The sequence below is a fragment of the Selaginella moellendorffii genome, unplaced genomic scaffold (assembly GCF_000143415.4).
Source record: "Selaginella moellendorffii unplaced genomic scaffold, v1.0 SELMOscaffold_18, whole genome shotgun sequence".
NCBI lineage: Eukaryota > Viridiplantae > Streptophyta > Lycopodiopsida > Selaginellales > Selaginellaceae > Selaginella > Selaginella moellendorffii.
Window position 1 is genome coordinate 874,550 of NW_003314279.1, and position 65,050 is coordinate 939,599.

General features: G+C 46.5%; 12 protein-coding genes and 1 long non-coding RNA gene across 16 annotated transcripts; 6 read left to right on the plus strand and 7 right to left on the minus strand.

The window, feature by feature from the left end:
• Nucleotides 1–12,943: 12,943 nt before the first annotated feature.
• On the minus strand, nucleotides 12,944–14,480 carry LOC9640458 (pentatricopeptide repeat-containing protein At4g21065). Its single transcript, XM_002972032.2, has 2 exons — nucleotides 13,934–14,480; nucleotides 12,944–13,767 (listed from the first exon to the last, which is right to left on the minus strand). Exons 1-2 carry the CDS (start codon nucleotides 14,478–14,480, stop codon nucleotides 12,944–12,946), a joined length of 1,371 nt encoding a protein of 456 aa, XP_002972078.2.
• On the minus strand, nucleotides 14,444–14,868 carry LOC112346951. Its single transcript, XM_024676991.1, has 2 exons — nucleotides 14,735–14,868; nucleotides 14,444–14,677 (listed from the first exon to the last, which is right to left on the minus strand). Exons 1-2 carry the CDS (start codon nucleotides 14,823–14,825, stop codon nucleotides 14,517–14,519), a joined length of 252 nt encoding a protein of 83 aa, XP_024532759.1. The 5' UTR covers nucleotides 14,826–14,868; the 3' UTR covers nucleotides 14,444–14,516.
• A 619-nt stretch (nucleotides 14,869–15,487) lies between these two features.
• On the plus strand, nucleotides 15,488–19,049 carry LOC9640722. The gene is made up of 6 exons (XM_024676947.1): nucleotides 15,488–15,832; nucleotides 15,925–15,994; nucleotides 16,061–16,182; nucleotides 16,261–17,236; nucleotides 17,750–18,077; nucleotides 18,766–19,049. The coding sequence occupies exons 1-6, from the start codon at nucleotides 15,586–15,588 to the stop codon at nucleotides 18,934–18,936; spliced, it is 1,914 nt and encodes a 637-aa protein (XP_024532715.1). The 5' UTR covers nucleotides 15,488–15,585; the 3' UTR covers nucleotides 18,937–19,049.
• A 1,139-nt stretch (nucleotides 19,050–20,188) lies between these two features.
• Nucleotides 20,189–21,460, minus strand: LOC9640459 (photosystem II core complex proteins psbY, chloroplastic). The gene is made up of 2 exons (XM_024676724.1): nucleotides 21,243–21,460; nucleotides 20,189–21,123 (listed from the first exon to the last, which is right to left on the minus strand). Exon 2 carries the CDS (start codon nucleotides 21,116–21,118, stop codon nucleotides 20,297–20,299), a length of 822 nt encoding a protein of 273 aa, XP_024532492.1. The 5' UTR covers nucleotides 21,119–21,123; nucleotides 21,243–21,460; the 3' UTR covers nucleotides 20,189–20,296.
• LOC9640723 (40S ribosomal protein S17) lies at nucleotides 21,386–22,792 on the plus strand. 2 transcript variants are annotated; one of them, XM_002971825.2, is made up of 5 exons: nucleotides 21,397–21,465; nucleotides 21,522–21,683; nucleotides 21,745–21,870; nucleotides 21,923–21,988; nucleotides 22,062–22,201. In XM_002971825.2, exons 1-5 carry the CDS (start codon nucleotides 21,463–21,465, stop codon nucleotides 22,143–22,145), a joined length of 441 nt encoding a protein of 146 aa, XP_002971871.1. In that variant the 5' UTR covers nucleotides 21,397–21,462; the 3' UTR covers nucleotides 22,146–22,201. The 2 variants fall into 2 exon arrangements, with proteins under 2 accessions (XP_024532491.1, XP_002971871.1); XM_024676723.1 differs by having other exon boundaries at nucleotides 21,386–21,465; nucleotides 21,923–22,792.
• Nucleotides 22,793–23,792: 1,000 nt separating this feature from the next.
• LOC9640462 (ubiquitin carboxyl-terminal hydrolase 25) lies at nucleotides 23,793–26,376 on the minus strand. Its single transcript, XM_002972034.2, has 8 exons — nucleotides 25,863–26,376; nucleotides 25,355–25,790; nucleotides 25,222–25,297; nucleotides 25,077–25,169; nucleotides 24,942–25,028; nucleotides 24,254–24,885; nucleotides 24,104–24,202; nucleotides 23,793–24,050 (listed from the first exon to the last, which is right to left on the minus strand). Exons 1-8 carry the CDS (start codon nucleotides 26,035–26,037, stop codon nucleotides 23,936–23,938), a joined length of 1,713 nt encoding a protein of 570 aa, XP_002972080.2. The 5' UTR covers nucleotides 26,038–26,376; the 3' UTR covers nucleotides 23,793–23,935.
• A 29-nt stretch (nucleotides 26,377–26,405) lies between these two features.
• On the minus strand, nucleotides 26,406–27,402 carry LOC9640724 (riboflavin synthase). The gene has a single exon (XM_002972035.2). The coding sequence runs from the start codon at nucleotides 27,344–27,346 to the stop codon at nucleotides 26,480–26,482; it is 867 nt and encodes a 288-aa protein (XP_002972081.2). The 5' UTR covers nucleotides 27,347–27,402; the 3' UTR covers nucleotides 26,406–26,479.
• Nucleotides 27,403–32,327: 4,925 nt separating this feature from the next.
• Nucleotides 32,328–33,619, minus strand: LOC9640725 ((E)-2-epi-beta-caryophyllene synthase-like). The gene is made up of 2 exons (XM_002972036.2): nucleotides 32,668–33,619; nucleotides 32,328–32,619 (listed from the first exon to the last, which is right to left on the minus strand). Exons 1-2 carry the CDS (start codon nucleotides 33,617–33,619, stop codon nucleotides 32,471–32,473), a joined length of 1,101 nt encoding a protein of 366 aa, XP_002972082.1. The 3' UTR covers nucleotides 32,328–32,470.
• A 14,226-nt stretch (nucleotides 33,620–47,845) lies between these two features.
• LOC9640727 lies at nucleotides 47,846–50,048 on the plus strand. 3 transcript variants are annotated; one of them, XM_024677071.1, is made up of 13 exons: nucleotides 47,847–48,175; nucleotides 48,275–48,377; nucleotides 48,447–48,534; nucleotides 48,593–48,742; nucleotides 48,800–48,931; nucleotides 48,978–49,107; nucleotides 49,162–49,200; nucleotides 49,246–49,320; nucleotides 49,379–49,438; nucleotides 49,492–49,556; nucleotides 49,611–49,701; nucleotides 49,759–49,810; nucleotides 49,860–50,048. In XM_024677071.1, exons 1-13 carry the CDS (start codon nucleotides 48,110–48,112, stop codon nucleotides 49,865–49,867), a joined length of 1,059 nt encoding a protein of 352 aa, XP_024532839.1. In that variant the 5' UTR covers nucleotides 47,847–48,109; the 3' UTR covers nucleotides 49,868–50,048. The 3 variants fall into 3 exon arrangements, with proteins under 3 accessions (XP_024532837.1, XP_024532838.1, XP_024532839.1); XM_024677069.1 differs by having other exon boundaries at nucleotides 47,846–48,175; nucleotides 49,759–50,048; XM_024677070.1 differs by having other exon boundaries at nucleotides 47,846–48,175; nucleotides 48,281–48,377; nucleotides 49,759–50,048.
• A 3,622-nt stretch (nucleotides 50,049–53,670) lies between these two features.
• LOC112346935 lies at nucleotides 53,671–54,266 on the minus strand. The gene is made up of 2 exons (XR_002992613.1): nucleotides 54,005–54,266; nucleotides 53,671–53,950 (listed from the first exon to the last, which is right to left on the minus strand). It is a non-coding gene; the product is annotated as an uncharacterized LOC112346935 (long non-coding RNA).
• A 1,691-nt stretch (nucleotides 54,267–55,957) lies between these two features.
• Nucleotides 55,958–57,078, plus strand: LOC9640728 (probable protein phosphatase 2C 60). The gene has a single exon (XM_002971830.2). It carries the CDS (start codon nucleotides 55,966–55,968, stop codon nucleotides 57,025–57,027), a length of 1,062 nt encoding a protein of 353 aa, XP_002971876.2. The 5' UTR covers nucleotides 55,958–55,965; the 3' UTR covers nucleotides 57,028–57,078.
• Nucleotides 57,079–57,232: 154 nt separating this feature from the next.
• LOC9640465 (protein LHCP TRANSLOCATION DEFECT) lies at nucleotides 57,233–57,902 on the plus strand. Its single transcript, XM_002971831.2, has 2 exons — nucleotides 57,233–57,501; nucleotides 57,588–57,902. Exons 1-2 carry the CDS (start codon nucleotides 57,274–57,276, stop codon nucleotides 57,846–57,848), a joined length of 489 nt encoding a protein of 162 aa, XP_002971877.1. The 5' UTR covers nucleotides 57,233–57,273; the 3' UTR covers nucleotides 57,849–57,902.
• A 4,421-nt stretch (nucleotides 57,903–62,323) lies between these two features.
• On the plus strand, nucleotides 62,324–63,813 carry LOC9640467 (RAP domain-containing protein, chloroplastic). The gene is made up of 2 exons (XM_024676995.1): nucleotides 62,324–63,588; nucleotides 63,642–63,813. The coding sequence occupies exon 1, from the start codon at nucleotides 62,343–62,345 to the stop codon at nucleotides 62,844–62,846; it is 504 nt and encodes a 167-aa protein (XP_024532763.1). The 5' UTR covers nucleotides 62,324–62,342; the 3' UTR covers nucleotides 62,847–63,588; nucleotides 63,642–63,813.
• The last annotated feature ends 1,237 nt before the right edge of the window (nucleotides 63,814–65,050 follow it).

Consider the following 65,050-nt stretch of genomic DNA (forward strand, 5'->3'; position numbering starts at 1 on the left):
GTTTACCGTTCGATGAGGACATCGAACTTCGTCTATGGGTGGTGGAGTTGTGAGACACAAAATCCCTAGGCCCCAAAGTGGAGCCGAAAGGCTGCCATATGGTAGTGGCCGAAGCAAAAGCCAAACAAGCATAACACGTTTGGACTAAAAGCTCCGACTTGAAAGGTCGAGAGCGGGAGTGGAACTCCCAATGACGTGCTCAAGGAACAAGCATGGAGCAAGCAATAAGTGAGTCTCTAAAAAAGGGACACAAGAGGATCCGAGATGGAGTCTGAGATGGACCAAGCTGGAGTCCAAGATGGACCCGAGATGGAGTCCGAGATGGAGTCTAATATGGACCGAGATGGAGTCCGAGATGGACCCGAGTTGAAGTCCGAAATGGAGTCCGAGATAGACTGAGATGGGGTCTGAGATAGACCCGAGTTAGAGTCCGAGATGGAGTCCGAGATGGACCCGAGATGGAGTCTGAGATGGAGTCCGAGTGGAGTCTGAGATGGACTGAGATGGAGTCCGAGATTGTTAGGCACCAGGTCAGGATAATAGGATAAAGAAAGGGCCCTACAATCAAGTGATCACCCCTTTAGCCAGTTGGTTTATGGCTTAAGGGATAGGATCCTAACATTGGTATCGGAGCCTAGTTCAATTCTGGGGCAAGAATATTCTGAAGGAATATTCAACATGGTGGATCTAGAGGGAGAACCAAGGTTTGGTAGACCCTAAGAGAATGACCATGGTGACTTGATGGTGGCCTAAGTATGATCGCGGATGGTCATTCCTTGACGAGGGGCAAGAATATTCTAAAGGAATATTCAACATGGTGGATCTAGAGGGAGAACCAAAGTTTGGTAGACCCTAAGAGAAGGACCATGGTGACCAGATGGTGGCCTAAGTATGATCGCGGACGATCATTCCCTGACGAGGCCCCTGGGGGAGGATTGTTAGGCACCAGGTCAGGATAATAGGATAAGGAAAGGGCCCTGCAATCAAGTGATCACCCCTTTAGCCAGTTGGCTTAGGGTGTAAGGGATAGGATCCTAATATTGGTATCAGAGCTCAGTTCGATTCTCGTGGCTGACAAGTGGGGCAGGAATATTCTAAAGGAATATTCAACATGGTGGATCTAGAGGGAGAACCAAGGTTTGGTAGACCCTAAGAGAAGGACCATGGTGACCAGATGGTGGCCTAAGTATGATCGCGGACGATCATTCCCTGACGAGGGGGAGGACTGCAGTGGAGCCAGTTTGGCCAGTTTGGCCCAGGAAGGCTGTACCCAATGTTGGGTGATGAGCTGCCCATTGGGAAGTCCAAGACTAGAGTGAACGCGGACCAACAAACAAGGTAGCTTGGTGAAGTGTTCAAGAGCCGGCTCTAGTTCCTCCGGGAGATCGATTGGCCGATGCTCCCAGTCCAAGTGTGGTTGGCACTACCTACTTGGATACCTGGTGTGGCTCAACAGAACCTCGCTCTAAACCCATGGCTAGAGCACCCAAAGGCAGAAGGTGGGGAGAGTACCCATGAGGCTCGCGTAAGGCTGCGGTGTTCTGAAATGCTGCCCCAAAGTCCCAGACTGTGAAAAGGAGGAGGAGCTATCCTCTAGTGTAGAGACCAAGGATACGGTCATGTGAGGAGGTAGTCCTAGAGGACCAAGGGACTTAGTGGTTGGGCTTGTGGGCCTTGATCTAGTGGTAGTGTTAGTGAACATGGCCATAGACAAAAAAGGACTTGGTGGGGACTGGAAAAGGGATATTGGGGAAGGCTAATCCCCATGTCTGTGGGCATCCTAAGGATGTTAGGGAGTGGATCGAGGATGATCACTAATGGATGGATGGCCCAATCTTTAAGAGATGGGATTGTGATGCAAGTGGTGTTAAACCACCGGTGTGACCAAGGTGAAGGGGCATGGCCTTAGCATAACAGGCTGATATGTCGATGGTACCTTGGGGTGTCGGTCATGAGATCAAACACGTGGAGCACTTGGACCAAGTGCAAAGGTTGAGTGGCAGGGGTGCTATTCTCAAGGCTAGCAAGCCCAAGTCCAAAATAGGACTTATGGAGGTTGTGAGTGAGACTCCTCCAAGTGGTCGAAAGTCGATGGTTAAGTGACTAAAATAAAATGGAAAAATTAATCGGTTGCTCAATAAGAGGTAAAGTTTCTTGGGCATATGGTGGGCAAGGACGGGCTCAAGATGGACCCTGAGAACATCCAAACGATCCAGAAATGAGAGCAACCATCAAATGTACATGAGTTGAGGGTATTTCTGGAGCTATACAACTACTACCAAAAGTTTATCAAACACTATTCAAAAGTAACCCTACCCTTAATGGACCAAACAAATAAAATGTCAAAGCCATGACTAAGGCTAGTGGGGGCTTGTTACAAAGCATCCCAATTTCAGATCATCCATGGAAATGTCTTACAATGGACTTCATCACAGGACTCCCCCCAAGTGAGGGTTTTGATGTGATACCTGTAGTGGTGGATTGATTTTCAAAAATGGCACATTTCATACCCACCACAACGGAAGTGGATGCGGAAGGTGTGGCAAAGCTGTTCTTTGAACAAATAGTTTAAGTGTAGGGAAGGCCAGAAGAGATTTGTAAGCTCCTAAATTTGGACTTCCCAGGAGGTCACCCAACCCAGTATTATTCAAACCCAAGGACGTTTAACCCCAAATATCCCAAAACCCTTAACCAATTGAAAAAGGGGGTGCACTCTTGTTCATGGGCCCTTTCCCTCTATATTTGAACCCATAGATCGTCTCTCGAGTCATTCCCTTTGGTTACTTACAAGATTATCTCAAATCGAGATAAGATCTTCACCAGTAGTTTCTGGAGAACTCTCTTAGAAGAATATCACACCAAGTTAAAATTCAGCACAGCCTATCACCCACAGATAGCTATTGGGTATTAAGTCAAGTTTGATGGCAATAACACTTCTTGACAGGTGGACAAACGAAAAGGGTGAATTAGGCAGTTGTAGGATTATTTGCAATGCTATGTCTTAGGAGACTAAATCGATTGGGTAAGTCATTTGGGACTTACAGAAATATGCTATAACAACTCACCACATTTGAGTATTGAGGTGAGTCCATAGGAAGTCATCAATGGGCAAGCTATTGAAGGTTCTGTGGAACTTGGCATGGCCGAGTATCATGGAAAGTTACCCGTGGTAGAGGTGTTCACAGCAGAAAGACTCAATATTTGGAATCTAGTGAGGGATTCTTTGGAATGGGCTCAATAAAAACAAACCAAGTATGTGAACCAAAAACATCGGGATGTAAAGTTCCAACCTGGGGAGAAGGTGTGGCTAAACACCAAGAACCTAAGGGTACCAAGTTGGATCAGCCGAAAGTTGACCCAAAGGTAAAAATGCATGTATTCCCAGAATTGAACTAATCTTGAGTTCCTTAAACAGGTTCATGGGGCCTTACGAGATTGAGGCACAAATCGGTAAGTGGCTTACTGCCTCTAACTTCCTCGAGAGATGGGGAGGATGCACCCAATGTTCCATGTGAACTTACTCAAGTCGTACTTTGAGGATCCGCTTCACAAGGACCAAGTAAAACCTTTACCTGAGGTTATCCAAGGGGAAGAAAAATACGAAGTTGAGGCCATCTTTAATGCGTGCAAGAGCAAATGACAAGGATGCGACATGAGGGAGTTCTATATGAAGTGGAAAGGATTTCCACACTGCAAAGCAACATAGGAACCATAGGAGAACCTAGTGAACGCATGAGATCTAGTGAAGGAATTTCTGCAAGGCAGAACTCTATATACTTATGCAAAGTTCAATTAAAGTATCAATTTGTGAAGTTGAGCAATGGCATATGTTGGGACACGAAGGCACGTCAAAAGTAAGGTAATTAGCATAGATTAGCTAGGTCAACTAGGCATATGGAACCAAACCTGACTCCTCGTGAGGATGTCGAATCCATAAACGTATTCTATGGAGGTTGGGTTCGAATCCCAACCCCCTAGTAAAGCAAAGCTGGGTTCAAGTCCCAACCCCATACTAGAGCATGGTGAGATGAGGGGTATAGGGACACTTATACTCCGTTGTCATGGGCTCTTGGCCAAGGACGCTAACTTAGGCACACCGCTAAGTGGGGGATGCCTTTGGAGATATGGTCAACAAGTCATAAGATTAAAAAGAGATGTTTGATGTGGGCATTGAACTTCTTCAATGGGTGGTGAAGTTGTAAGGAACAAACTCCCCAAGGTGTCGAAGGCTAAAGGATCCCCGAAGGCATAACTAAAATGATAAAAAGTTCATCAGATGAGACTAAATCTGAGATCGAGTCCGAGACCAACTTGAAGACCAAGTTTGAGACCAAATCCGAGATCGAGTCCGAGACCAACTCTAAGACCAAGTTCGAAACCTAGTCTAAGACCAAATTCAAAACCAAGTTTGAGATCCAATATTGGGTCCAAGACCGAGTCTGAGATCAAGTTCGAGACCAAGTCCAAAGTCAAGTTCAAAATCAAGTCCGAGACCGAGTCCAAATACTAATATAGATCATGGGGTGAAAGCCCAAAGCGTCTGTCTCTCTCCCAAGAGGGGGGGTTGTAGGGGGTTCCAAAAGTATAGTAGGGATAGTGAGGTCTAGGAAACAATCTTGAAGGAACTTTCCAATGGTGTTTCCAAATTGACTTGAGGTTGAGACTGGGGCCAAGGGGCCTTGGGTGGGAGTGAGCATGGACTTGGGTGGGGCTGGAGCGGCCACCCAAGGAAGTGCTCAAGAGTAGCTCCCACTTCCAGAAGGGAAACTGACTGTAGTGCTCCCAGCTCTTGTGGAGTGGTGCCCCACTTGAGTACCTTGTTGTCGCAAATGTGACTTTGGGTATCGAAAGATACTTGTCAGCCAGTCCTTACAGACACTCTTTCCTTATTGCCATGATGGCAGAAGGTTAGTATTACTGGTTTCCTTTATTAGCCCCTCTTGTCCAAGTGTTAGTAAACTAGACTTAGTATCTGTACTTGGCTAAATGAGCATAAGGAAGGAATTCCTAAGTGTCTATTTAGCCAAGCATACTTGGTCTGGCTTGTTAGTTCTCTTTTGCTCTGTCTTGCATTGACGTGGCAAAAACCCTCCCATATTGAGACTAGTCCCTCAATATCGCTAGATGATAGTTACTATATTTACCAAACACCCTCGTTATCATGCCCTTTGTGTTAGTCTCATTTCAGTCTCAAATACTATTTATGGAAAGTGTCTAAATTCACTCATTTAGCATATTTACGGAATGTAGAGATCAGTTTGAACACAATAGTGTTCATCCCGTATCCAAATTCACAATCTAAAAACATTCCATATTTAGTAAGTTTCAACCTTGTCCTAGAGACTAACTCCTGAGGGAGGCTTGGGGTGAAAGGGGGCTATGGGGGTTTCCAAATGTATAATAGAGATAGTGGTTGGAATGCATATCCAACCACTAGAGACATTAGTTTGGCTCCCACTAGGCTGTGTCGCTCCTTGTTTTGTGTCCGGCTTGGGTCTAAGCCCAAGCTCCATCTGACACCATTTTGCGTGCAAGTGCTAGATATGGGGAACTAATGCTCATGGGATTGTACTAGACCTTCGTTTCGTAATGGAATGGGCTTGGAGTTTGGCTCCAAATTCAGATGCGCTACATTTAGTATCAAATAAATTGTCTCAGTGATTCTTATCCAACTTTTGTCGAATTTTCTAACTCAAGTTGTATACACAGAGACTTTTCTAGTAGATCTAAAGCGACCAGTGTAGGATTAGTTGGATTGCACCATTCGGTAAGAACGTTGTATGCATGTTCAATTACTAATAGAGGCATGCATACAACTAGTGGGATGGTGAAAAGGAACTGTGCTGATGAAACTAAAACCTCTAGACGGGCGAATCAAGAGGAGGAAACTCCTATTAGAGATGCTGCGGAAGAGGCTGAGGCTGAGTCAAAAGAGGAAGAGCTAGATGCTACAGCACTACAGCATATGGCTCAAGAAGTCCAAATCAAGAATTTGCGAAGAGAGATTCGCAAATTGAAAAAGGAAAACAAGAAGAGGAAGAAAGAAGTTGAGGCAGCTAAACTAATTAAACCTAAGCAACCGGACTCTTCTTCAAGTTCTAAAGATGATGAAGTTCTACAACCACCCCCAATTGCATAAGTTCAAAGTTTCAAGCTTCCGAAACCACCCAATTTCAGAGGCACCCAATCTTCCAAAACCTAATAGTCCTACGTCTATGATATAGAAAACTATTTCATAGCGGCAAATGTAGATGATCGTACGAAAGTTGTGTGCACGCAATCTTTTCTCACTGATCATGCCAAAACTTGGTGGCACCAAGTGTGTGCTAAAAAAGGGCAGAATAGAAGCTGGACCAAGATGTAGTCTTCTATCCATAAGGAATACTTGCCGAATGATCTTGGTCTGAGACTTCACGTGGAGCTGTGGTGGTTAAAGCAGCAAGGGGACCTCATGCATTACGTTAATGTGTTTACTAAGAAGTGCATTACAATTGCAAATATGAGTGACTAAGATGCTCGAAATTATTTCCTGGAGGGTTTAAGTTCACTTTCTCGCAATGAGATTTTGAAGTTTAAGCCAAAGATGTACCTGGAGTGTAAGGAGGCAACGTAGTAAGTTGCCTTTAGTCACTCACTCATGGAACAATATCAGCAGCTGTATGCTGGTACCTCAGACATGAATAAAAATTCTGGGAATAAACAAAGTGATTGGAAACAGAGGGTGAAAGGCAAGTTCCACTCTGGAGGCTCACAAGCAATGGTTAACAAAGGTGGTGGTGGTTGGAGACCACTAGCAGCTTCTTCTGGTCCTAAGCCCTCTGTTCCTCCTCCTGGTGGGTACAAGCAGTAGTAACCTGCAAAACTTGCTTCTAGCAGAACGGGTAGTGTGGGTCATTGCTTCCATTGTGAAGAGTCAGGACATAAGTCCTCAGAATGTCCCAACAAGCATAAGACAAAGCCTATGTTAATGTTATGAGGGAAGATGGTGGTGGTGAAGCTGAATGGGTTGACAAGTTGATCAATACAAACTATGAGAAAGAGGAGGTGAGTTACTTTCATTGTTTTCCTCAAGTTTTTCTCGCAGTCAATGCAAACACTGATCTGTTAATGTATCTAGTAAGCTTTATTCATGGACACCAAATCCGAGTGATGATTGACACGAGAGCTACACATAGCATGATATCTGAAGACTTAGTTAATTTGTTAAGATTTGATGCTGAGCAAATTATCACCTATGCACTTCTAGTTTGCGGAAGGTGGGCAAGTAGCCAAAAACTTTATGAGTGATGTTTCAATAAAAATATTCAAGTGGACTTGATAGTGTTGAAGATACCAAATTTTCAAATGGTGTTTGGTATAGATTTCTTCAATAAATATGTTAAAGGGATTTATGGTGCTAGACAAAGTCATATCACATTGAAGCCAAAAGGACGTCCTGATGTGTCCTTTCAGTTGCAAAAGCACTCCTCAAAGGATTGGGATGCTAAGCTCCTAACTACAAGAGCTGCTCAAAAAGCAACTAAGAAGGGATGTCTAACCTTTTGGGTTCAAGTGATGGAAGCTGAGGGTATTGGTGACTCAGTTCGAATTAGTGATGGAGTTGATCTTATACCAAAGAAAATATTGGAATTGTTAGCAAGGAATTAGGATATCTTCCCAAAAGATATGCCGCTAGAGCTACCTCCTAACCATGAGGTTGATTATCGGATTGAGGTTATTTTGGGTTCTAAACCACTTATGAAAGCTCTATATCAATTGAACATCAAGGAGATGGCTGAACTCAAGAAGCAACTCACAAAGCTTCTTGACAAAGGTTATATCTAACCAAGCAAGTTACCTTATGGAGCATCAATCCTTTTTGTTATGAAAAAGGATGGAACCATGAGGATGTGTATTGACTATCGAGCACTTAACTAGATCATAGTAAAAACTGGTTATCCTTTGCCTCACATTGATGACTTGTTTGACCAACTCTTAAAGGCCAAGTATTTTACGTGACTTGATTTGTAGTCCAAGTATCATCAGATACAGGTAGCATATCAGGATGTGGAGAAGACAACCTTTAAGGCTCGGTATGGATCTTATGAGTTCCTTGTCATGCCGTTTGGGTTATACAATGCTCTAGCAATGTTCAGCACTATGATGAATGGAATATTCAGAGATTATTTGGATGAATTTGTTGTCCTATATATCAACAATGTTCTAGTCTTTAGTGAAATGTTGGAGGATCATTTAAAACACTTGGAACTGGTGTTTCAGAAGTTGCGTGAACACAAACTGTATGCTAAGGAAAGTAAATGCGCTTTTGGACAATTGCGCATAAACTTTCTTGGACATATAGTCGGTGGTGGCGTAATTGAGGTAGATCCAAAGAATGTGGAAGCGGTGAAGTCCTGGGAAGTCCCAACCATTGTATCAAATGTTCTTTCCTTTCTCGGTTTGGTGGGATACTATCCTAAGTTTGTCCACAATTTTGCAAAAATTGCTCTTCTGTTGACTGAGTTGACGAAGAGTAGTATTCCGTTTCATTGGACACCAGCTTGTTAGTGTGCTTTTGTACGGTTGAAAGAGATCTTGACTACAGTTCTTGTTCTCAAGATCCCAGATCTTGATAAATGGAACTGAGTTGTTATACTCAGTTCTGGGCAATATTGGCAATTAGTTTGGATTGGTTAGAGGATGTTCGGGCTTCATATGGAAGTATAGAGTTGTCAAAGCAGAACCCTGGTAGCGAAGCAGCAAAAGTTGCTAGTCAAACCAATGTGAAGCTTCACTACTCAGTTCGGGATGGACTTATATTCTATAAGCAAGAAAAGTTGTATCTTCCCTCTAAGGATCTACAGTAGTTGTTTCTGTGGGAACATCATGATATTCCAACAACAAGACATGGTGGCAAGCGAAAGACTTTGGCTTCATTGAAAAAAGGATTTTTTTGGTTTGGTATGGAAGGTGATGTAGCGGACTATATCCGTTCCTACCTTATATGCTAGCATGTAAGTGTAGAACTTAGAAATAGGCTAGAAAGTTGTAGTGCATTTGAGCACCAGCATGGCCATTTCAAAGTGTGACATTTGATTTCGTCACTTGTTTGCCAAAGTCTGAAGGTTATGATACCTTGATGGTGGTTGTGGATTGATTGTCAAAGATTGCACACTTCATTCCAACTGTGGAAATAGTAAATGCGAAACAAGCAGCAAAGCTTTTTTTCCATGAAATCGTGTGGGTTTGTGGTCTTCTTGAAGAGATGATCTTGGATAAAGATTCGAGATTTACAAGGAAGTTTTGGGGCACACTATTCAAGTTGTTTGGTACCAAGTTGAAATTTAGTATGACTTATCATCCTCAAACTGATGGGCAAACTGAATGCGTGAATGCTCAAGTTGAGGATTATCTGCGGTACTATGTTGCTGCAGACCAACACAACTGGGTTGAGCATTTGGATATAGCAAAAATTTGTTATAACAACACATTTCATAATGCTATTGGCTGTTCTCCATAGGAGATGCTGCAAGGGAATGTTCGTGGGGTCCCTCAATAGATTGTTGTACCAAAACCAATGTCCAAAGTGGTTAGTTCTGGCCATTGAGACTTATGTGGAGCAACTACGCCAAGGTTAGTCTAGAGATATTGAGGTGATGGGCAAAGCTCAGGATAGGTATCGACGTGATAAGGATTAACATCGTCAGCATCTATCCTATCAAGTGGGGAATCATGTATGCCTATCTTCACGAAACATGAATATTAAAGGATCTTGATCTCGAAAGCTATTATTGAGATATGTTAGACCCTATCGGGTGTTGAGGTGCATTGGTAATGTATCTTATCAATTGGATCTTCTTGCAGAGATGTCCAATGTTCATAATGTATTTCATGCCAATCTCTTGGCTCCTTATACTATAGATGATGCACGTCAAGTGGAGATTCGTCCACCATTGGAAGTTGTGGAATTTGAACCTGAATATGAGGTGAAAGCTATTTTGGGTACTCACTAGCTTAAAAATGCCTAATGTCGAGAGTATTTAGTTAACTGGAAAGGTTACCCATCTTGTGAATCAACTTAGGAGCCTTTTAGGAATCTTACATATGCTCGTGAGCTTGTCATGGAGTATGAGAATCGTAATAAAAACTAGTTTTGTAACTCTTGTAATAAATCTTGCAAATCAATAAAGTAATCTATTTTTATAAATTAAACATTTCATTTCTCTCATTCGTTAGTACTTGGGTCAGTTTTGGCAAGTTGATTTCGGCACTTCAGTGCATGGGTCCAATCCATAACCATGGGGATAACTATTAACACTTGCTTTGCTCGATGAAGATTTATTAGTGATAGGCTTACTTTATTGAATGGTGTTGTGGAGGATTGTATCCTTAAACTTTTATCATTTTTCCATGTTAACATGTTAATTCTACCTATGTCAGTATCCTTTTGTTGCATTTAGTCTGCAGTGCTTGATTTTATTAAGTCTTAGACGTGGTGAATCACTCCTTGATGATATGTTATTTGTAATTGAGTATTATTGAAGAATTAATCTTAGATACTAACTAAAGTATCTCAGATTTTGGTTAGCTTAGTTGCTAAAGAGGGGGCGGTTCGAAAGGTATAATAAGGATAGTGGGTAGGTTGGGCATGGTTAACTAACTTGAGGTAGAGTTTAGCTCACATTTACATGTTTATCTTTGTTTTACATTTGGTTTGGGTTTAAGCCCAAATTCCACACCATGCTAGCTCCATATCTTCACATTAAGCTATTGGTATGCTAAAATAGCACCAAACTTCATTTAGCTTCGTTTTGTGTGCTAGTTTTGACATGAGGATGTTGGATGTTTTAGGACTATTCTAAGTTGTTCTATGCTCTTGTCCCTTCGCTCTTTGGGCTATACACTTGGAAGTTATTCCATGCTCTAGTACTTCACTCTGGGCTCTATGCTTAGAGTAGACTCCATTCTTCTTTAATGGCCTAAGGCCTACACTTCGGTTTTGCCTCTATTGTCCTTGGACATGTGGCATATGGCATATATAACATGTGACACATGGCACATAAAGGGTTTAGGTTGCATTTTGTGGTTATCTTATGGTACATCACCATAGGATAAAGGGTAAAAATCACATGTGCTATAGTTTTCCAAAGTTTCTACTAGTTTATGCAATTAAATCACTTATTCCCCATCCTTGTATAAACCCCTTGCCCCACAAGGGCAAAGAGGGGGGGCATTTGTGAAGACCATTAGAACATTTTCTCATGTTTGAGCAAATGTTGGGAGAGTGTCCTTCATTCCCCCAACACCTACTAGTGGCAGTACAATGGCTCTAAGTTTATAAGTGAGCATCCTATAGCTGGCTAGTGGCAATGCAATAGCTTTGCAATAATGATCTTGAATCTAAGAGTGGTTTTGAGGAGATATATCTTCAAAGTATTCTTTTTAAAGGATTGAGAGAGTTTGAGGGAAAATTCTAAAACATGAGAGAGTGGTTCACAACTTGCTTGTAATAACATAATGGTTCTAAGTTGATGTGATAAAAAAAAGAGTGTTCTTAGTCTCTTTTTTAAAAAGGTGTATTAGGTAACTATGCCTTGTCTGGCACTTTAGAGCCCCCACCCTATTAGTTTTAGAGTGGCTTGTGGCTAGCTAGTGAAAACACAGCAGCCACAAGTCATCCCATCCCCTCTAAACACACTTCATCATTCTCTCTTGTACTCCTGTGCAATGCAATAAGGCATTGGGCCTTCTAGCTCAACCAATTTGTCCTTTGGGCCAATAGGTGAGTTGAGTAGCTTTGGTTTTGCTTAACCCCCTTCTTCTGTGTTTCTTGAAGGATTTACCCAAGTGGGCTATGTGGTAGATTTGGGATATTCCATGGATGACAATTTGGCATACCTAGTTGATACAACCATATGCAAGAGATTCTAAGATCTCGAGAATAGAGCTGGAGAATAAAGTGGGAAGCAACAAAACAAAGGTTAAACTAGGCCTCACCTATCAAGATATTTGAGTTTAATAGCATTTCTTGGAGTGTGCTTTAGAGTAGAGAGTGTTTTATTACTTACAACCATCTTGGGTCTAGCTTAGATTGGAGTATGCTTACATATGTTCTGTGGATCTAGGTTCTTTTATTTGAACAAACAAAGATGTTTCTATCAATGTCCCAAAGTAAGTAAGTATGTTTGGAGATTTTGTGTTGGCATATGCAATGTGTTGCAAAGTCATGATTTTTTCATGTTACAAGGCTGCCACTAGCAAGTAAAGAGTAACTAGGCTAGATGCACATGCCTGTTTGGTTTTGAAGCTGCTATTAGCAAGTAGAAAGTAACTGGGCTGTGTTGGCAGAAGATCAAATAAGCATCACTAGGCTGAAGTGACATATCTTTGAGTGACAAGTTTGTTTATTATGACTTCTAGGGTGGTACAATCACTTGGTGTGCTAGGGACATACTAATGTTGGTGCTGGGCTGCTTCTTTCTGGTTGTCTTTGGAGTGCTTTGAGATGTTAGCTTCTCATGGAAATAGGGAAAAATAGTCTCCTTGGTCTTTGTCTAGTTGGAGATGGCTGCAGTCTCTTATAAGAACTTGTGAACCTAACTTGGGCTATATCACAACACTTTTTATCCTCAATGTCTTAGAGAAAAGCAATCCCATTGCAGAACTTCAACTCTGAAGTGTAGTCACCAAGAACTTCTTGTTGATGTTTTCAATTTTTAATGAGCTTGGTTTAGATTTCCCGTGTGCCATAGTCGAGAATCTCTCACTAGTGACCGGAGATCTTGATCAGAAAGCCCATGAACTGGGAGAACTCATAGAGACGTGCCAAGCATCCGTTTCAGGAGGGATTAGATGGAAATCTCTTGGTGCTCTCCAGCTTGGAGGACGACTTTGGCGTGAATCTTAGCGCTGATCACTGGGGAGGATTGGGCAGATCAAAATCGCCAAGCCTGCTTAAGAAAAATTACCGTGAAGAATCTAATAGAATGTAGCTCCCGACCGCGCCGGGATCCAGCTCAAACACGCGCTCGGCCGCACGATTGGCTCGATCGAAATCACCATGAACTCTACACGCCGCGAGCAGCGTGTTCCAGGTCAGGAAATCTGGCTCGAACGGCATCACATTGATCACCTCCTCGGCCTCGCGGACCCTCCCAGTCCGGCCCAGGAGGTCGATCGCGCACACGTAATGCACGATCGCAGGGGCTAATGAGTAGTCCTGCTCGATCCCGGCGAGGCACTGCCACCCGTCCTCGATCATCCCGGCGTGGTTGCAAGCGTAGAGCATCCCAACGATGCTCACTCCATCCGGCGCCACGCCCTCGAGCACCATCGCGCGAAAGATCTCCACCGCCTTCCTGCCAAATCCATTGTGCGCGTAGGCCGTCGCCATGGCCGTCCAGGAGACGATCGTCCTCGACCAGGAGCTCATCCCCTCGAAAATCTCGCGCGCGCTCTCGATCTCTCCACACCGCCCATAGAGATTCACCACCGCGTTCTTGACGATCACGTTGCTCCACACAGCGGGGCGGAGGAGGAGATCGCCGTGGAGCGCTCGGCCCTGGGCGATGGCGGTGGTGGCAGCGCACGCGTCCAGGAAGCTCACGAATGTCATCTCGTTGGCCTCCACGCCCTCGAGATCCATCGCCGTGAACGCAGCCATCGCCTTCTTGCTCTCTCCGTTCTGGCAATGCCCGGTAACCATTGTCGTCCATGCCACCACGTCGCGCTCGGGCATCCTGTCAAACAGCTCCTTTGCTTTAAGCATTTGCCCATTCTGGGCATTTGCTGCGATCATCACGTTCCAAGACACCAAGTTCCTTTCCGGCATTCTCTCAAACAGATCACTCGCCTGATCAAGCAAGCCATTCTGTGCGTAGCACGAGACAATTGACGTCCACACGACCGTATTTTTCGATTCTATCCTTTCGAAGAGATCTCTACTGCTGGAAACATCGCCAGTGCGGGTAAATGCTGCGATCATCACGACCCAAGACGTCGCGCTTGTGGATCCGAGCTCCTCCATCCGCGCAAATAACTCCCTGGCCTCGCCGAGCCTCGATGGATTCTCTGCCAAGGCTGCCAGCATCGTGTTCCACGAGACCACATCCTTCTCGGGCATCGCCGCGAAGAGTGCCCTGGCCGAGTCCAAGTGCCCGTTTTGCGAGAGCGCGGCGAGCGTGATGTTCCAGGAGAAGACATTCGGCCTGTCCAAGGCGCGGAACACCGCCAGAGCTTGATCGATCTCTCCACACCTGCCAAACATCTCGATCGCGAGATTGCTGAGGTAGAGGCTCCGGCGGAGGTGCTCGCTGGCGAGAATCCGGGCGTGGGCTCTCCGCCCACGCGCCAAATCCCTCGAATTCCCGCATTTTCTGAGGAGAGCCGCGAAGAACTCCCGATTCTCCTCGCCCCGCGGCCTTGTACCGACGCTGTTCTTCCAGGAAAACTCGCGATCCGCGGGTTTTTGGGCGAAACGAGCAGCAGGATCCGACTGCCATGTCAACATTTCTTACAAGAACTCGAGGCTCACAGCTCTAGAAAATCCTGGGAAGGGACTCGACTGGCCTGTTCTTGTTGATCCGGAGAAGCTCCGCCTTCTTCTTCTCCAGAGCGGCCTCCGTGCGATACTCCCACGCCACGAGCTCGTTGATGGCGTAGGCGCCGATCCCCATGAACAGGACGTGCTCCCATGGATCTGCGAGCACGAGAGAAAACTATCACCGCCTAGAATCGATCGCTCGCTAGGGCTTACGGCGCATCAGTGGAAGCTTTCGCATGCCGTTGCAGTAGAGCTGAATCGCCAGGCCCAGCACGGCGCCCGCTACCGTCGGCGTCGACACCATAGCTCCGCTCCAATTTCGCCCTAGCTCGATAAACCCTAACTCTGTAAATTTCTTTGGTAAAAAGGTTTAACGTAGTAGTATAGGATAAATACGCGAAGAAGAAAGGGGGCATGTGCTTTCGAACTAACGACTGACAACTATACAGAGTACGTACGTATAAAGTGACAAGCTACACGTTCGTGGCTCACGAGCCATGACCCCAAAGTACCACAAGCATTCTTTACTACTTAGCGATCACCGTGAATGATACTTTTATTCCTCCCCCCTTCCTTTGCCTTTGATCTTTCCATGTGATCAAACGTTTTGATTGACAGGCGGGAATGAACTGTAAACACCACGCATCGGGTAAATTATTTTTAATGGCGGCCTCCCCATGGAGCGGAGATAACGAGATTCGTTGAAAACTACCAAGGTGGTAAGAAAAATATTCCCGTTCAAACCATGGGGATTGCTAGATTGTGTGTGATTGAGCGGGCCATGTGACCCAAAACCATATAAATATACAAGTAAATGCGCATAGAATGTGGGCATACGTCCGTGGACGGTGGGATTGCCGTTGGATCGGTGCGTGCCGGAGTTGCGTCGCACGTGGCACGATCGCCGTCCCAGATATGGCTAGTTTAACGGTAGGCGCTTAAGCTTGGTTAAGCCCTACTGTCCTCTTCTTTGTCCCCTTTCTCTATTCTCTCAGAGCTTTGTTTGTCCAGATGATCGGCGCCTTCCTCGGATCGCCTCCTCCACCTCCACTCTCGTGTAGATTATGCGACGAGCGATGCCACAGATGGGGGAGATGACGATGGCGAGGTCGGATCGAGCGGGGCAGCACAGCGCCGAGCAGAAATCTTCATCGATCAAGAATCATGCGGCGGCAGCGGCGGCGGCAGGGGCGCTATCACCGCCGATGATGAGCAAGGCGCAGGTTGTGTATTACCTCTGTCGCGGCGGCAAGATCGAGCCGCCACACATGATCGAGGTGCCGCATTCGCACGACGGCCTTCGCCTTCGAGGTAATCGCTCTTGTTTCGTGGAAATCTTTGGCAGGAACCAGAGAAATCTCCCATGATTCCCTCGGTATCTGACTTGATTCGTGATGTTTCAGATGTGAAGCACCGGTTGACGATATTGCGCGGCGGCGGCATGCCAAACATGTTCTCCTGGTCGTGTAAGAGGTATCGAGAAATCAATGTATGTGAATACATCCGCTCATGATTCTTGTGTGCTGTTCTTCTGGCCAGGATGTACAAGAGCACTTACATATGGCAGGATGTTTGCGACGATGACTCCTTGACTCCAGCATCGGGAGGAGAATACGTTCTCAAGGGATCCGAATATTTCATGGAAAGCAACAACAACCAAGGTCCATCACCGAAATCTCTCCCTTGTCTCCACTTTCTTCGTGGATCTTACTGTTTTATTGTCGTTTTGGCGGTCACAGAAAAGCCACTGAAATTCGGAACCGGCCAGGAAGTTCTCCAGAGAAAATTCCGAGGGGCCGAGACATGGCTCAAGGCCTCGTCGGGTTCATTGAGCCCAAAGGAGTATGCTGCCGCTGGAAGCATCCCAGAGAAAATGCCGGAGAATTGCAGCAGCGTGAGCGTCCAAGCAGTGACCAGCCAGCTGGGGAGTCTCGGTTTGGATCATCATAATGGAAAACGCCACGCCCCCGAGGCATCCTCCGGCTCGGACGAGTGTAGCAGCACAAAAAGAGCAAATGGCGGTGGTGGTTTCTCACACGAAGACTCCGGAATGCACGACATCAAGGTGTGTGAGGTCTCAAGGCCGCATACCGGGGCACCGTCCATCGACCATGCTTGCACCGTCGCCACACAGACGGAGGAGAATAGCTACGTTTACTGCCCACCCGACTATAAGTCGTCGGGGAGCTCCACTCCGACGTGCTTTGGGAACGAGAGACGGCATCCCGAGCAACTCGTTCCCAGCGTTACTCCGGTTGGCAAAGGTCCCTCCAAGCACGAGGGTGGGAAATTGAAGAGACGGTTTGGAAGGCAGCAGGCCGAGGGGAAAGGGGCCAGTCCCAAAGTCAAGATGAAGCACAGCGCGGCGTCTTGCGTGTTCCTCCACATCCTCTCCTACTGCGGAGGGGTGGACACCAAGATGCAGAGCAGGGCTCCCACGGAGATCACGTCCTCTGAGTACTCATTTGACGGTGGTATATGCAGGGCCGAGAACAAGATGGTGATGACGAGCCAGAACAGGTCCCCGCAGCAGTACTCGATGGAGCTCCATGGGGGTCACCACCACCACCATCATCAGCTCCCATACCAAGGGATGGACAACAACAGGAGCGGTCCTTTGATCCCCTACAGCTCGGAGTACTTTGACGTCAAGGAAACAGTGAGCCCGCTCCAATCATCGCCGCTCCAGGCGAAGTCATCGAAAGCCGCCAGCAGGTGCTCTTCTTTTTCTAGCAAGTAGCACAGCATTCTTTTTTTCTTGTAATGGAGTTCACTAACATTTGACAAGTTTGTTGTTTGAGCTAAAGGTCCACCTAGAAGAGAGCTGCTGCTCGCGACGACTCGGTCCTTCGTATGGGGGATTGATCGGTGTGCACATGCTTGATTGTTTACGAGTTGCAAGGCGGGCATTCTTTGGCATTGTCTCGGTTTGTTTTTTAAGTGGGGCGTTGGGTGAGTGAGAGGGTGGAGGCTGGCTGATTTTTTTCTCTTCTTCTTGTGAGACGCAATTGCTGCCTCGCTGCTGCTGCTACTGCTGTGCTTGTGTTCAGTGTGTTAGCTGGCTGGGATTTTGGCTGGAGTGGGCTTGGTTTGGTTGGTGTCTGCTGGACCCGTGTTTGGCTTCTGCAGCGTGACAGACAGGGATTTGTGCATGGCTGCTTGCTCTGCTTCCTCTTTTGCTGATTGCCTGAAAAGCATAAAATACTGTCTGATATTTCCAGATTTCAGCAACTCGGATGAAGACGTGGTGGTGCTCCAAGAGGAAGCAACAGATGAAGAGAGTGGTGGCGAAGGCGATCCCAAGGCGGATGTGGAGAAGGAGCCTTGTGCTCGTCGTCGTCGTCCTCGTGCTGCTGCTGGAAGTGCTGCTGGTGGCGACCTTTTGCGAAGTGGTGGTGGTGCAGAGGTTGAGAAGGAATGGCTGTGGTCAAGATGTAGCAGTGCTGGGTACGACCGAGGTGCACCACAAGTGACAGCAGCAGCAGCAGAAAATCTACGTCCTTGGAACAGGAACCTAAGGCTTTCCAAGAGGAGATTCTTCCGACACTGGTGGCAAGTAAGTAGCTTCTCCTTTTACTCTGTGCCTTTCTTTACTCTTCATCTTTTATGGTGCTTTCCTGCCTTCTCGCTTTTGGAGTGACTGCGTCTGGCTGTGGTGCTGTGTGTGGGGAGAGGGAGAATTACTAGTTGCTCTCTGGAGCAGGGAGAAGAATTTTTGGGTTGTAGGAGTGGTCACTTTCTGGTGTGTCTTTTATTGCTTGTTTATATATCTTTGCACAGCACAGCGGCCATGCTCGTTCTAGATGGTGTTTCCATGCTCTGTGCATTGCTTTCTCTCTGCTGGGTCCAGGTCGCCAGTGAATGAGTGAATGAATGAGTGAGCCCCCTCCCTGGTGTGCTGGTGCTGTTAAGTTAATGCATTGTGTCCCAGGTCCTGGTAGCCTGCCTGCTTGCCTGCTAAAAGGACCTATTCTTTGAAAAACTTTGGTTGACAATCAAAGTTTCAGGTTGCTCTAAAAATGGTTTTAAGTACCATGAGTAGGGGAGTTTGACTATAGCTGTGCCTGTACTACATGCTGATGATGCTATGCTTCCTCCCAACAAGTCAAGTCTTCTCTCATTCCAGTCACTGCTTTTCTTAATCGTAGCTGGGACGCTAGATCATGAGCCATAGAAGTCCTTTCTTTTTGAGAAGGTCACCCCATTTAAGCATTTTCTTATCTTGTGTGCCTCGCCTGTGGCAGGCGATGTTTGAGAGTGTTCAGGCCAAGGCTGTGCTGACCAGAACACGGACATGGCCACGGGACAAGCAACGAAAGCAGCAGCAGCAGCAGCAGCGGCAGATAAGTGGTACTAGTAAACATTTCTGGGCTGGGAAATGGAGAAGATCACGGACTCGCGCTCTTGGCTGCTAGCTTTCGCCCGGCAGGCCCGCGGTTGATCTCTGACAGTACCACGTACTTCTTTGTTTATCATGTTATATAAGACTCATGGTTGTGTTGTGTGCACTATCACGAACTCCATCGTAGATTCTTTGGCTTGTGCCGTTGGAAGCCGTTTTTGACAAACGATTGCTTCGCCATTAACGATGATAAGAGCTTTATTAGTACTCATACATGACAGTTTACGCAGTGAGCAGTCGGACAATCTTTTTATTTGCCGTTTGCAGCAAATGCCCCTAAAGGGCAAGTTTAACCGGACAGTGCAGGCAGAAATAAGCCTAGCCACTTCCAAAGCTCCGAGGCCGTGTGTGTACCGAGATCCGGGTTTGCATAGAGCAGAGACGGAGGCAAGCACTATGCAATGGCTCCGCGTGCTCTATGCTCGCGCTCTCGCGCCTCGGCCGCGTTCCACATCGGGGCATTTTCTCCGTCCATCACATCCCACAGCCCAAGAAACATGAGCCACGCTCTGACGCGTCTCTCAAACAGGTTGTGGTCTCACATCGAAGGTGGGCTGCTGCACTCCGCAAAGATTATCTACAAAACAGTCCTGGAAGTAAAGAACAATTTATCTTGGTAAATCCAATGAATCAAGCACAGGGGATTTCGAGATTCACAGGGTCTGTATTTAAAGCGGACGCTCTCGAAGAAATCTCTTTCGTTTCATCTTCTCGTACGTCTTTGTCTATCATGTTCCATAAGGCTCAGTATCACGATCTTAATAGCTCAAAACTCCGTCGAGGATTCCTTGGCTTGTGCTGTTGGACGCTACGGTTTGCAATCAAGAGCAGAAAATCACGCCACAGAATCCTTGTCTTTTCCGGTTACAGCAAATGCCTCCAAATGGCAAGATTGCATCTGTCCGTCGTCTTTCAACTCAAATCCAAAGCCGGAAATCTCTCGAAGAAGTCTCGTTCGTTTCGCCACGGTTTTATATCAAGACTCGTGGTTGTGACCAATTCTTGTCTTTGTGATTTAAAAATCACAATTTTTCAACTCGAGCTCGAACAATTTTTGGACATAATCCTCCAGTTCTAGGTTTTGAATATTCCAAAGCTCCGAGGCAGTGCATTTTACCGAGATCTGAAAGAGCTGAGACGGAGACAAGCACAATGCAATGGCTTCTGCTCGCGGAAACTCCTTGGAGGCGTTTCTCAAAGTCATCGTAGTCTCCTCCATTGCAAATAGGCTGTTTCACTCCACAAAGTTGATCTAAACAGCCACATATCAATCAGGAGGGTTTTTCCTTTGTTACATATGCCCTATTTTATACATGTTTATATTTTTAAAGCGAACGCTCTCGAAGAAATCTCTTTCGTTTCGCCTCGATCGATCACTTGGATTTCATGTTGTTGAGCTGGTTCAGTGCCGGCTTCAAGATGTTGAAGAGCACCCATCCAATCGCGGGAAGAATCACCAGCAGCAGCAGCAGTCCCCGGTTGTCGCTCTCGGCGATGCTCGCGATCTCCTGCGCCGCCGCGGCCTCCGTCTCGGGCGCGCCACCCAGCCCCGCCGCCGCCGCCGCCGCTCCAATGCCAATCGCCCCGATCACCCCCTTGGACGCCTTCATCCGATCGAACTGATTCAATGCCGGCCGGAGGATGTTGTAGAGCACCCATCCGATCGCTGGGACGAGAACGCCCAGCACGGCCAGGCCCCGGGAATCGCTCTCCGCGAGCTCGGCGATCTCCCTGGCGGCGGCGGCGGCGGCGTGAGGCGGAGTGGAAGCTGCTAGTGCTGCCATGGCGCCCAGGCCGCCCAATCCAATCGCCACCCCCTTGGCGTTCTTCATCCTCTCGAATTGGTTGAGCCCCGGGCGGAGGATGTTGAAGAGCACCCATCCCACCGCCGGGACGAGAGGGACGAGCAGCGCCAATCCCCTGGAATCGCTGTCCGCCCCGGCCGCGAGCTCCGCCACCGCTTGCTGTGCCGCGCTCGCGGACTCTACGCTGGCCAGCGCCGCGAACACCGCCCCCGCGAGCGCATTGTAGCCAATTCCACTCTCCAGCTCCTCCTTGGCGAGCTTGGACGAGATTATGGCTGTGGTGTGGAGAGCCGCGCGCGCGTGCTGTGGACGAATCCGGAGGCCTGATCCGAGGAATTGTCTCTGGAGCACTGCGGTGGAGGTGCCAGTCACGGCGGTCGCCATTGCCATAGATTCTGGAGCACACGCACAGCGTCAGTGGATGAAATGTCGCCAAGAACACCTAGATTACGAGCTCTAGAGCCACAATCTAGCATACATTGCGATCCAGAGGCAAGGATTTCGAGCCACAGACCTTTGATCCAACCCTCGCCGCTGCCTCGAGCGCCTTGATCTTCCTCCTCTCGAATGGATGACGCAAAGGCTTCCAACCAATCGAAAATGTACACGTGGCTTGTGCGTATCCTTGTTCCTTGGGATATTCTCCTTGCTAGGGTTTTGGTGGCTAGGGTTAGGGTTCTTGGAGAAGCTACTACTGCGGCGCGCGCGCTCTCGCTGATCTTGCAAGAGCAAGCATGGTGAGTGTCTGGTTGCTGGGAGATTTGTGGCGTGACTGTGCGAAATCTCTGTCCAGGGGCGCGTTAGAACCAAGACTGTGAAGAAGGCATCGAGGGTCATCATCGAGAGGTACTACTCTCGGATGACCCTGGATTTCCAGACCAACAAGAAGATCGCCGAGGAAGTAGCGATCATCCCGTCCAAGCGCCTGCGCAACAAGATCGCTGGATTCGCCACTGTAAGAAATCCTCACAAAGATCTAAAGCTTCTTATCGTTTCTTCTCTTGCTTGCTTCGCAGCATTTGATGAGGAGGATCCAAAAGGGGCCAGTGCGCGGCATCTCGCTCAAGCTCCAGGAGGAGGAGCGCGAGCGCCGTATGGATTTCGTGCCCGAGGAGTCGGAAATCAAGACCGACGTGATCGAGGTATAAGGTTGCATTTCCATCGATTCTAGCTTCTAACTCTCCTCTCTCTCAGGTTGACAAGGAGACGCAAGATCTTCTCCACTCTCTGGGCATGGGAACGCTCCCTGGAGTTGTCCAAGTAAGCTTTTCCTTCGATCTCTTCGTTTTTTCTTCGATCTTTTGGTTTTCTCAAACGATCGATTCATTCGTAGGCTGCCACCACCGGCGGCGCGGGCGCTACCGCCGCTCCGGGAGGATTCTACTACCAACAGAACCAGGGAAACAAGCGAGCTTGAAAATCTCATGTAAAACCTCGCAAGAAAGAATTTTGGGGACTCCATTTTCGAGTGTTCGCAGCTTGGGGTTTATCTAGGGCTTTAGGAATCATCCACCATGGCGGCCATGGCGATCGCGCCCACGACCGCGATGGCCAAGGGCGGCCCCTCCACATTCGCGGCGCCCAAGAGGAAGCTGAGCGCCAAGGAGCTCTCCCGGACCATCTTCCGCCGCAAGCCCATGGAGCAGATCTACGCGATTCGGGTGGAGCGCGGCGCGAGCGAGCGGCGGCTCGAGGAGCTGGGCGTGGCGGATTGGTCGCGCTGGAAATCGGGCGAGTGCGGCTATCTCTGGGATTGGATCGTGGACGAGTGGGTCTACATTGTGAGCGGCAGCCTGCTCGTCCGCCCCGTCAATAGCGATCTCAGCGGCGAGTACTTCGCGGGCGATCTGGTGAGGTTTCCCAAGTGGTTTGACGCGCAGCTCTTCTTCCGGGGGGATTACGAGCAGCGCTACCGGTTCGTGGCTTATGGCGACAACGAGCTGGACTGACGGATATTCGCTGGAATCTTTCAAGAGCCCTAATCTTAACTCCCGCCGTCTAGTGTTTTAAGTTTAAAAAAGTGTTGCTCTAATTTCCAGTGAAGTCAAAGAAGCTTTTCTTGTCTACTATGTACGCAAGGAATGCTCCACTGTAGCTCAGACAGCGATACATCAACAACGCTGGCCCTCTCTCTCTCACTCTCTCTCTCTCTGTGTCTCTGTGGCTTTTCTTGGATCCAGAAACAGCGAAAGGTCTGCTATGCGCAGCGAGCAGCATCCAAACGACAGAGCTTCTTACTTGGTTCTCGTGCTGGGATTGATGCTCTGGACCCAAGTAAGTCCCGTGAAGTCGAAGTCTCACGCTCCGGAGCTCGAGGTTCTGAATGAGGCCGGGAGCAGTCGCGGGAACCGGAGCTTTGTCGAGAACATGGGCGATGCCGGGGCCAAGAGTGTGCTCAAGCAGGCACTGAGATTCACCACCAGACTGCTCCAAGTGAGCTCCTCGGGCAGGAGAAAGATTGTTCTGGTTATTAGCACGCTGCCCGTGGGGGAGACTGCGAGCACCACCACCATCGACAACATGTCAGTCATTGAGATCAGCCAGCAGCACCTGGGGGAGTTTCAGGGAGACGTTACCCGAGAGATCGAGGGGCTCATCTACGAGCAGATGACCAATGCTTGGATCAACGGTATTGGTGCCGCTCCTCCGGGACTCTTGACGGGCATCGCAAAGTTCGTGCGCCTGAAAGCCGGCCTCCCACCGGACAACCAGTTCGAGCCGGATGAGTTCGTGACCGGCACCAAAGGCCCCTGGGACGTTGGCTCGTATGCCACGGCACACTTCCTCGTGTACCTGGAAGACTCGTTTCAGTCCGACTTCGTAGCTTTGATCAACAGGAAAATGGCAGACGGGTGGAATGAGAGCTTTACCTGGCAAATACTTGGCTTGAGCGTTGAGAAGTTGTGGCATGAATGGTCCATGGCTCCACATCCTTCTCCTGTAGATTCCTTCGTCATCGGAGGTGTACTCTCCACTGCCGTGGTTGCGAATGTTTCTAGTATCTGTCTTCTTGTTTTGTTTAACTTGGAACTTTCAGATAGATAGACCCTGTCTGTAAATGTTGTTCAAGACCCCAGAGAGGATGTAAGTAAGAGAAAGAGCTTCGAAAGAAGATACCGTTCCATAACTCGGCTCACATTTCCAGTCCTGATCTCTATCTATATCCCCTACAAAACTTAATAGCTCGGTAGGATAGCACCAAGACTCTCAAAAACTCCCACCTATGAAATTCTTAGTCATGTAAAAACTTTGTAGAAGGCTCACGAGATGCTCCTTCACCGACTCAGGGAGTTGACGGCGCAGCTCTTCACGCATTTTGTCCCTGCACGTACCAAAAGTTAGCACTGTTTTGTTACTATCAATAGTTTTGCTCACCTTGCCTCGGGGTCATCTCTGCGGCATCGCTTTGTGGACCGTCTAACCTCATCACACCAGCCCGACTGTTTCAAAATTTCCCGGCCTTCATTCTCCAGCCTAAGAGCAAACAAACGTGGGAGTCAGAAAAGAAGCACGTTTCATAGTTACCTTAGTTTTAGCGCTTCGAAATCTGCGGAGGCCTTAAAATCGTGCAAACGAGCTTCAATGTCCCTTTGTCTTTTCTGTGGCACGGAAACTTTGGAACCTGCCGACTCGCTTGCACGTGCTGCATCATTTTCCCTTGGCGGTGATGGAGGGACTGCCGGTTGGATCTCCTCGCTAACACCGTTTTCGGATGACTTGGTGTCCTTAGCTTGTGCCGACTTTACAGAGTTTTCGAGAGGAGTTGACTTTGAAGCTGACATTGTGGCCGACGATATCGCCGCAGGCGGCTTGCTCTCCGGCTTGTCTACAGGAGTTTTGGGGTCAATCAGCTTCAATACTTCCTCTGCTACGGATATCGGCTTGAGGGCAGTAGACTTCTCTCGCTTCGCAAATGAAAATGTAACTTTCGGCTGGCCATTCTTCGCCGATGAGCAAGAAGCATTGGGGCTGAGCACGACGGGATCAGGCGTTGGAGGTGGTGAAGGCGTAGAGGAGGCGGAAGAAAGACCGTCTTTCATAATTTTGGAAGAATCCCGGACGTAGAAAAGTATATAGACTCTCTCCGACAATACAGTCGCGCTGGAGGCGGCTGAAACGAAAGAATCGTTACAGCAATACCATTGTCCTCGAGGGTCCTGGAAAGCGTATAAGTAAGAAAACACTACTTTATGACGTAGGAAAACACAAATACCTTGACATAAGCATAATAATGCCCACCATATTGCGAGAATCCAGAATGGACTACTACAGCATACAGAGAATAATCGGGATGCACATCCTGGAAAGAACTATATCACGATAAATTATTAGAATTCAAAGAGCTTACCGGACTATTTTTTGACATGTGGCTTCGAAGCTTCAGCTCTTCTTCAAACTCTACGTGGGTATCAATTTTGCCGCCCAGAAAATTCTCAAACCTCTGAAGAAGCAAGCGTTAGCATTTGGTAGAGAAATGGTTGCTGGGACAATACCTTCAACTGGATGACGAGAACATTAGGAGACTGATATATCGACAGCTGCTTCCTTGCGACTGAAAGCTTTTTACACCTGGAACGAAAAAGTAAGAGACGCTGAGGAAAATCATAATGTAAGAAAAATACTCACTTCTCACACTGATATTTATTGTTGCCGTCCAAAACCTCCGGCTGGAAGAAATTGCAGATGGCTTCCTTCAAGGTCTTAGTTCGTACGATGTCCAGGCTGAGGTCCATGACGCTGTCCAGCTTGCTAGACACTGCGTTGCACGACAAACACCAGATTTGGCTCTGCAAAAATCCTCCAAAAATCTCCTTCATCACGGTCTGGTCGGAGCTCTTCGAACCGCGTTTCTGGAGCCGCGCACAGGCGCTGTCGCATGCATCTATGGCGTATCTCAAAAGCTCGTGAGCGTCTTCCTGCCGTCCAGCCCGAAAATGTTTCGCAAACGTCTGGAGGTATTTGTATATCCGTTGCGGGGCATCGACCGGCACCTCAATATCGAACGACCGAGAAATCCTGTTCTCCAACATGCAAAACGGGCAGGCAGAGTTGGCTCCATCACCTACAAGAAGAGAAAAAAGAAAGAATCGATGAGAAAGAAAGGGCAAGTTACCACCCAGAGTCAAAAACTCACATTGCTTGGAATGTTGGCCCCGGAGGCAATAGTTCGCGAGCGGCGGAGTGTAAGTCAGGCACTGAAGTACGCTGTTCAAGTAGCAAGTGTTGCCGAGATTCTTAAACCCGAGCGGCTTGCACTTGCGCTTGTGATTTCCCTGCCAGCTGATGTCCAGTGACGGAATGACAGCCATCTAAACTCTCCAAGACCAAAAAATAAAACTTTTCCTATGCCGTTTCCATTTCTCCGAACAGGAAGAACCAAAAAAACCCAGAACAAAAATTCCCTCCACCTCCTCCCGTTGCAGTCTTGATTTCTAGACCGTAAGCTCCGGAAAAAATAAAGCCGCTACTGTCTGATTCGAGACTAGGGTCGTCTTCGTCTCTTCGCTTGCTCGCTCTCTCTCCCTCCCTCTTAACCTACATTACGCGATTCTACGCTGCGATTCTAGTCACTGGACATTCACCTGGAGGACCTAGCGGGCGTGGCGCCTCGCGTCGCCGAGCTGTGCTCTCTCCCGCTGCCGGACCACCACAAAACCTAATCTAAACACACCGGGGAAACGAATCGAACCACCGACCTCTTTATTATTCCATAAGCAAACTCCTAGTTCTTGGGCGAGTTCTTCCAGCGCTCTAGCTCCTGGCGGCCGGGACCGCGTATCCCTGGAGCATCCTCTCCACGTACTTGCCCAAGATGTCCACCTCCAAATTCACCCTGTTGCCCACGGCCTTGCCCGGGATCACCACCCTCTGCTGCGTGAATCCCACCAGCATGAAAGTGAAGGAGCTCTCCTCGTCGATCACATCCACCACCGTGAGGCTCGTCCCGTCCACCGCGATGTATCCCTTGGGGACGATGTACTTGAGGAGATCCGGGCTCGCCCTCACCTTGATCCACAGCGAATTCCCCTCAGGTTCCATGGAAACGATGGTGCCGGTGCCATCGACGTGCCCCTGGACGAAATGCCCGCCCATCCGCGAGCTGGGCTGCAGCGATCGCTCCAGATTCACCTGCGATCCCGTGGAGACCTCGCCCAGCGATGTTCTTCGCAGCGTCTCGGGCGACAGGCCGACCGTGAAGGCGCCCGCGTCGAAGGCCGTGACGGTGAGGCAGGTGCCATTCACGGCGATGCTGTCGCCCAGCTTCACGTCGTCCAGGACGATGCTCGCCTCCACGGTCATCTCACAGCCGCCATCGTCGCCCACGCTCACGCCGCGCACCCGGCCCATCTCCTCCACAATGCCCGTGAACATGGCCGTGATGGCGCGAGCCCTAGGCCTGTGCTGCTGCTTTCTTGCGCTCCTCCTCCCCAAGGCCGCCGATCGCCAGGGATTGCCGCCGCCGAGGCTACTGTGGATTGATGCCCTGGCGCAAGCTGCTGATAGATTCCACACTGCTGCTGTTGCTGCTGCTACTGCTACTCGACGCGGCGCTGGCGCCGATGCTAGCTGAGATCGCAAAGCGGATGAATTCGCTGCGGCGGGCGACGCGATCGACATCGCTGGGATCTCCTCCTATTCACCACCCATTGCCAGCCCTAGACGAAGAGCCCTAATTTCACGAAACTAAAATTCAGCGAAGAAGCCTAAAAATCCAGTTGTGAGATTTCTCAGCCCGCTGACCGCAGCAGGTGCCCTCGCATTCTTCCTTGCATTCTTTTAGTTCGTTCTTCCACGCGTGTATTTTGTTGCTCTCATTATTCTAGCTCCAGAGCTCTCGTCAGTTCTTCCGTCACTTCCTTAACGCAATAAACTGATTTGGCACACTCGAGTCCTTGAGAAAGAAGTTACTCTTGTTCATTTCATATACACAGTCCCAATAGCATCTAGCCAACATCTAATGTCTCATCCAAACTTAGACTCAAAACCTGAAGCTTGTTGCATCAGTGGTTCCGTTGTTATTCACTGTAGTCTATGTTGTGCGAGCCTTGATCGAGCATCAGGTGAGAGCAGAAAAAGGCAACAATTTCTCGAGTTTCAGAAGAGCTTATGCTATTCCCAGATTGCTTGCCAGGTTTAGATAGCTGATGGCTGATAAAAGAAGAAGCCAATGGGATGATACAACACAAAGATCTGTGAGGTTCGAAGAAGTCACTGAACAGCTCCTGGTTACGTTAAGCCACTGCGAGCGTGGTAAGGGACAAGGAGAAGCTTTTAAGCGTGACTCCACTAGCCTAGTCACACCCACAAGCTTACGAGAACGCAATGCACTCGGCACATCGCTCGGTGAAAAATTAAAAGGTGGCGAAGATGAGGAATGATGGAGACAGTATCTCTAGACAATCTCTTGTGCATTTTGAGCGATCTGGACAAGAGTCAAGAACCATACATACCGCCTTAAATTACAATAGCAATGCTTCTGATGGTCTGATGCGTGATTTACAGGTATAATTCTTGGTTTGAGTTCAGCCACTGAGACAAGTTTTCAAAACTATTAAGAGAAGAAAGACCATGCTCTAGCTCAGCTCCACTCTTATTTACATGAGATTGGCATAGGTGCGGCAAACAAATGCTGCTCGGATGAGTTTCCTGTTAGAGGTAAAGATGTTAGTAGTTTCTATATATTATTGAGATATAGAATTCTTCCTCCTGGTGTGTACATCTCTTTGCTACTTTCATGGTATTGGAGCAATTGGCTTTTTGATCATGGGCATAGCACTTTTTGGCCAAGTGGCCAATGACAAAACTTGATTGCAATCCTTCTTGCCATACTTATGAGACATTAAATGTGTTGGATGTTTGAGGTGTTCCATCAAGGCACTTAGCTGTGTAGAGGCGTTGAGAAATAAGCAACAGCAAGCAAAGTATAAAGCAAGTGGGAGATTGAGAGATTTCAGTAACCCATTTCAAAGTATAAGCAAGTGGGAGATTGAAAGATTTCAGTAACCCATTTCAAAAATTGGGTCAAGATTCAAGAACATTGCATAGTAGTTTTTTATAAGAATTTCTAACAATTAAGGATGTTTATGGAGATTCAAATGCCTAATGAAGTGGGGTCTAGCAATTCATAAATCCACAATTCTACTATTATATTTACATATAAATTTGTTTATTTTTATTTTTATTTGGCTAGCTCAAACTTAAATATCACCTCTGAAAATATTGAAAACTACATAATTAATTATTCTACACTTCTTAAAAGTGGTAGATCTTGGTAGTGATAGAGCTTTGACAACTTTTGGATCTTAGGATAAAATTAGGAGGAGATCACCTACAAAAATAAAAAATAAAATAAAAAGTATTACAACCATAATATGATAGTGAAATGTATCGAAATTCTTACTTAGACTTTCAATCATCCCAACATAATTATGACTTGAACTTTATCCTCTACTTTTGCAAAGCCTAGCCTCACTAATTATGTTTTTAGAAAAATAAGAAAAAATTAGTAAGGTAATAAGGCAAATCGATAAACATTACCTTTTACTACCTCTTTATATGTGTGGTCTTATTATTTCAGCACCTGATTCTGTTACTCTATTTGAAGGTATTGCTCTACCAGAAATTTTAACTTTGGGTGATTATGATACTCTAAATGAAAAACCCATTGTTTTACCTATTTAAGATTTTATTTCTCTGGATTATTTAGCCACGGATTTTTTTATTATTCACCCTTATAAAGTAAAAAAGTTATTGGATCAAAAAATAAATTTCTCAAACAAGAACTCACAAATTTATACAAGCTTAGAGTAGTTAATGTCAAAAATATCTTTATTGAGAAGTTTTCCAACTTCAAAAAAATGAATAATATATTTTATACCCTTTCTATATTCCCTTTGAGTGGACGTATATATAACACTAGAATTTTATTTTATTTTTATAAGTAGCATAATACTAGAAAAAAACAACTATTTAGTATTTTATATTTTCAATTTACTTATGACCAATAAGTTTTATACACACGTTAATTGGTACATTACAAAATTTCATTTTTATTATTACCAAATGTTAAATATATTTTACAATTTAAAAAAACAAAATAATCATACAACTAACTAACTAGTTTTCTAAACTACAAGTTCTACCACTCTTAAAATCTTGTGCTTCCCTACCATTGAGTCAAAACAATACCAATTTCCAGATATTTGGAATTTATTGTTGCACTAAGCAAACAATAAACATTTCTCAAATCTTTGCTCTCTTAAACAATTATATATATCTTATAAAACTTCTTGAATGCATTATACATAACAAGTGTAATATATTTGTACAAGTCCACACTTGGTTTATGGTCCATGTTTTCACAGTTCTTGGGATTGACTTTATAATTCTTTGGAAGTCATTATCAATTAGAACAAATAAAGAAAGAATTTATATTGTCATGAAAATTAAAACTTATATACTACCTTGGAGAGTTTGCCTCTTGGAATCGATAACATGTATGTCCGGTCAGACGAAATGTTCATGAGAAAAACAACACTAGAAGCCTAAACAATTTGGTTGGAGTGGTTGGAAAAGCTCTAACAATATTAACACAAATTTCAACTCATAGATGTATTTAGAATTAGTAGTTGTACTCTTTATTGTTTCCTTAGTGGACTGTTGATTACAATGTTTGCAATGTTTTTAAATTCACTAAATTACCTTCATAGCAAAAATATAATGTTCAAAAACTCCAACAGGTTTAAAAATTCTTTTGTCCAATTAATTCTGATCTGGCTTCGATTGTCATAGATTCCTCATGAATCTTGTATGGAGATGTATGGGAAGTGTGGGCATGCAGCACACGGCTTCAGAGTATTGCAATCGTTGCATTTGCCCATAACAGGCAAATGCAAGAATTTCTGGCCCTCATTCGTCAAATGAATTCTTGCAGCTATCAATGGCGATGCGGTGGAGATCCGTGCACTACGCTGCTGGCCTGGATAGCTCCACATCCATTGGCATAGCGCTGCTCAACTCCTACGGACTACTGTGAATCCCTGCAAAGGGATCAAGCCCGCCCAACCATTGTCGACTGTGCCGATCACCGATGATTATAGCTCTACTGATGGAGCTATTAAAAGCTGACGCCTAGGGGAGATGAGGGCCTGTGTTTGCCAACAGTAGCGGGATTCTTCTATCCAAGGCGGGTAAGCGTTCTCGTTTTACGAGAAGCACACCCCAATCACCTGGACGGTGGTGAGAAACACCGGGCAGAAGACCTCTCCAGGCCTGGTTGAAAGACTACTGCTGGAGCATAAGTATGGACACATCAACCACGGCCTTTGGAGGATTGAAAGCCATGTCCCGGATGAGGCGATGTACCCCTACTGTCTAATCTCCTCGCGATCCTGGAGCTGGCCAGAGGTTGCAAACGTATAATTGGAGCTTGATCAGGCTGCGATGCCAGTCTCAACGCCCTGGTTCCACTCGTCTGTCCAGTTCTTGGCGATGATCCCCAGTGGCAGAAGAAAATCTCGGCGATGGCATGGTCACCAGAGGAGCATCGTAAAGCGGCGGTGGAGGGAGATGGCTAGTTGGGACCTGTCCTCTCGGCTGGAGATCATGACGCACAGCCATTGAAGGTCGCCGAAAATCTTGGCTATCGCTAAACCGATGTTCAAGTTCGTGTCCAAAGTGTCGGTATCTCTGCTCCGCTCAATAGTTCGCGTTCCAGCAGTAGATGAGAACTTCCATATGGCGACTTGCTTGTGGTACCTCTGATGTTGCAGAATAGGAGAGGAGCTGGAAGTTGCACCCCTTGCGTGACTTGATGCAGCCTTATTACGATCGCAGAGAGTACTGCAAGAACAGCATAGGTAGATCGACCAGAAAGGGAGAAATTCCAATATCTCCTACAAAGATCACCTACCTTTAAAAAAAAGTTTAATTGGGTCTCTGGCTGTGGACTGGAACCTGTGACCTTGCCAATAAACAGGTTCCCGTCCAAATTTTACACTAATAACTTGTTAACGTGTTTGTTACTTTCACATTTGAATGAATGGATGTTTCGCCCTGGGGATGGCGCTCAGCTGGCGCGAATGTTTCACAAGCGTTCCTCTTCTAGTTCCAGGATTGTTTTGGCATAAACTTTGCTTCTCAGAACAAAAAAAGTTTAAACTTCTTGCTCTGGAAGATGGCATGTATGAGCAAGTTTGATTTGATCCATGCACCCTCTTGAAGAGCAGAGTTGAGAGGCATCTGGAAATGTCAAGAGTGCTGGAAGCTTGGGTTTTGTTTTTCTCTTTTTTGCAAGATTAAACCAATTTAATTCAGTTTGATCCTTGTTCCTAAAGAAAGGCCATGTTCAAAAACATGAAACTAAATATTCACCCCCCAAAACAGGAGAGGACAATTGAAAACAATAAACCTGGAAGCACAAGAATAAACATCCCTGATTTGGTGCAATTAATTAGACTTAGAACCTGAAGCTTGTTGCATCAGTGATTCCTTTGTTATATGGTCCAATCCTGTGGAGCCTTGATCGAGCACCAGGTGAGAGCACAAAACAGCAATTATTTCTTAAGTTTCAGGAATTTCTCCCTCTTTCTCAGCCAAAACATGCATTTTCTCGAGTCTGCAGAGGAGGTGGAAACTTCGCCAGCTTTCTGTGCCACAGACCCAGAGCAAATGAGTCCTAAATACGATCCTTGAGTATACTCGACTTATTTTTGTTTTTTACGAAAACGCATACAATTCATTTTATATGTCATAGAGGTATGGATGTGGCTTTGGTGGTGGCCCGAGAGTATTTGGTTGCAATATAACTTTACCATGCCATGCTTCTCCATTTACACATGGATTATTGTATCCGTGGTAACGCGCCGTTATGTAGTGAAAGTGTAAATTACCTGAGAGAATGAGAAGGGTGATCGATTGATGGAGAGATGGAAATTTACCTGGGATCACGGCAAGGATTGCCTCTAGGTACCTTAAGAGATCTTGGTTGTTCCCTGCTTGGGCTCGCTTGACAAGGATCCCGTGGTAGTAGAGAAACTCCTCCTCCTTTGCTTGCAACTCGGTACACAGAAGATCAATGGCGTCCTGGATGGTGTGCACGCACGAATCCATGAGCAAGCTCACGGACAGAATGTTACTGAGCTTTTTCTCGTCCCGGAACTCTTTGGCGAAAGAGAAGAGGTCGTTCACCATCCAGGCATGGTCCGATATTGCGTCCTGAGCGGCGAGGAAATCCTTGGACCCGGCCACATCGTCCCCAAGACCCAATCCCAGGAACATCTCGATCATCGGGAAGTATGCGGTGATCCAAACGTTGTCCCTCCTTAGCTCCTTGAACACTTGTGTGCTCTCATAGGCAACATCGAAAGTCTGCGACCACTGCTTGGTGTAAGCAAGGAAGCGATTGAGAGTGGGCGGAAGCATGAAGGAGCGGATTTCCGGCATGAGCTCCTCGCAGGCTCTGAGAAGAGGAACCTCCGCCGGGAGTATGGCCGGGTAATCGCTTCTGCCGGAGAAAATGCTCAAGATGGCGTCCCTGTACTGGCAGCTCCGCCCAGCTTGGGAGATCTTGCTCTCGTCCAGCTGATCATCCAGCGCAGTGATCAGCCACGTAAATTTGCCGCCCAAAAGCGTGCGCCTCTTGGGGCTGCTGGGGGGCGTCAGGAAGGCGGCGAAGATTGGGACCCTCCATTGCGCTAAGCGCTTCTTGTGTTCCGGGCTTGTGACGCCGAGGTAGCTGAAGATCCATTCGTCCGATTCCTTGCAGATCGAGGTGTAGTCGGGGTGACACTTGACGGGATGGGCAAGGAGGATTTGAGGGAGAGAGTAGCTCTTGAGGCTCAGCAAATGTTCTACTGCATGGATCTTGCTGGATGAAACAATAGCCTCCATACTAGTATGAAAACACTACCATGAGCGTCTCTAATTTAACAAAGAATGCATAGAGATTCCTAGAGCATTGCATTAATTCAATAGCAGAATATATACTAATTTAATCACACCTAATTATAGCATCAGAGTCAAAGGAGGAATATACTATTTTACCATGAAAATAAATATAAAGCAAAAGAGAAGAAATGAAAAGTTAAAAGAAATCTAGACAATGCAAAAAATAAATTTAAAGAAAAAACACACTCCAAACACTCTTCTAAAACAATCAAAATTGCCTTTCATCTTTATCAATGTAATGGAATAGTAATTCAATTAACCTCAAAACCAGGTCCATGAGGATAGTGCTAGATCGTCGCTACACTGCCATGCCAGACAGAGCCCTGCGCAATCGCCTCCAACGTGAGCCTCGATTTGGGGCGCTCTACCTCTGCTACCGGATCGATTCGGAGAGCCTGCCAATGATCGGGGATTTGTGTGGGAGATTGGGGCGGGGAATTACTTGGTGCCCATATGCGTGGGAAATGTCAATGGGGGCGAGGATTCCACCCCGGTGATTGGTACATTCCAGCAGTGAGACCTGGAATTCAATCTCGTGAAGAAAACGCTGGGCATTAGTAAATTGCTGGTAGGCATGGGTGGTAGTTGTGCCGATTTATTGACTCCGATGGTAAATTAGAGTTGCGTCAAAGCAAAAAATGGACACTTTAATTAGGTCTGGTTAGTAATATAATCTTTAGTGTTCTAAGTATATTCCCAATTAAAATAAAGAATTTTTATTTACCCAGAATTTTCATTTATCAGATTCCCAATCACAATATTTTATTAAAGTTCTCACATTGCATAAGGAACTCCCCAAGAAGCATTTGAATTGCAACAACACTTTTAAAAAGATACACCCTTCCTAATTTACTTGAAATAGCCGTGAAATGTCTTTAAATAGTGTTATGTGCACTAATTCATGGCAAGATCTTATAGTTTGTAACCTTCTCTCAGTTTGGCATTTACTAATATAAATTTTTTTGCGACAGAAATGGCCGCTGCTGCGACGATTGAATTCTCCCAATGAGTTGATCAAGCCAATGCCAAGGACGAACAAGGCCACAACCAAGTCCATCAATTTGCTGCTCTGCATTTACATGCCATCGCCATATTATATTAGTCTTTCAACGAAGACAAACAGCATTGTGATGCGGTACTCTTGATCGAGATTCCAAGAGACTTTCAAGAAAAGCATATAAAACGTCAGTTTGCATGGAAGCAGCTGGTAGTTGAGCAGTTGGGCAGTTGGAGGAAGATTTTATTCGGGAAGATTTTATTCGCGACTGGCTACAAAGTTGAGCAGTTGGAGGAAGATTTTATTCGGGAAGATTTTATTCGCGACTGGCTACGCCCGGGCATCTCTCTTATTGACTAATAAGAATTGAACAGACACGACTGGTCAACTTGACATAAGATGGAATCACGAATATTCTCTCGATACAAACAAGACAGTGGCCGATCTAGCCCGGACATGAGGACGAGACTTACTCTATTGGGACACCAACAGCACGCCTTCTTCGTAGAAAACATGTGTACGGGTTTCTTACATTTTCGTCCCTGTGGATCCTGAGCTCCATACAGTTCTTAGCGACGAGGAGCTTTCTGAGCTCTCGAGCATTCTCTATGGCAAGAGGTATTATTCTAGAAGAGCGCTTTTCCGCGGGGACTGACTAGCTTGAAAAAAATCACAGCTTCTTCAGTCGTGTCTTTAAATCCGTAGCACAGGGGGATGGCTCTAGTCCTCGGCATTCCGAGGACGGGGATGAACAACGAGATGATTTACTGGAACCGTTGGAATCGAGGCTTTTGTTTCTAGCCGCGGATATAAGTGCACTAAGTGATCTTTCTTTCTTTTCTTCTAAGTATTATACTACGTCTTAGTGGTCGGAGTCTCAGATACAACTTTCTTTTACAAGTTCGGCAGAAACTCAAACTCCCGTGCTCCCTGAAACTTTCTATAGAAGCCGAGATCTTCAAGGATCCTATTCTTGCCGCTCTTGACTTTTTTTCACTCTTTTTTCAGTCCTCTGAAGATTGATGATGATCCGAGTGACGTTGAAACCCTTGTGAGAGAGCTTCCGCGTAAGGTGAGGACAGATAATCCAAGGAAGGAAAAGCACAAACATTAAACACAGGCGACATGAGCTCACACCCTCCAAGCTTGCGAGGTTTTTGCGCCATGACCCATACTGGGATTGGTAACGAGCAGCTTCCACCAGCATTTTTCCAGAAAGCTCCTTCGCCATCTGAACACAGGTTAATTATATCCGAAAACATCACAGGAATGTACCAATCTTTGGAGTGTGGACATAGGGAGGCTCTAAAAAAGTTACTGTAATCGACCATGATTTCGTGGTATTGTTTTTAAACAGTCGCAGCTCTTGTAGGGTGGTCAGCTGGCTGCTACAAAACTCGAGTCTCACGCAGCAAGACACGTAACTCACCACAGCTTCTAACAAAGCTAGGAAGTGTTTACTTCGTTTTTGCTGTGGCCGCTGCGACATACATCGCAGAACTATGATGCCCATGTTGAGATGTTTAGCGCTTCCATTCTTATGAGAAATCTATGTTTCTGCAATCTATGGGGAACGTTTATAGCTGATGTTGTAGTGATCACTTTGGGACCGGATTACCTTCGTGTTGTCTGGGCAATCTATGCTCTAGATTTCCCAGGCGATTGAAGATGGGGGAACCTCTCTGTGAGTCGGTGTATAGGATAGTTGGAAGCTTGTATTGAATGCGTTTTTATATTCCTTGTTCTTGTTGAAGTAGAGACCTATGGACTTTCTGCATATGGTAAACTCTAAAATGTGTAAGAGTCCGATGTAGTTATACAATTTAATTGGGAGTGGTAGCACTTCCCATGAATCCTGTCTATTAAGGTTGTATGTCACTAGCGTCGCTTGCCAACCATCAGGAATCCAGTAGATTACATTCCTGTGAATGTTTATGGAAGTTTTGTAGAAACGTTTGGGAGAGATGCTCTCTGGTGCCCGGCTTATCATAACTGCGTCCTCCCCTCTTGCCCAAACACACCAGTGCTCTTTCCAAGCAAATAGAGCTTGCCTCCCCACCTTCGAGTTCACTCCCGAGCTTGACGTGGTGGAGTGAAACGAGCTTGCCATTGTCTGTGCGATAGCTTAGTAGCTTCACCTTTTTCTCGGATCCAAATAGAATGGATGATGTTCCCACAAACAGCGGAAGAGGACGTGAGAAACTTCGTGAAATCCCAACTCTTGATATCCTCATTTTGGTTGTGCTCTGTGACCAGCCACTCAGACTTCCAGGAGCTGAGGACTGCCGTTTGAAAGAATCTACGCAACCGAAATACTACTCGAAAGCTCTGCTCGTGATCCACTAGAGTTGCAATCTCTGTTGCAAATGGCAGCCTTAAGGGGTGCCATTTCCACCTATTGAAGAACCAAAAGCCTCTACTTTTCCGGAGCAGAACCAGCCCGGACTGGGAGACTGATTGAATAGATGTGGATGGAAACTTACCACTTACCCACCAAGTGGCATATGTTGCAAATGGGCAAGCCCTCTTTGTCAGTAAGATGCAGGGCGATGGATCCCTGTAGCGGCATGAAAACCACAAAGAATCAATAATCTGTTTCCAAGCGTTGCAAACAGCTCTCGCTCTCAGCAGACTTGGCCCGGGAAGCCTCAAAGGTCTTAATCACTAGTCATTGTTTAGCATATGCTGTTCCAGTGAGCAAACACTATTTTGATTATCATTATTACATTGAAAATAATGTCTGTGCAAGTAATTGCTGCAACACAAAAACCTAGACATCCAACAAATAAAAGACCAAACTGCTCACTGTTTGCATCTTAATGTCCTCTTCAACTAGAAATATAAGTTGCTTAAGTTCTCTTACAAAACTTGGATGTCTTTGAGTTTCTTGTTTATCTCATGAATTATAGCCCAAACCAATCTCTTTTGCAAGGTGCGAACTTCTTTGCCAAGTTCATCCATTTGTTCCGCATGGAGAAGTTTTTCTTCTATCTTTACTAAATCTTGTTCAAGCACTTCAGAAGATTTCTTGTCTTTTTGAAGGAAATCATCACACACTTGAATAGTCTTCGTGTTCATATCCGGCAATTTTGAGACTTTCTCCAAAAGTGTTGCCTTGAAGTAAAACTATAGTATAAGCATATGTTAGACCACCTTCAGCTTGGAAACAAAAGCAATTGTTACCTTGAATTTCTCTTTCTTGCTACCAGTACTCAAAAAATCTTGACTCATGTCTTGAGACATAATCACACATGGGTTTTTTGCGTCAATCTAGAAAAAAAAGAGGTGACAATAGGAAAGTAGAAAATTTTAAAAATACAATGTTAACTTACATTGAGATGGTCGATCACATCGCACAAATCCTACTTGTTTGAAGAAAGTTTTTCACCTAGAATACACAATACAAAAGAAGTAAATCCCTTGCACAATAGAAAACTAACCTTAGTGATTTTTCAAGATAATAGTGTTGCTTCCAGCAGTGATTCTCCGCTCAATCACTATCATCTTGCCATATAGATTTCATTTTTTAACTCTACCACACCCAAAGCAAACTTGGAACTGAAACAATGCTAAAAGAAGGTGTAGACAAATTGATTAGATCTTGACACAAATCATATCAGGACATGGCTCATTCTAGTAGTGTTGACGTAGTGCCTCATATTTGGATTGTGAATCAGCAGTAGTGGCAAGGGCTCTCTCGCCATTTTATAAACCCCAAAAAAACATTACCAAACAAGGCCATTCACTTGACAAACCATAGGTGTAGTCATGATTAACACATTGCATGTGACATGTGTTGCAGCCCCTTCCTCTCTTGCCCCATGTAGCTTGGCCACCTCCCATTGGCTGAGAATAAACATTAGCATGATTATTTGCTAAGATGTGTTAAAGAAATAACCCCTTTTACCCCCATTGGATGGCTACAATTGGCTAGATCTGGCAGCATAGAAAGTTCAACACTCCCTCCTTATTATGATAGATAGTTAACCAATTAAATGTGGTTAGTTTGATAAAGGAAACCAAGGAGCCCGTTTGATCATTCTGTTGAGTCCAATTCATTAGTTTCATTAATAAATAATAATTATTATTATTAAGCAAACCAAGTGTTGTTACATATAATGCAACAAAATATTATACCACTTTTTCATATTTATAAAAAGGTTTCTTCAAAGATAAGGAATATATTAAAGGAATCTAATGCATCTTCATGAGTAAGATGCTTTAATGGCTCATATTGGAGGAAGGTCATGTATAAAGTAGAAAAGTCATCATGATTTGATTTCAAAGAAGACAATTGATAAAAAACAGCTTAGCATATTAGCAATCAAATGAAAGAGCACTTAGAATGAATTTTACTTTTTTAGGGTGGAGTCACATTAAAAGGACTATGGGGTGTTTTATATTCAAGAGAGTTTTATATGTACTATTTAGTTCTTATTGGGGGAATATACATTTTATCAAATGTTATAGCTATGGTGCTCTTCAAGGAGCACAAACTAGACCAATATTAAATTTGCAAACTCAATAGTTGAGCTCACAAGCTGCACTCAATCTTCATTTGTAATTTTCTACAAATGTTATATATTTCAAAAAAACCTAAAGTTAATAGTAAAATTTATTTTATCCTATATTTTAATAACTTGATATGCCATGCAGGAATGCTTGGTTTACTTCATTTCTCTTTATGTAGATGAATATAGAAAGTAATTCATTTCTTTTGTCTAAATTAAATTAAAGTTAAATATAAAATCAATAAAGTTGTTAAAAACCAATAGTTTAGAAAACCAAGAGCAAAATAAAAATTATTATAATTAAAAATACAAAATATATGTAAAGATTATGCATGTCACAATCCAAGTTGTGATGGAGATTTACACTAGGATCTGCTGATTATGATTGGAGAGAGATTTATGTGCTTGGTCCATAGGAAGACCTGAAGTATAAAATGAGTGCATCATGTTTTCAATCATTTTCTGTCGCGAATGTGACTTCGGGTATCGAAAGTTACCTGTCGACCAGTCCTTACGGACACTCTTTCCTTACTGCCACGATGGCAGGAGGTCGGTATTGCTGGACCCTTTATCAGCCCCTCTTGTTCAAGTGTTAGTAAACTGGACTTAGCATCTGTACTTGGCCGGATGAGCATAAGGACGGAATTCCTAAGTGTCTATTTGGCCAAGCATACTTGGCCCGGCTTTTTAGTTCTCTTTTGCTCTGTCTTGCACTGGCTTGACAAGAACCCTTGCGTATTGAGATTGGTCCCTCAATATTGCTACATGATAGCTTACCGTGTCTGCCAAACACCCTCGCTATCATGCCCTTTGTGTTAGTCTCATTTCGGTCCCAAATACTATTTATGGAAAGTGTCCAGATTTGCTCATTTGGCATATTTACGGAATGTAGAGATCGGCCTGAACACAATGGTGTTCGTCCCATGTCCAAATTCACAATCTAAGGACATTCCATATTTAGTAAGTTTCAAGTTTGTCCCAGAGACTAACTCCTGATACTAAGGGAGGCTTGGGGTGAAAGCCCAAAGCGTGTGTTCCTCAAGGGGGGGGGGGGGGGCCGGGGCCTATGGGGGGTTCCAAATGTATAGTAGGGATAGTGGGTAGGTCGGGCATGGCCGACCAACCTGAGGCATAGTCTAGCTCCTGCTTGCATGCCTGTCCTTGTTCTGCGTCCGGCTTGGGTCTAAGCCCAAGTTCCATTCCATACTAGTTGGTGGAGTACCCATGTCCTCACGTTAGGCCACCGGTATGCCGAAATAGCGCCAGACTCCGTTTGGCTCCGTTTTGTGTGCTGGTCCTGGCATTGGGATGCTGGTTGCTTCAGGACTGTTCCAAGTCGCTCCAGGTCCCTGTCCCTTCGCTCCTTGGGCTTTATGCTCGGGAGTTGCTCCGTGGTCCGGTTCCATCACTCCTTGGCTCCACGCTTGGGAGTTTGGCACCGTTCCTTCGTTCAGTGGCCCAAGGCCCTGAACCTCAGGTTCCTATGGACACGTGGCATGGACATGTGGCATCTGTCACGTGGCACAAAGAGGGTTTAGATTCTGCTTCGTGGTGTTATCCTATGGTAAATCACCATAGGATAAAGGGTCAAAACCACGTGCGCTACATTTGGTATCAGAGGTAGAGTCTCGGCGAGAACTATCCAATGAGATTGGGCAACTAGTCTCGTTGCATACGCAAAGATGAAAACGATGATCCGAGTGGGTACACGTCTTGGTGCAAAGACTTCGCATTGGTTCCTTGGGATAGGTTTTGGTTACTTTTTTTTTGTTCCATATTATGTGAGCTTGCTCTTGGGCTCATAGGGTGGACTGAGTTGTTCCATTACACGAGTTTGCGCTTGGGCTCGTGAGTGAGGCACATTAGCAACTTGAGGTTACACTTTGAGTTGGCAGGATTAATGTTAGCCTATCGGTGGTTCCATGAGTTGTTCCATGTACCATGGGTGAAAGTAAACTTTCCCTGAGTTTGCTATGAGTGGCAAATAGGCTGGTCCGTAGCTGTTTAGCACGGCACTAGTGGATCCTTCCTAGGCATGATTATAAGTGGATCAATCAAGACTATAGGGATTAGTCTATTGGTTCAAGTAGTCATGGCCGTGCTCTCTCATAAACTTTTCTTCGATTGAACTGAAGGCAGTGCGAAAGCAAGTTTGAGGTTTGGTCAAAGATGAGACCGAAAAGAGAGTTGTTAGGGATGGAGGATCAAATACGTAAATCATTTTCTCTTTTGGAGAAATGATTCGCAACGAGGTGTTAACTCATTGCTTGTATTCACATCATGCAATCAAGAGTCCCTATCTTGATGCATGTTGGAGATGGTGGTCTTACAATGGTGAGTTGTGGGATGGATAGCGGTGAAGTGCTATACCATTTTGTCTAGGCTTGCTATTGAAAGACTTGGGTTGCAATGCTCAATTCTTTTCCGGGGAACCTTGCTATTGCTCCTTGAGTAGCTTGGTGTTGGATTAGTGTTGAGTTTGGTCGGAAAGAGAGTGGCATGAGCTTGTCTGTGTTGTGAACAAAAGTTAGCGATGTTGGGTGTTGTAAATCTCTATTGGTGGAGTGTGGCATTTATGTTGCATTTTGTCGAATTGAGTTGGCACTTGATACTCACATAAACCTTTGAAGTAATGACATTGGCATTGCTCGTGGTGTTGCTCAATCGATGATCAAGTCATTGTGATTTCTATATCATATCCATGTGATAATGAGCAATGTGTTTACGAAGTTGCTTGGTTAAATGATGATCAACCCCAAAGTGGTTGATGGAGAAGCTAGTCTACTTGCACGAAGTAGCATTGTAGTAGCTTTGACTGAATTCTCGGAGATGGTCCATTATGCTAAGCTTAAGTTGGTACCTTGTTTCCTTGAGTTTGCCCATTAGGTGTTGGAAAAGGGTTATAGCATTCACTTGCTATGACTTGTCGGTTGAACCGTTAGCATTTGGAGTAGATTGTTGGATGGAGAAGATGTGTAGTTGGGGCATTGACATCACTAACACTTGTGTTAGTGGAAGTGGCATTGTTATTTCAAGTGATGAGGAATTTTCCTTGGACCTTGATTTTCCATGTCATTTTTCTTGTTAATGTTTCGGCTTCACATTAGATCTTAAAGGCGATTGAAGAAGAGTGTTAGTGCAATGTGGATATCCAAAGATGTGGTCTTCGTGATCAAGCCTTGGATGTTCATTTTGCACTTTGCGGATGTCAGTGTTGGATGTCGGTTATATGGGCAAAGATGTTCGATGCTTAAGCATGTTGTTCGATCATGAGAATTTGTGTTGAGGTGAGCCTATGTGAAGTTGTTGGTAGGAGGAAGTTGGTTGAGTCTTGAAAATTTGCAATCCTGGACTGAGAGTCATTCTTTCTCTAGGATGGGAAATTTTCCACAAATTTTCTTAGACTTTTCCAATGGCTGATCTATTGATCATTTTGTCTGAAAACCATTCCGTTTTTGAAGGCCAGTACAAACTAGTGAAGAGGTTGGAGTTGACTTTGGTTGGCTTGAACCTTAGTAAATAGTTTGTATGATGTGGCCTGAAAGGGATGCTGACTTTTGGGGCTAAGGCAATTGAGTTGGATAGAGTCTAGAGTTGGTGTAGAAAAGTGGCCGTTGCACTTTTCTCAGAAATGTGACCCTTGTACCTTTCTTTTGTAGCGTTATGCTTGGTGGCAGGTTGCACCTTGCATTACGTTAGACTCTATGAGAGTAGTGAGCTCTCACTGATCTTGACTTGGTCTTGGTGGCCCTGCGCCTTGGCTAAGGATGGTGATGTCCAACTTAGTTGTTTGAGGTTGAGATGTTGGTACCCGTACTATAGCTTTGTCTATGAGGAGGTTGTGTACCAATATGAGTCCATCTCATGGTCTTCACTTTAGTTTCGACTGAGTGTTGATCATGCATAGCTAGCCTCTTCAAGGCATGCTCAGAGCTATTGACTAAATGCATTAGTGAGCTTATTGCGGTTAAGTTGGATTCGAGTGGTCATTTAGTTTGTGCTTGTCTATGAACTTTTATCTCGTACCTGAGGTATTACGTTCATATTGGATGAGTATATGACTCGATGATATGAGTTTAGTGTTGAGTTTTGTGAACGCAAGTTGAGGAGTGATTGTTAGTTCTCTTTTGTGACTAGTGATTACTTGTAGACTTTATCAAGGACCGTTGACACTTGCTTTGCTCGATGATGATTTAGCAGTGGTGGGCTTGCTTTACCGGATGGTGTTGCGGAGGATCATGTCATTAGGCTGGCATGGTTTTTCCATGTTGGCATGTCAATTCCTTTGTCGATATCATTTGGTTACGTTTGGTCTATAATGTTGGATTTCATTGAGTCTTGGAGGTGGTGATTCACTCCTTGAGGAAGTGTTATCCGTGACTGAGTATTGTTGAGAAATTGGTCTTGGATACTGAGTAAAGTATCTCCGACTTTAGTTAGCTTGGTTGCTAGAGAGTTTTGAGTGGTGATTCACTCTTGCTTTCTGCTAGTTTTGTTCTGTTGTTGATGGCATTGAAGTGATGCCTTGTCATTGACATTATTGAGGTTGAGATTCAAAGTGAAATGAGATGTCTCTCCTTAGGATTGATATTGAGTTTCATTAATCTTAATGAAGATAGTGTTGATGATTTGGCTATGGCTTTGTGTTGTTGGCATTCATGCATTTGCTAGTTAGCAACTGTGTTGACGTTCAAATGAACTGAGTGGCAAGTTGAGTTAGTTGTGTTCTAGACGAGATTATTTAGTAGGGGTTGAGCTTTGAGCTTTTCCTTGAAAAGTGGTTTAGTCATGGACTATGCTAACTCTACAAGTGGGAGAGTTAGTGATCGATGTTGGAATATTTTGAATCCTTATGGGATTTTAGTTGAAATATATCAATCATTGATGATTCTTCTTGTGCTTGCTATGAAGTGAGTTACGTCTTGCTATAGATGGATTCATGGAGAATCATTTAGTGATCACTTGTTGAGCATAGCTCCATTGTGCTTAGCTTTTGGATTGATGCAGAAATGTTCTTCATTAGCTTTGGTATTATGAAGTTTGGCTTATGGATGTGTTGAAGAAGACATTGTGGGTTGCACTATGATTTCTTCTTTAGCATTGAAGTTAGCTTCTATGAGACTCGTGATCATTATTAGGCAAGACTTAGCTATAGGCTTCTTCAAGCTTTTGGTTCTTTGAGTTTTATGCTCATTATTCCATTTGTTAGAAGTTGTTGGGGAAGGCATTTTGGCTTGTTAGCTTTGATGTTGAAGTTAGTATTTGCATCTAGCAATCATTAGTAATGATTGACTATCATTTAGGATGATTGATTCTCATTGTCAAAGGTTTTGCTTGATTATCGTTGATCTAGAATGATTTGCTATTCTTCGGGATGGTGGATTCCTTCTTAGACGATGATTCTGCATATCTCTTTTTTTGATAGGATGATCAATGATCTTTTATGATGGTTAGTTGTTCTCTTTGATGGCTTTTGGCTTTTTGCAATACCACATGTTCTTTGTGGTTTGCTTTGGATTGGTCTCTTGGGTTTGAGACGTCAGTAGGATGTTGCTAACACTTGCTTAGGCAAACTTGAGTTCCTTGGTATTGTTGGCTGGGATCTATTCCGATTAGCTTTTGTGATAGTTGGCAGGCATGAGTGTTTGTTGGTCTTACCACATTCATTCTCTTCTGTTGATTGTTGCTCGAGTTAATTTTGATAGATTTAGATGTTATTTCCTTTGGGTGATACATTCGCGAGCATTGTGCTTGTTAGTCAATGATACTTTGTGTTCTTTGAGTTCTCTCTAGTAAGTTGTTGGCTTACTGTCTACTATCTTCGGTAGTTAAGTTTCATCATTGAGTATCCTTGATGATATACTAGCTATTGAATTTTGTTGGATGGTCATTCCTATGTTTGCCAAATTATGATGATCTTGGTGGTTCCTATACTATAATACTAGTTTATCGGATGATAACTTATTTGGAATACATTTGTGTTCTCATCTAAGCTTTATTCACTGATAATTAAATCTCTAAGATATCATTGTTTATGACTTTGATATAGTCCCTATCTATTGATCTTTGAGTTTGGGCCAGTATAGGCAGACTGGCTTCGGCACTTCGTGTGCATGTTGAAATCTCTAGTCATGGGGTAGCTACTGTCGACTGGTCACATCACCCGCCTCTTTGTCGATGTTCCTTATTTTGTTGAAAGGGCGTGACCGTGTAAACAACTCTAACTGCCTGTTTACAGTAGTCTATCTAAACCTTACCGACGGGTTTGGTTTCTTTGCTCAGGAGGGTTGGGGCCTCTGGCTTCTCTCTCTATGTCCCTGCGGGCAGGGCGTATCACACTTTTGTAGCTGGGTGACACCTAGAGCAGCAAGGGTGGCTGACTCCGTTGGTCATTTCCTTGTCGGTGACGGCCGGAAGGTGTCTGAGCTGGTAGCGCATCCGCGTTAAACAAAGAGGTTGCTCCCTAACTCATTTAAGTTGATGCATTTCTCACATAGTGTGAGTACCGTGAACTTTTTCGAGAGTTGTTTCCTTGGCGGTATTCTGGACTGGAGTATGCATCGACGAGGACGTCGATCTTCCCCAAGGGGGGGAGAGTGTCGCGAATGTGACTTCGGGTATCGAAAGTTATCTGTCGACCAGTCCTTACGGACACTCTTTCCTTACTGCCACGATGGCAGGAGGTCGGTATTGCTGGACCCTTTATCAGCCCCTCTTGTTCAAGTGTTAGTAAACTGGACTTAGCATCTGTACTTGGCCGGATGAGCATAAGGACGGAATTCCTAAGTGTCTATTTGGCCAAGCATACTTGGCCCGGCTTTTTAGTTCTCTTTTGCTCTGTCTTGCACTGGCTTGACAAGAACCCTCGCGCATTGAGATTGGTCCCTCAATATCGCTACATGATAGCTTACCGTGTCTGCCAAACACCCTCGCTATCATGCCCTTTGTGTTAGTCTCATTTTGGTCCCAAATGCTATTTATGGAAAGTGTCCAGATTTGCTTATTTGGCATATTTACGGAATGTAGAGATTGGCCTGAACACAATGGTGTTCGTCCCATGTCCAAATTCGCAATCTAAGGACATTCCATATTTAGTAAGTTTCGAGTTTGTCCCAGAGACTAACTCCTGATACTAAGGGAGGCTTGGGGTGAAAGCCCAAAGCGTGTGTTCCTCAAGGGGGGGGGGGCCTATGGGGGGTTCCAAATGTATAGTAGGGATAGTGGGTAGGTCGGGCATGGCCGACCAACCTGAGGCATAGTCTAGCTCCCGCTTGCATGCCTGTCCTTGTTCTGCGTCCGGCTTGGGTCTAAGCCCAAGTTCCATTCCATGCTAACTGGTGGAGTACCCATGTCCTCACGTTAGACCACCGGTATGCCGAAATAGCGCCAGACTCCGTTTGGCTCCGTTTTGTGTGCTGGTCCTGGCATTGGGATGCTGGTTGCTTCAGGACTGTTCCAAGTCGCTCCAGGCCCCTGTCCCTTCGCTCCTTGGGCTTTATGCTCGGGAGTTGCTCCGTGGTCCGGTTCCATCACTCCTTGGCTCCACGCTTGGGAGTTTGGCACCGTTCCTTCGTTCAGTGGCCCAAGGCCCTAAACCTCGGGTTCCTATGGACACGTGGCATGGACACGTGGCATGTGACACGTGGCATTTGTCACGTGGCACAAAGAGGGTTTAGATTCCGCTTCGTGGTGTTATCCTATGGTAAATCACCATAGGATAAAGGGTCAAAACCACGTGCGCTACATTTTTGACAAGAAATTAAAAATAGTAAAGTTATTAAATCTCTTGAAGCTGACAACAATTCAAGAGGCAACACACACACACACACACACAGATTGTAGCAACTAGATTGTAGCAAATTATGGCTTTGGGCTACATTAATACTCATCCCTACTTCCCTTTATATTTTCTTATTCCTCATACTAACTCATGGTTTTGATTTAAACACTAGGTGTCTTTGTAATTGCATTTTTTGATGGATTATAAATTTAGTGATAGCTTGCAAACAATCCCTCTCAATAGCTTTCTTAATAGAATTTTAGATATTAATATTAAATGTTGTATAAACGAGTTTAAAGACAAAAGATCACAAGCATCGGATTAAAGAATATTTTAGAACATACTTGGATACTTCAGGTATATTCTTTATACTCTACAAGTTTTCTAATAAACACTAATTTAGTTAACTCTAAATTTTTGGTTTGCTTAAGCAAACCTGTAGGTAATGGATGCTTGAATATTCAAGGATATTCTACCATCGAACGCCTATTATTTATTTAGATTAATCCTGTATTTATAATCACTAGTTTATTTTACCATATTCAAAAAGATTATTCTTGTGTTTATAAATTATAATTTTTTAAATAATTTTTGATATATTAGATTATTAAATAGAAATAACATTACCATTAAGTAAACTAAGTGTTGCTTCATAAAATTGTTTTTTATAACTTTTTTATAGTAAATATATATAAATGTCCACTTTTGGATTCTGGTGTAATGTGTTGATTACTATATCTGCACATTATCACATTTTTCGCACTTAATAAAATCTAAATATATGTAAGAAGAAACAATTATATAACTTTTTGTACTGAAAGCACACTAATGGAGAAAATCACACTGATCTTCTTTTTGGAGAAACTCTTGCACTAAAGGGTATGAGCCAAGGTTATCATAAGCTGACATACATTTGAAATGCAATGAGTCAAGTTTTACAATCTAGTTTTGGCCGTGATCGCGCGAGCCCTATGCCTGTCCAACGCCGCGGATTGCCGCCGCCGGGGCTGCTGGTGTGGATTGACGCCCTGGCGATAGATTCTACACTGCTGCTGTTGCTGTTGGACGCGAGCTGAGATCGCAATGCGGATGAATTGGTCACCAGCAGCCCTAGACGAAGAACCCTAAAAATGCAGTGGTGAGCCATGGCGCTATCTGGATTGGCTTCGCCGCTGCCGAGATTCCACCGGAGCAGGAGCCCATACATCGAGGTACTCACTCCTCGCATTCTTCCTTGCGCGCGCATTCTTTTTGTTCGTTCTTCCACGCCTGTAGTTTGTTGCTTGTCCTCATTAGTTTAGCCTTTCTAGCTCCAGAGCTCTCGTCAGTTCTTCCATCACTTCCTGGACGTGAGGTCTACGAGGGCGAGACTTCCTCGATTGGGACACCAACAGCACAGGCTCCAGGTTCTCGGTATGCATGCCTTCTTCGTAGAAAACATTTCATTTGTGTATGAGTTTCTTACATTTTCGTCCCTGGCAGCTGCTGTGGATCCTGAGCTCCATACTGTTCTTGAGTTAGCTAGCGATGTGGAGCTTTCTGAGCTCTCGAGCATTCTCTATGGCAAGAGGTACGAATCTAGAAACGCTCTTTTCGGAGGGAGCTGACTAGCTTGAAAAAAATCACAGCTTCTTTAGTCCTGTCTTTAAGTCCGTAGCACAGGGCGATGGCTCTAGTCCTCGGCATTCCGAGGACGGGGAAGAAAAACGAGATGATTTACTGGAACGGTTGGAATCGAGGCTTTTGTTTCTAGCCGCGGATGCCAAATCTACTGTGACGTAAGTGCATTGCTTTGGAGCAAGTGTTTCTTTTTTAATTGTTGTACTACCGTTTAGTGGTCGGAGGCCCAGATACAGGGACGTTCTTTTACAAGTTCGACAGAAACTCAAAATCCCGTGCTCCCTAAAACTTCCTACGGAGGACTTAGAAGCCGAGATATTTCTTTTCCTCCTCCAACAATCTTCAAGGCAAGCAATGATGCTATTCTTGCCGCTCTTGACTTTTTTTTTCCAGTCCATCGGAGCCTCTGAGGATTGATGATGATCCGAGTGACGCTGAAACTTCCCAGTCTGGGTCATGGCGCAAAAATCTCGCGGCAGCTCTCAAACTTGGGGGCCGTGAGCTCGTGTCCGCCGTGTTTAAAGTTTGTGTTTTTCCTTTCTTGGATTATCTGTCTAACCTTACGCCAACGCGACAGGGTGGAAGCGCTCTCACAATGTCCACGCTCCAAAGATTGGTATGATCCTGTGATGTTTTCGGATATAAATTAGCCTGTCTTCAGGTGGCGAAGGAGCTTTCTGGAAAAATGCTGATGGAAGCTGCTCGTTACCAACTTGCTAGAGAGGCTCTAAAAAAGGTACTGTAATCGACCATGATTTCGTGGTAGTGTTCTTAAATAGTCGCAGCTCTTGTAGGGTGGTCAGCTGGTTGCTACAAAACTCGAGTCTCGCGTGACAATGCTTGCAGCAAGACAGGTAACTCACCACAGCTTCTAACAAAGCTAGGAAGTGTTTACATTGTTTTGCAGTTACTTGCTGGGGCCGCTGCGAGATACATCACCATTCGGAGCACTATGATGCTGCTTGGGCCCATGTAAGATGAGATGTTTAGCGCTTCCATTCTCATGTGAAATCTATGTTTTTGCAGTTTATGGGGAACGTTTATAGCTGATGTTGTAGTGACCGCTCTGGGACCGGATTACCTTCGTGTGGTCCGGGCAATCTATGCACTAGCGCAGGTAAATACGTTTCTTAACTTGATAGAGCTTGCTAAATGCAGATACACTGGAACTTAGATACGTCTGACGAGAACTTATGGATGGAAGCGAGGATCTCTTCTATGTCAAGGTACTCTAAAAGTTTTCTAAAAGTACTTAAGCTGCTATCGATTTCCCAGGTGATTAAAGATGGAGGAACCTCTCTGAGTTGCCGGTGTACAGAGATAGTTGGAAGCTTGTATAACTTGAATGCGTTTTTTTATTCCTTGTTCTTGTTACTAAAGTAGAGACGTTGTGAAGTTCTCGTGGTGATTTTTTCTATATGGTACTCTTGGAGTGAGTCTAATAAGCTAAATTCTATTAATGTATAGGAGTTTGCAATGGATCTGGGAGTGCCATGAGTCCTGTTTATTGAGGCCATATGTCACCAGCATTGCTTGGCAAGCATCAGGAATCCAGTAGATTACATTCTTGTGAATGTTTATGGAAGCTGTGAAGAAACGTTCTGGAGAGGTGTCCTCTGGTGCCCGGCTTATCATAACTGCGTCCTCCCCTCTTAGTCGAAGAGCTCAAACACGCCGGTGCTGCTCTGTCCAAGCAAGTACAGCTTGCCTTCCCAACCCATGAGCTTAAAGTTCCCTTAAAGTACTTCATTGACGTGGTGGAGTGAAAGGAACTCGCCATTGTCCGCGCGACCTCGCCTTTCTCTCCCATCCAAAGAATGGATGATGTTGTCACAAACCGGGGAAGAGGTTGTGACAAACTCCGCGAAATCCTCGTTGATATCCTCATGATGGTCGTGCTCTGTGACCAGCCACTCAGACTTCCATGAAACTACGCAACGGAAATACTACTCGATGATCCGTAAATGGCAGCCTTAAGATGTGCCACTGCTTGACCTTTTCTCCACAGCGGGGCAAGAATTCTGGATGGTGGAAGTGGGTTTCCCACCCAAAAGGCTCTCTCCCGGAGCTTCAACTGGAATCACTTACCCAGACCCAAATGAGCAAAATATGTAACAAGGATAGCTTATTCCAAACATCGTTCCTCTCGACGGCATGGTTTGTTGTAGTGGCAGTTCTGCGTTCAGTGACCTCAGATTCGTGAGAGGAAGATTTATTTGAACTGGCGATTGGCTGATACTATGCTTGCTATATGTATTTCTTTTTGTTAGTAAATTATATTCCAATCGGTCACATTCTTTTCATTTGTCCTGTTTGTTCTTAACACTTTGTTTTTGGATGTTACGTCCTGCATCCTGGATGACTTGGCTCCCTTGGCAATGAGTAGCAGGTGGGAGGCATCTGCAGTGAAAGAAAATAGAAGAAATTTTTTTAAAAAAAGAAAAAAAGAAAAAAAAGAAAGAAAAAAAAGAAAAGAGAATATTCTTTTTCTAATAGTAAATAGCTGGTCAATGTATCTATTTATCTATTTATATGCTATTTTAATAGTCTCATTTTGATTAATGGATGCAAGAATGCAATTTGGATTATCTTTGCAATGGAGATTTTTGTCAGTCTTTAGCCTTCTTTAGTTACATTAGCTTTCTTTGGCCAAATTGATTCCATTAAAGTCCTCCCCTTACTACATGCTCCTTCTCACTCACAATCTGATTTATTGTGGGAACAAGAATTTCTCAATCCAGACAGCTGTCCTATTTCATAAATGAGGTCAAGCTTCTCACAGTTTGATAAACTTTTGTTTTTCTATTCCCCAAGGATAATAAAAAATACCCCTCACCTCTATCAATATGAGTGTATGAAATATAGAAATAAAATGTAGAAATGTGTAACTTTAATTAGCCCTAAAACCATAAGTTATATACAAGAGTGAGTGGTTTGGATTGAAACCAATATAATAACTACCAAAATTCCATTATACTAATACTAATATATAACATCATAATTATACATTTAGACCTCATATTGGTATAACCCTCTAAAATACTATTGTGGTTTATAACTACCACATCATAACTTTATACATGGCATTCCAAGATGTAAGGGGATGGATGGTTATCCTTTGCAGGATCTCTTTTGCTGGTCTCTTGGGCTCAAAGCGCAGGCAAGAAAACCTCCTTACCCAGGCCCATTACAGAGATGCAGATTGGAAAGTGGAAAAAACTATTAAACAATTTAAACACTTTAAAGGTAAAATGAATGTGATGTAGTAATAACTATCTAAAAGGTAACAAAATAAAGTCACAAATTACATTTCCTCTGGTTAGGGCTGGTGATGGAGCATGTAGATATCCTTTTGAGGCTTCCTGGGCCGAGTCTGTTGAGAGCAAGAGCTGTTTGCAAGGCGTGGAAAGAAATAATTGACTCTCCATGGTTTTCAGTCCGCTACAGGGATCCATCGCCCTACATCTTATTGCCAGCATCAAAAGAAGAGGGCTGGCCTTTCTGTAACATATGCCACTTGGGTCTGGGTAAGTGGTTCCAGCTGGAATTTCCATCCAAATTTATCCAGGCGGTCTCCCAGTCTGGGCTGGTGCTGGTCCGGGAAGGCAGAGGCTTTTGGGTGGGGAACCCATTCTTCAATAAGTGGAAAGCACATGGATTAGAACTGCCATATGCAAAGTTTGATCCAGAGATTGCAACTCTAGTGGATCATGAACAGGGCTATCGAGTAGTATTTCGGGTGCGGAGATTCGTGCAAACGGCAGTCCTCTGCTCCTGGAAGTCAGAATGGCTGCTCTGTAACCACCTTGAGGAGGATCTCAAGAAGGATTTTGTGGAGTTTGTCACATCCTCCTCCACTGTTTGTGACAACATCATCCATTCCATTGGATCCAAAAGCAAGGTGGCACTGCTGAGTTATTGTGCAGACAATGGCGAGGTTCTTTCACTCCGTTACTTGAAGCTGGGGTCTGAAGTACTTGAAGGGTGTTTTAAGCTCTTTGGTAGGGATGGCAAGCTCTATTTGCTTGGAAAAAATGGCACTCACTTATTTGGACTCTTTGAAATAAGAGGTGAGAATGTAGTTCTGATAAGCCGGGCACCAAAAAGCATTTCTGCAAGATTCCCCTTTATAAAGTCTGCAAGCATCGACAACAATATTATCTACTGCATTTCTCATGTTAAGCAAGCGATGCTAGTGACTTATAACCTCAGTCAACAGGGTTCATGGCAAATGGTACCACTTCCAGAACCATTGCCTTCATGCATTGGAATCTTAAATATTGTAAAGTTTAGTTTAGATTTACCATTTGGCTTAGACTTGTGTAGTGCCTTCTGATTTTAAACGTGGACAAAAGCAACTCACTTTGAAGCCAATAATTAGCCAAGATCTAGCCAAGATTATTGCCAATTTAAGCTATGGAGCAAAGAGAGGCCAAGAACTCCAGCCCACTGAATCTAAGAAGAGCTAGGAAAACCAAGAGCAAGGTGAAGTCTACAACTTCTGAAGAGCTTGGAGCTTGAAGATTGCATACTGGAGTTTAAAGATTGTATGAAGCATAGAGCATGAAGCGTGGAACATCATCAGCAAAGCTCACAAACTTGCATTTTGCATCCATCAGTCTCATGCTTGGCAACATGCATGAGACTTGATCATGGTTACTGTTCTGATTCTGCACTCGTGTGTCCTTTATATTTACTACGGTGAAAGTTTGTTTGCAAGCGAATACACCAAAACGAGAGGAATTGCTACTATGAGCAGACGTAAGGCCTCCGCAAGAAACAAAACTCGATTCCATGCTTTAGGAATGTTTTTGTGTAAATAAACCATAAACATTGCTAAGCAATTCTAATATTACTTCCAGTAGAAAACTTGCTCTAGGACGAGCTCTCCACCAAAGCGGAGATCCACCCGAGAGTAGCCAAGGAAGTACTGCCGCCAAAAGGTTCTTCAAAGCTGTGGTCGAAGAAACAAAACGCTAAGAAAGCGCCACTCGAAGAACATGGAGCTCGGGAAGGACGTACGGAATAAAAAACAGAAAAATGAAAGGACGCATACCGAGAAACCGAGAAGCTTGAGCCTAGCAGCTTTCTGGATTGAGAAATTTTCATTCCTGCTATAAATCTCATCCAAGACTGGAAACGAAGCAAACAGGACAAGGAAAGAATGAGAGCGATAGCCTGGATCATCCTGTGGTCAATCCTGGCTCCCTTGGCATGAGAGCGATGAATAAATAGCAGCTGGAATTGTCTACGAAGACTATGGCACTTGGAAGGTTACAATTGCCGATGATGTAACAGGAAAAGAGTGTGTAAGCACACATACGCTGAAAGGCATGTCATGAACCTATCAACAGTTTGGTTGGGGCCTGCTCAAAGCCGACAGTTAAAGAGTTTTTCATATGCAAAGAGTAAGCGTATACCAAAGGGCAATGAAAGCTTCGAAGCTGCTACGTTGGCCTGTTCGAAAGCGTTATAAGAAACTAAACCAAAGGAGCAAGCATACATGACGAGGGAGAACAAACCAGCTGTCCACAAAAAATAGAAAGACCAATCTTCTAGAGTATAGATCTCGCATTCGATCCCCTCTCTCTCTCTTCAAAGCACGAAGCATTCGGGGGAGAAGGTTACAAATGGGGCCACGATATCAAGGAAGAAAGAATGATACCTGAGCTCTCAAGCTCGCCATAGCCCTTCCGCGACCTAAAAACTAATGCGAGGAAGAATGTTAAATATCAAATCTAAAAACACTCTATCCAATAAAGCGGTACTCTTAAAGATGAAATCTAAAACAGTCTATCCAACAAAGGGCTCGCGTCCTTGTCGTAGCGTCCAGCCGCCTCCTTGACTGCTGTCTCAAACTCCCTCCATATTTCTCGCTCCTCTACACTCAAACGTTTTTTTAGCCGTTCTTTTCCTAGAGATTCCCTACCTCGCGGTGGAGATATTGGAGGTCCGCTGCTATCGCCTGGGCGGGCACAATCGCCTTGAACGCGCCGGCATCTCGAAGATCCATGTCCAAAGGAGAGCAGAACCCGAAATCCAGGATCCATATGCTCCTCCCGGAGAGATGCAGCTGGACGTCGCGGAATCTCCAGCCCTCTCCAAACACGACGCGAGCAAACAGCTCCCCGACGCTCCGAGCGACGCTGCTGGCTTCCAGGTGTGGAAAACTCCTGCACATCACAACGCACACACAATTAGGCGATAGCAGCGGACCTCCAATATCTCCAGAACTATCTCCCGCGAGGCAGGGAATCTCTAGGAAAAGAACGGCTAAAAAAGCGTCGTGTTTGGAGAGGGCTGGAGATTCCGCGACGTCCAGCTGCATCTCTCCGGGAGGAGCATATGGATCCTGGATTTCGGGTTCTGCTCTCCTTTGGACATGGATCTTCGAGATGCCGGCGCGTTCAAGGCGATTGTGCCCGCCCAGGCGATAGCAGCGGACCTCCAATATCTCCACGGCGGAGTTTGTCGCGCTCATGCTCCGTGAACGTGTAGAGCCAAGCCCGGTCCCCAAGATCGTCACTGTCGGATCTTGTAGGTCCTCTGGAAGAGGGACTCCGCCGCCTCCTCCTCGATGGGTGGCAACCTCTGCATGACAATGACGGGAGCGTTAATGCGCTTGAGATGCTTGAGCACGAGAGGCCTTATCTCTTCGTCCACGCGCTGGAGCAGTGCCTGTCCGTTTGGGGCGAAGGCGATCACCTCCGGCACGCGAAGCGACGAACCGATCTCCTTGCAAGCCCTGGCAACAGCCCTCTGCGCCTCCACCTCTCTTGATCGCGTCGTACGGGATGTCTTTCCGCTTGGCAACTTTGATGGCGATCTCTCCCTCGCATATCACCAGCCCCTGCATTCCTCCATCCCAACTCGTTGCCGGTTCCTGCTTGACCGCGCTCGTGCCCGCTCCGACTTGCCGGCGCTCCACTAGGTTTCCTCCGCCGTGCTTGCCGCGATCCTTGCCGCCGCCAGTCGCCGCCACCTTGCCGCGCTCGTCCGTGCCAGGATCGCGATCGGCCGCTCCACCTTGGCGTGCCGCTCTGCCACCGTGATCCCGACGCTTGGGCTGCCCTGGCGCCATAGAGCTCTTCACCTCGCCCTAAACAAACACACTGGATGGCCTCACACTGGATGGGACCTTTATACCGTGGTTCGCGGGATCAACATCTCTGCCGTCGAAACGGACGGCTGCGATTACCTTCCATAGAGAATCTGTAGTGTTACCTTTACGCTACTTTATACTAATCATCATCTCTGCCGTCGAAACGGACGGCTGCGACCAATACATGTTACCTACTTGATTAAAAGGTTATTAACGCACGTAGCGATCTTGCCTTTTAAAATTCAATCACAGTGAAACGTTTTAGGGTATCAAGTAGCGATGAAGAAGGCGCAGAAGGGCAAGAAGGCACCGCCACCTTGTCCAGCAGCAGCGGCACCATCGCCCAGCCCGCTGGACATGTTCAAGGACTGGAAGAGCGATCGCGTCCACAAGGTAGTCATGGAGAACTCTAGGATCAGGGTGGGAGCAGTGGCGACTCAAGGTCCCAGGCCCAAAATGGAGGACGCCTACGCCTGCGTCCCCGACCTGGACGCCTCCTCCTCCTTCGTCGCCCTCTACGACGGCCACGGCGGCTGCGCGGCAGCGCGCTACTGCGCCGAGCACCTCCACCGGCGCCTCGTCTCCGACCCACACTACAAGAAGCGCGAGTTTGGCCGCGGCCTCCGGGAGGTGTTCGCGAAGATGGACAGGGTCATGCAGAGCCCGGCCGGCGCGGAGGAGCTCCGCAAGCTCGCGGAGGAGAACAAGGAGGTGGAGGGCGCTGGCAATTGCGGCACTACCGCGGCTGCCGTTTTGATCCTGGACGACAGGCTCTTCGTGGCGCATGTCGGGGACAGCCACTGCACGCTGTGGCGGGGAAACGAGGCCGTGGCGGTGACGAGGGATCACAAGCCCGAGACGATGCCCGGGGACTGCGAGAGGGCGGTCAGGGCCGGGGCGACGGTGGTGAAGAACAAGTGGCTCGAGATTGGCAGCGTGAACTCTCGTGGCGAGAAGGGCCAGTTTGGGCTGCAAATGACGCGGGCCTTGGGTGATTTCATGTGGAAGAGCAACGCGGAGCTGGAGCCCGAGGAGCAGGCCGTGGTGGCTGTTCCCGAGGTTGTGGAGATTGATCTCCGCGATGGTGGATGCGAGTTCCTGGTGCTGGCGTCGGACGGGGTGCCGCGGGAGTGCGTGGAGAGCATCTGTCCCAGCGTGCATGACTGGCTGCTCGAGGAGGAGGAGCACCGGGGGAGGCATGGAGGTGGTGGAGCGTACCAGTACCAGCAGGGGAGCATGGAGCTCGCCTTTTTTTGCGACAGGATGCAGAGCATGAGCTTGGAGGTTGACAACAAGACTGTGGTTCTCGTCCACCTCAAGCGCTTCAAGCCCCTGGCTTGAGGATTCTAGAGCTGTTATTAGGTGTTGCAATCTATAACAAATTTTAACATATATCCTGGAATCTATGTTTGGTGAAACTTGAAAGTCTAGAACCTTAGACATCTAGACTTCCAGAATCGCAAGGTTCTAGATTTTCAACTTTCACTATGTAGGATAAAATGAGGCAATATATGTTTTAACTTGCATGGATCTTTAGCTGGTAAGAATCATGTTTTAGGATAGTCTAAAGCTTTTGGAACCGAGGCCATGGCGGCGTGCATCCAAGCGTTGGCAATTAGAGCAACGCTTCCATCTACGTTTCTGGGTACGTCGCAGGTGTCATGGAGGCGGCAACAGCGCCTGGTTCTCGCCAATCCATCCAGCTCCCGGGTCTCGGCGTGGTTTAAATTCGGGAACCGGGGATTGGATTCGCAAGGAGCTGGAATCTATGGCAGCCAGAAGAGGGACGATTTCAACAAGGACGACGTCGAACAGGTCAGAGATTTTCCTGGAATGTTTGTTCTCATGGTTCTTTCTCTCTCTCTCTTTTTTTTCTTGGTTTTGATCCTCTCTTTGAGCAGTACTTCAACTACATGGGAATGCTGGCGACCGAGGGATCCTACGATAAGATGGACGCGCTGCTCAACGAGGGTCTCCATCCGGTGGACATTCTATTGCTCATGGCTTCTTCCGAGGGAGATAAGCCCAAAATCGAGGAGCTTCTTCGCGCTGGAGCTAGCTACACGGTGAAAGACGGCGAGGGAAGAACAGCATTGGACAGGGCTAAAGACGACGAGATCAGAGATCTCATCCAGAACTTCCAGACCGTCCCTTCCCCGTGAAAATCTGTCCATCGTATAGGATCAATCCAAGTTTCCCTCCAAGGTTTTGTTGGATGCGATGGGTCACACAATGGCGATCTTCTTCGTCGTCGAGTTATGGGCGACGCTCGATCCATTCCTCCTCGCTGCTTGGTGGGCGGTTTTCTTTCCCTCTGGGCAGCGATCAGCAGCGCCTCCAGGCCCAATTCGCCTCACAGCTCCAGGCATGCCGAGATCTGGCCACCGCGCGGCGGCTCCACGCCCGGATCCTCGCCACCGCTCTTCGATCCGACACCTTCACCGCGAATCTCCTCGTCCAGATGTACGGACGATGTGGCTGCCCGGAGACCGCACGCCAGACGTTCGATGGCATTCTCGCAAGGAACTCCTTCTCCTGGAACATACTCATGGCGGCAAATGCCCACAATGGGCATCTTGAGAACGCGAAGAGCGTCTTTGACAAGATGCCGGAGCGCGACGTGGTGACATGGACGGCTATGATGGCGTCATTTGCCGAGAGGGAAGATCTCTTTCGTCCAAAACAGTTGTTTGATTCCATGCCGGAAAGGAATGTGGTGTCCTGGAACGTCCTCGTTGGAGCATATGCGCAGCAAGAACAACTTGAGTCTAGCAAAGGAGCTTTCTTTCGAATGCCCTGCCACAGCATCGTTTCCTGGAACTCTAAGCTTACAGCTTACGCGCAAGGGCAGCAAATCGATCGCGCAAGCGAGTTCTTTGAATCGATGCCACAGCGCGACGCGATTTCCTGGAACATCGCAATCTCAACACTTTCCCAAACAGGAGATTTGGTAAAAGCAAAGAAGCTGCTTGATTTGATGCCGGCGGTGGGGATCGTGTGCTGGACGGCAATGGTGGTGGCAAACGGGCAGCTCTGTCAACTAGAAGAAGCGAAGAAAATCTTTGATTCTATGCCGGATCGTGATGATCTTGCTGGGACGGCTATGGTGACCGCATTTGCGCAGAATGGAGAAGTGGACTCTGCCAAGGCTGTGTTTGATGCGATGCCAGAGCACAGCGTCTACGCCTGGAATGCTCTCCTCGCGGCCTACGCTCTAAATTCCCGCCCGGGTCGCGCTATGGAGATCTTCGCAACCATGCCCGAGAAGGACGTGGTCTCTTGGAACGTCGTCCTCGCCATGCTCTCCCAGCGCGATCAAGACGGGCGCGGCAGCGCGATCCAGCTCTTTCAATCGATGTTGCTCGAGGGATTCCTCCCAAACGACGTCTCGCATCTCTGCGTGCTCATCGCTTGCAGCCGGGTTGGATCAATCCACGCCGGGCGCGACTGCTTCGCGGCGATGAGCTCGGATCACGGATCCACGCCTGAGCGCGTCCACTACTCGTGCATGGTCGATCTCCTGGCCCGCACGGGACAGGTCCTCCTCGCCCAAGATCTCATCGAGACGATGCCTTTCTTTCCCGACGACGTGGAGTGGCTGACGCTCACGGTGAGCGGAGCTCCCGCTGGACCGAGGCTCATGGATCTCCGGCCTGGCCGATCCGGTCCCTACGTAGTGCTCTCGAATTCCATGCTAGCGCCGTAAAGGATCTGTTGAGATCGATCCATCTGGGAAGTTTCGTGAGACGGAAGAAGTTCGTGAACACTGTGAACATCACAACGCGTTTTCTTGTTTCGGGTGCCATTCAAAGACTTGGGCAGGTCAATCTTAGCAACCCAGACGGGTTTCTCCTTGAATCACAGAGGGTTTCTCCAAGGTCATGGGAAGCATATGGTCACAAAGTGTGGGGAGAAGTTTTTTGTATTGTTCTTGGACAACGCACGCCAAATCTTTTTTTGTATTCTTCAACGCTCTTGTTCCCAAACCTTCAGTTTTTCTTCCATCACGCAGCTGCCAAATGCGACGAAGTGAACGAGGAGCAAACCCTAGCTGGTGTTTGAAATTTTAAAAACTTTGGCGCGAGACCCCCTGCCAATGCCGCCCTGCCACTTGGCGCAACACCCGTGGTGACTGTCTACCAACGCACATGTGGATAGACGCGAAGCTTTGCAGCAACAACAGTCTGGTGCCGTACGCACCAGCGTGGCGGTGGCTGTCACTCGTCTTCCCGTCCGTCGGGCTGTGGGCCACAAATAGTTTGGGCCACAGTGTGAAGCCGTCGTACACGCTTTAGCTAACTGGCATATATAATAAAACAGCTTGGCTTCATATTTTTGCTCGCTCTCTTGCATAGATAGGAAGAGAGGGGAGGATCGTTGCCCTAGAGGCGCTGGGCGATCGTCCGGGCGGGCGATCATCCGTTGCTATAGCTAGGACGAGCGCGCGAGCGATGGGATTTGGGAATAGCTACAAGGTTCTTTCTCCTCTCTCCTGGGAGACGACAGCCGCGAAGCAGGGGGGATCGCCGGGTAACGGCAGCAGCGGCAGCAGCGCCGCGCGATCCCAGAGAGTGGTGGATTTCGTGAAGAAATGGCTGCTCTGCGGCTGGAATCTCAACGCATCGGAGTATTCGCAGGTCGTGTCCCCAGGTAATCCTCTCAAGAGCAGCGGTGGCAGCGGTGGCGCTCCGGGGCGGGGGGCGGAGTGCTACGTGAGGCCGCCGCGTTGGAAGCAGTTCTTGCGGCGAGTGAGGGCGAGATCGAGGAAGGTCCGCGAGGGCTTGTGCTTCCACCCCCAGCAGCAGCCGCTCAACTATTGCAGCACCGATAGCTACGAGAGGAACTTCGATCGGGGGCGGGAGTTTTGGAGCGACGAGTTCGGCGCTCCGGACAGGAATCCGAGCCTTGCGGCTCCGCCAAGCTACGCGGCGGCGACGCTGCATCCCACGAGTTCTTCCACCCCGATCCTGTGGGAGGAGAAGCCGCTCCAGGATAGACTCCTGGCGGCTCCTCCCATTTGGCAGAGGAGGATGGTAGGCGATCACCTCACACCGATCGCCGTCGGCGCTGCTTAAAGGTTCTTTGTGATCTCTATCGTCTCTAGCTCCATCTCATTGATTCATGCGATCGATTCGTCAAGAGGATTCCACAAACTGCTGCTGATCGAGCTCAAGCCACCGAAAAAAACGATTTTTATCTCTTCCACTTAGTAGAGGAAAACGATCCACGGTCGATGGCAGCCTTGCAAAACTCCTTTTTTTGTGGCGGTGGTGGTGGTACCGATTATCATGTCCTCAATCAATGTCCTCTATATTATCAAAGTGGGCCTCTGCGAAATTGGAATAACCACACAAGAGAACAGATGTACATGTACCATGAAAAAAAGAGAGGGAGGAGCACAAATAAATATATACAAAATAATGTTCATCGAATCAAATCGTTCGTTGGTGTCTGTCTCGTCTCGCCAATCTCATCTCTCTCACACACTCAAACACACACACACAAAAAAGAGAGGAGCACGGTTGGATTGGATGATCCGTTCTTTCTTTCCAGCGCGGAGGATCACGTCGTCTTTCGCGGGGTCACATCCTTCCATTTGAATCGACTAAAATTCCCAAGATCCAGAGGACTTTGCGATGCAGCTAGTATGTAGCTCGCCCTTGATTTGTCTGCGCCTGGAAGTTGGAAGCATCTTCTTTTCGCCACAGCAAATGGTCAAAAAGTTTGCCCTGGACCAAAGCTGACCGTTGACATAGATCGGTACGGTCTCTGTGCCGCTGACCACGTACGGACGAGCCCAGGTTTACTTTACCCTTTCCAGCCCTAAATCGCCTGTCAGCAGGAAAAGGAATGGGCCGTCAGATGGTTTTAGGGTAGTGATTTCGTTCGTCGATCGTCTGAGATGATCAGCGCGCTCGTCAGCCTGTTGCTCGAGGGCATGATCTGGTGCTCCGCGTATGGCCTCGTCGGGGCGCTGGCCCTCTGCCCGCATGTACACTGGACATTGATTCTTCTCTTTGGATGATCGATTGCGAGGAATCCACCGGTGGATCGAATGATCGCGGTGATGTAGCGCTCAAATAAAAAATCGCCCATTCTTTCTGATTGATTGGCTCGTTTATCTAGCGAAAAAATCTTCTCGTGTTAGAGCCCTAAGTGCTCGCAGCGCGCTTCCATCGCTGCTCTGGCGGCAGGGCAGCGATCGCAGGTGAGGCGATTTCCCTGGTTGGCTGCGAATGCCTCGCGTCCGGCGCCAGTGAAGCCGGATTTCTTTGACGACGATGACGAGGAGGAGGAGGAGGAGGATCAGGGGCAGCGGCGCAAGGCGGGCGAGCTGGATTGGGCGACTAGAGCTCGGGAGCTTGTGATTCAGGATATGAGCTTCCGGAAGTTCACCGACGAGGATTTCCAGGGCCTACTGCCCCCGCATTTGCGAATCTCTAAGAAGAAGGCCAAGAAGAAGAAGAAGAAGACCAGGGCCAAGCAGGAAGGTGCCGAGGCTGCATTGCAGCTGGCGCAGCGCGATTAACACCAAAAAGAAGAAAGACAAGGACGATGATGCGAGCAGCCTCCAGGCTGTGAATGACACCACACCGGTCGATCCAAAGAAGCTCAAAGCGCTGGCCAAGAGGCTTAACGCTCACAGGGAGCGCTACATGAACATCGAGCAAAGCTACAGCGACAGCGAAGGTGACGAGGGCGAGGAGGAGCTCACGACCGAGTTGACAGTGGTTTATGAGGAGCGTCGAGAGGAAGGAGGTGGTGAAGAGTCGGATGATGGCGAGGAGCTTCCAGCGGCCTTGAAAGATCCAAGGCTGCTGGAAATTCGTCTCAACCAGGACTTGGTCGACTCGAGGGACGTGGAAGAAGTTTTGGAGACGATCGAGAGGGTCAAAGGAAGGTTTGGATTGAGCGCCATCAACGTCGCCACTGCTCTTCACAGGATCGCCAAGCATATGGTGACGCTGTCCATGTCCGAGAGAAGAAGGCTCAAGTACGCCAAGCAGTGTGACGTGTTGCTCGTTGCTTCGGCTATGGAGCTTCTTCCGGAATGCAACGCACAGGGCGTCTCCAACATTGCCTATCTCCAAGATTGGAGGCCACCTTCTTTACCGCGGAGAGATGGAGATAATCGCTCGAGCAGCACTGGCGAAGGTTGACGAGTTCAATCCCCAGAACATTGCCGGAGCCTTTGCTTCCCATGCAGCACAGCTCGCCCGCACTCTTTGAGAAGCTCATGGACGCTGCGAGCAGAGTTTCCAAGGAGTTTCGAGCACAGGAACTGGCCCAGCTTCTTTGGTCGTTCGGGTCCATGGCTCGGCCTCTGGATTCTTTCCTGGACTCATCGGCTTTTCAGCAAGAACAAGGTTCTCCAGAGCTCGGTGAAGAACAGTTCCAAGAGAATCTTTCTCCGGGAAGCTATCGATCGAGCAGCTCTCGAGCATCGTGTGGTCTTATGCTGTTCTCGGCCAACTCCAGGGTCCATTCTTCGCTCACGTTTGCAAGGAGATACGCGCGTTTGAGCAGCTGGAACAGCACAAGCATATACACAGCTATACCAGGTTGTGCTGGCCTCGAAGAGGGAAGGGAAGGATTTGCAGCTTGGCGGGATAGAGAAACGGGCTGCGGGTGCCTGGGAAAAGGAGAGAAGCTCTCGCAAGTCCACTTCCTTCTTGCAAAAGGATATTGAGAGGTTCTTGGTGTGCACTGGAAGGCAGTGGATCCTCGAGTACGTTGATGCGGATTACTCCCATGAAGGGCGGTAAAGTTGCGATCTAGGTTAACGGGCCATTCAAAAGGTTTTTTCTTTTTGTGATAGGAGAACTTCTGGGACACACTGTTTTGAAGCATAGATTGCTGGGGGCTGCTGGATGGAAGATTATCTCTGCTTCCTATGCTGCGGTGAATTTTTTTTTTCTTTGTTGTAGTGGAGAAAAATGTGTGTTTTGATACAGTGGGAGAACTTACAAGGAGAGTCGGAGCACGTTGACTTCCTACACAAGCTTCTGGCTCCTCACATCCGTCAAATAGAGCGAGTGAGCGAGCAGTGTGACCACTTTCACCTACCAGTTTCGAGCCAGAAGTAACTCGTGATTTATAAACCAGGAAATTTCCCACACCAGAAAAGCTAAGAACGCCTGGACCGGAATTCCATCGGGAATTACTGGAACCAGGTTTAGTTTCCTATCATAAAAGTTCTTGACGCCGATGTGACCTTTGAGAAACTTGGTCTTGTAGTATCGGCTCGTAATGTTGTTGCTGGCGCCTGCCACTAAATCCCGTCCTACCTCTGCTTGATTGGCTAGAGACACCCGGGAGACGAACTAGGCAAGGAGAGTGAGAAAACAACTGCGGCTGCCACCACTCCCAGGTGCTTTCAATCCATCCTTGAAAGTCGTGTTTCATGATCACAATATCAGGATCATAGAATATATATGCTGGAGAATAATCTACCCTCTGGGAGCAAGATCTTGGTGCTCCTGCTCCACGTACTCATCCCTTACTTGGTCAGGAGGTCCATCTGGCGAGTGAGGTACTGCGTGGAGCTCACAGACCTCTTGAGCATGGCGTGCATTCTCTTGTAGAGCTCGCCGTGGTGGAAGACCATTGCGTGCTCTCCCAGCACGTCCTTGAGCGATCGAGGGTGGCCAGACTCAAACAGCACCCCCTCGTTGTGCAGCACAAACTTGACGCCCTCCACGTCCGTGACCCGTGAGCAAGCTCGTCTTGAACACCGTCCCATACCTCTCCACAAAAAGATCATAATAAAGATCATATCAGAGCAACAAGATCATTGTATAGGTACTTCTTTCCCAAGACGTAAGGAGCCTTGGAGCGAGCAATCGTCACGTAAGGAATGAGCTCCCCAGTGAGAGGCCATCCCATGCTGAGCCTTTCCAGCTTCCGGAACCTCCATGGTCGCCAGTAAGCAAGTGCCACGAGCCTGAGCTCCGGCGATCCTTGCTACCTGCGCGGAAAGAGAGAGAGAGAGAGAGAGAGGACATTAGTTGGAAAAACTTTTGTGTCGCTATGTGCCAGACTTATTTACCCAGGTCGGTTGACCCACAAACTCGGTGGCTTTTCGATCTGTCGTGATGCTGTTGCTAGCACCTGCCGCCTCCAGAAGATTCCTTGTAATAGGGAAACAGATGACGATTTTGGGCCGGGAAATAATGATGGCGATTCGCTCGATTAGTTTGTATCTAGCAGCATCGCGGGGAACCAAATACAGACAAGAGCATCAAGAGCCGCGGCTGCGTAGCACGGGGTCGGGAGATGCATCGTGCGGCCTCCAAGACATCGCCAGCGCTCTCGTGGCCATGTACGCGAAACTGCAACCAATTTCCGCTTCGGTCCTTACGAG

Coding starts and splice junctions, on each gene's coding strand:
- LOC9640727 (XM_024677069.1), top strand. CDS start 48,110: ATGGCGCTATCTGGATTGGCTTCGCCGCTGCCGAGATTCCACCGGAGC. Junction 48,743..48,799: donor GATGCCAAATCTACTGTGAC/GTAAGTGCATTG, acceptor ACTACCGTTTAG/TGGTCGGAGGCCCAGATACA. Junction 49,201..49,245: donor TGTCCACGCTCCAAAGATTG/GTATGATCCTGT, acceptor GCCTGTCTTCAG/GTGGCGAAGGAGCTTTCTGG.
- LOC9640723 (XM_024676723.1), top strand. Junction 21,684..21,744: donor AGATCGCTGGATTCGCCACT/GTAAGAAATCCT, acceptor CTTGCTTCGCAG/CATTTGATGAGGAGGATCCA. Junction 21,871..21,922: donor TCAAGACCGACGTGATCGAG/GTATAAGGTTGC, acceptor CCTCTCTCTCAG/GTTGACAAGGAGACGCAAGA.
- LOC9640458 (XM_002972032.2), bottom strand. CDS start 14,480: ATGGCAGTCGGATCCTGCTGCTCGTTTCGCCCAAAAACCCGCGGATCG. Junction 13,768..13,933: donor CATTTACCCGCACTGGCGAT/GTTTCCAGCAGT, acceptor TGATGATCGCAG/CAAATGCCCAGAATGGGCAA.
- LOC9640728 (XM_002971830.2), top strand. CDS start 55,966: ATGAAGAAGGCGCAGAAGGGCAAGAAGGCACCGCCACCTTGTCCAGCA.
- LOC9640725 (XM_002972036.2), bottom strand. CDS start 33,619: ATGGAGGCTATTGTTTCATCCAGCAAGATCCATGCAGTAGAACATTTG. Junction 32,620..32,667: donor AATCCTTGCCGTGATCCCAG/GTAAATTTCCAT, acceptor TCATTCTCTCAG/GTAATTTACACTTTCACTAC.
- LOC9640467 (XM_024676995.1), top strand. CDS start 62,343: ATGAACATCGAGCAAAGCTACAGCGACAGCGAAGGTGACGAGGGCGAG.
- LOC112346951 (XM_024676991.1), bottom strand. CDS start 14,825: ATGGTGTCGACGCCGACGGTAGCGGGCGCCGTGCTGGGCCTGGCGATT. Junction 14,678..14,734: donor AAAGCTTCCACTGATGCGCC/GTAAGCCCTAGC, acceptor TCGTGCTCGCAG/ATCCATGGGAGCACGTCCTG.
- LOC9640722 (XM_024676947.1), top strand. CDS start 15,586: ATGCGACGAGCGATGCCACAGATGGGGGAGATGACGATGGCGAGGTCG. Junction 16,183..16,260: donor GGAAAGCAACAACAACCAAG/GTCCATCACCGA, acceptor TGGCGGTCACAG/AAAAGCCACTGAAATTCGGA. Junction 17,237..17,749: donor TCATCGAAAGCCGCCAGCAG/GTGCTCTTCTTT, acceptor TCCAGATTTCAG/CAACTCGGATGAAGACGTGG.
- LOC9640465 (XM_002971831.2), top strand. CDS start 57,274: ATGGCGGCGTGCATCCAAGCGTTGGCAATTAGAGCAACGCTTCCATCT. Junction 57,502..57,587: donor ACAAGGACGACGTCGAACAG/GTCAGAGATTTT, acceptor CTCTTTGAGCAG/TACTTCAACTACATGGGAAT.
- LOC9640459 (XM_024676724.1), bottom strand. CDS start 21,118: ATGGCAATGGCGACCGCCGTGACTGGCACCTCCACCGCAGTGCTCCAG.
- LOC9640724 (XM_002972035.2), bottom strand. CDS start 27,346: ATGTCGATCGCGTCGCCCGCCGCAGCGAATTCATCCGCTTTGCGATCT.
- LOC9640462 (XM_002972034.2), bottom strand. CDS start 26,037: ATGGCTGTCATTCCGTCACTGGACATCAGCTGGCAGGGAAATCACAAG. Junction 25,298..25,354: donor AATAAATATCAGTGTGAGAA/GTGAGTATTTTT, acceptor TTTTCGTTCCAG/GTGTAAAAAGCTTTCAGTCG. Junction 24,886..24,941: donor ATTATTATGCTTATGTCAAG/GTATTTGTGTTT, acceptor TACGCTTTCCAG/GACCCTCGAGGACAATGGTA.